This window comes from Phoenix dactylifera, chromosome 15 (assembly GCF_009389715.1).
Source record: "Phoenix dactylifera cultivar Barhee BC4 chromosome 15, palm_55x_up_171113_PBpolish2nd_filt_p, whole genome shotgun sequence".
NCBI lineage: Eukaryota > Viridiplantae > Streptophyta > Magnoliopsida > Arecales > Arecaceae > Phoenix > Phoenix dactylifera.
Window position 1 is genome coordinate 9,450,112 of NC_052406.1, and position 70,825 is coordinate 9,520,936.

The following is a 70,825-nucleotide window of genomic DNA, read 5'->3' on the forward strand; positions in this document are numbered from 1 at the left end:
CCCCCCTCATCCATTGCTATATCCCTCTTCAATTCTCGTCTGAAGCTAGCAGAGCTTTTAAAAGTATCCTTCCTTCGATATTTAGGTATCCGAGCATTTTTATCAAAAAATTTGCATCAGTTTTCCACTAGCTCGAAAACAAAATAATGCTAAGTTACATGCACATTGGATGCAAAAGACGGGCGATTAGATGTCCTGATCTGGCCTATATTTGAACCTGATCATCTATTTCAATCAGAGGATAACGAGCATCTTCTTCTTTTTCCATTCCGCAGAAAAATCAACTAAAGTGGCTTGTCACTTCGTGTAAATATCACATGCTTGGATAGTAGTGACCGGTCAATATCATCATAAGCCTTCGAAAAAAAGAAGACCAAAATAACAATTGCCAATGCATAAAAATTTCAGGAATTGTATAAAGATTCAGTCAATACCTTTTAGTAATTACCCACAGTAACAAACTACTAAAGAAGATTGAATCATTTACGCCCTGCTTCTCGTATATTGTAATTTGAACATATAACTGTGCTTGAGCTTAGTGTTCAGCATCATGGTCATCCACCAATTTCCATTTCTTTCCATTCAACACTTCTTCCATGCACTTCCACCCAACTGCATCCAGCAACCTTCTTCAAACCCCTCTCTGAAATGCTGCCGTGTAGCTTGGCTGCATCACTCCATTTATCAGACGATGCAGACATGTTAGCAGCAAGCACATAGTTTGCTCCAAGATCAGGCTCCTCTCTGAGCAAAAGCTTCATCAGTTGATACAGTTCACCATCAACAGCAGTAATTTTACCATTTTTCCTACAGGCTCCCAAGAAAGACCTTAGTATAACACTGTTTGGAGCAATAGGCATGTTTTTGATGAACTCAAAAGCAGTATCTACCAATCCTGCACGTCCGAACAAATCAACCATGCAGCCATAGTGCTCAATTGTTGGTTGGATATTGTAAACATCCACCATCTTGCTAAAATAGTGCCAACCTTCATCTACCATACCCAAGTGGCTGCAAGCACTTAAGATCATGGAGAATGAAGTGCTGTCTGGTTTCAGACCACTGGCTTCCATTTGAGAGAATAGAGTGATTGCTTCTTTCCTATGGCCATGAGCTGCAAATCCTGAAATCATGATTGTCCATGACTGCAGGTTCCTATCCTCCATGGATTCGAAAACTTGGAAAGCTTCCTCTATGTGCCCACACTTAGCATACATGTTGACAAGAGCAGTTCCTAAAGCAACGTCCAATTTGATCTCATTTGTTGTTATGTACGAATGTATGGAACGACCAATGCTCGGACTAGTTAGATGGCTGGAAGCAGTGACAGAGTTGGGTTTAACATTTGCCTGTCTCATTTGTTGAAACACCACTACAGAATCAAGAGGGCGATCACTATAAACACAGAAGAACCTCCATGAATTTAGAGTTTGATGCATATGCTTTCTGAAAATTAAATTATATGGAAGCAGAACAAAGACAAAGCTATAGAGGTCTAGAAGTATAGAGCACACAGCAGAGGACCATAACTTGCAATAAGGAATCTAAAATTGTAAATGGAAAATAAATGAGAACTAATAGTTTACTCAATGCATCTAATGGGCACATAAAGAACCAATAAATATGCATATGAAGGTCAAGCCCTTAGATAATAATGGTTTCGGTTGTTAAAAAATTTCATGCCGCACAATTGCAAAAAAGTGCCGACGTCTTGATCAAATGAACTGTGGTTAGTAAGAAAGATTGGTTGCGCTTTAGCTAAATTTCATTTACCGAATCAAGAAATTAGAGTTACCTTTAAGAGTTGAGCATGCATGAGGTGTTTTCAGACACATAGTGACGACACACACTTTACATAGGCATATCAAAAACTAAATAAAACCAGCTCGCTTAAGTAAGTTTCTAACGCACCCACCAAGAAACATATCCCTCGATCATGGAGCTCCACAGGACGACATCATCTCTCGCCTCCATATCATCAAACACCTTCCGGGCGCATCCAATCATCCGACAGCAAGCATACATATGCAAAAGGGTGTTCCCCACATACAAATCCGATAAGAAACCCGACTTCAAAGCCAACCCATGAACCATCCCACCTGCTCCCAGCAAGGATGGACGCCCGCAGGCCTTGAGAACGAAGGGATAGGTGAAGTTATCCGGTTCGAACCCGGCTTGCCGGAGGGCCGAGAAAAGATGGATGGCTTCAACGGGGGAACTGGAGTTGGCGTAAGCTCGGATGATGGAGTTCCAGGCGAAGACGGGAGGGGGGAAGGGGAGGTGGGAGAAGATAGAATGGGCGTGGTGGAGGGAGAGCGAACAGAGGGAGGAAATGAGTTGGGAGGCGAAGAAGGGGTGGTGGTCGAAAGCGGTTTTGAGGAGCAGAGAGTGGAGTTGATGGAGGTGACGGAGAGTGCTCGACCGTTGGAAGAGAGATCGAAGATGGCGGGAGTAAGATGGCGCGCGAACCATGGACCAAGTGAAGGAAAAGGAGAGAGAAGGTTTGACCTCAGAATGGAAAGCCCAAAAAGACTCGGAGAAGGCTGGAAATCAGGTAATAAAATCGTTATGGAGGATGCTTGTTCCGTGGATGGAAAGATTTCCAAGGCCGGAACCAAACAAGGTAATAAAATTGTTGGGGGGGTGTTTGTATGAGTTGGATCGCCGATCCAAATCCGTCCCGATTGAGTTTTCGACTCGTGTCACCGAGCTTACCCAAAAAAAACCAAAAAAGGCCACCTTTCCCTCGTGCTCATATAGTCCGTCGTCGTCGTTCCGAGAGCAAGAGAGAAGGAGAAGAAGAGAAGGAATTCCATGCATGGAGAGCTTGTTCTCAGATATGGATCCTGAGCCATGGATCCCTTCGGATCATGACATCGAGCAGTACGTCTCTCGTTACTGGGAAGAGCCGGTTGGTGCTCGACTGTGAGGACCCGTGCGGGCGTGTATTTAGTCCCACATCGGTTATTCGCTGGGTAGATCTTGGGTACTTATACAGGATCAAGGAACCCAAATAATACCTTCCGACTAGCCATTTTGGGTGAGATCCTGAGTTGTTACAAATGGTATCAGAGCGGACCCGGCCCATAACCTATGTGGACTAGGGGATACTGCAGCACGGATCTATTGGGGCTGACCATGGGCCAATCGTGGTGTTTGTGATTAGATTTGAATAGATATGAACCCTAAGAAGGTAAACATATATTAAGTGATATGTTTATATTCCTATTTGATAACTCAGTGTGGCTTTTGTTGATCATTAATTAGCTTGCATTTAGAACTAGTTCCTTAAGCATGTTATGCTTTACTTTTTCTAGTATAAAATATTATTAATATATTCATCTAATCATAAGGCCCCTAAGTCTACAATATCATAATAAAAAGGTAAGTATATCTTGCCAGCATATTAACATCTCGATACCTTATTTTTCTTTCTGGCTCGGTGCATTGATTGCATTCTCTACCAAGTAGGAAGCTAGCTAATAGGGACTCGGCACGACGCTCAAGGCAGAAAAAGCAAGATTTTATTGATGAGCTTCGGCTGAAGGTAAGGAGCTACAATATCGTTTTTTTTTTTGGGTAAACTCATTGATCTAAAGTTTTGAAAGCTCAGGTAACCAAAAATCTAAAGTTTATTTTTATTCGATAGAATGTTTGGCTATATTATTTTCTTATATTTGTTTGCCACGATAATTGATCTAGAAATTATTATTGCCTATCTAATACTTGTTACTAAATGTTTCTTATCAGAATAAAGAATTACGGCTTGAGCTTAGAAGGATGCAAATCAAGCACAAAAAACTAAAATCCAAGCACACAGAATTATCTCAAAAAGACGGCCAAGTTGTCGCGGAGAATCTGATGGTTAAAGCTCAGGCAACTAATGCGGTAAACTTTTACTTGTCAGTACAAATATTACTTACAATAGATTTGTTGAATTCATATATAGTGAGTTTATACACTTTTTGATTAATTTATGGATATCTAATTAATAACTTTATGGGCTTTATGAAAATTGTTGTTATGAATGAACGAAATTTTACCTTATAAAATAAAGACTCCCCATTCTAGGAGTCTTCATAATAATTAATTTGGTATTTTATTTTTATATTTATATATGTTAATGAACCATCATTTATAATTAAAATTTTATATGGATAGAAGATTAGCTTAACTCTGCAGATTAATCACATTATTTTGTAAATTTTCCAAATGCTCTACTCATAAAAGCAATTTCCGTTATTTGAAGCCTTAATTTAGTACATCAAGCATCAGGATATTTTGGATTGTTTTGAGATTTTTTCGAGAAGAATATGTTTTTGATACTTCTTACCTAAGACATAAATAATTTTAATGTGATTATTGTTCTTGCCTAAATTGCAGTTTCTTAACAAAAAATTAAAAACCTATCCATTTTCAGGGATTTACTTTGCAACCTTTTTCTACTAGTAGTTTTAATTCTATGTTTTTATATCATGTGTTATAAGAATTTTTATATGGATCAGTTTGGAAGAATATTATAAGTGATTTTAATCAAGAATTCTTGATGAATGAGGATCTAAACAGCTAATCCTAAATAGTTGATATAAAGCTATATAATGATATTTGTAGTTATGTCACACCTATCTCTCCATATGAAAACAGACTTGTTCAATTATTTAACCATTTTGAAATGCTCTTATAAGATGGGTTCACTTTTTGATGGGCCAGACGCCAAAGGAATTTTCCTGATTCTTTGGCTATTCATACTTATCTAATGAAGATTATGCATTGCAAGAGCGATCTTGGACTTCATGAAAAGTTGGAAAAAATGAATTGTTTGGTAATGCTTAGTAATTTTATTGATTTTGGTTAGCTTAATCTATGACTGACTGTCTTGTTCTTTTGCTCATTTATCTTTTAAGGTGGAGAGAAATAAAGATAAAAGACTGCATGGTCAATACTTCAATGCAAGAGCTGATTAACTCGGAGCAAATTCAAAAATCGGCATGTGGCAAGCCAAGCTGTGCGCAGTCTATGCCAAAAGATAGTCTTGATGGATTTGATTTTGGATTCAAAAACAAAAAAAAAGATTTTGGAACCTCATTTGATTGATAGAGATAAGCTAGTATAACGAAAGACTCTGTATACATGGTGCTTTTCAGTTCATCATATAAATAGTATTTTATCTTTAGGTCATTCCGATTCATGTTTGCTTCATGCCACTGTTTATGCAGGCTTGACATAATGCCAACACAATGGCTGCTGGTTCAGTATGCACCTATCTAAATACGCCAAAGCTTATATCATTGATGTGTTTCGAGCTAACTCGTATCTGCAAGATTCTTATCATTTAGCATATCCACAAAGGATGTGTTGCTTGGATTTGATCGAAGGAGTGAAATTTAACGGTAAGAACTGTCACTATATCACCAACTAGGATCCAATTTTTAAGAACGCCAGAAGGTTGATATGTACCTGATAGCTGATTGAATTTACATCCCTGAGAAATTAAAAATATCTGATGTTCCAGTGAACAACCAGAGATCTCTTCCGTCTATCATTTCGGTCCTTAAGATTGAATGGCTTTAATTGTCCAAATAAATATGTTGCTGTTTAGTGAAAGCAGCATGCATCAACGTTCATCTAAAATCCCAAACGAATGCTCGGTCTAGATCAACAAATTGCACCATTTGAGGGGCTCGATCTTATCTAGTTTTTTTATCATATGCCAAGCACGTGCTGATATATAAAATTTTCAGGAGGCTATACAACCCTCTTGAGAGTTCTGGTTCCAATATGCATAGTTTGGTGAAGGTAGAAAAGGACTGGTGGTGTCACTTCATAAGAAAAGTGGAAATTAGAATGATGGAATCATAAGAAGGCATAATAAGTATAGATCTGTTTAAAAACAAAGTTGAAATATTGAATCAGGTGAATCAGGGAAATTAGACTCCATCACCAAGCCAACAGGATTTAGCTCCACAGGAAGTTAACAGCATTTCTTGTTAGTGAAGGAAATTTATCTTATGAGCTATGAGAGCAAGATTTGGAAGAAAAAAGACGCTGGCAAAAAGAGCTAGATTTTACGGCTTAGGTCATGGTTGAAGAATACACTAAAAAAGGGCTTATGATAACACAAAAGGAATTAACTAGGTTACTTGCATATTCAATTATCTCAATTATATGTCATAACTTACTCCCCAACCAACCAAAAATAGGAAAGAAAAGAAAAGAAAAAAAGACATTGGTATGCCGATATTAACTTCAAACAGATACATGCGATTGGTCAAGGATAATTCTGAAACTACTGGACATTGAAGATTTTTTGCATCAATAATGGAAGTGGGATATAGAAATACAGCCACAGTCAATCAAAAGAAAAACAAAGAAAGCTTAACTGCAAACATTTTCAGAACAAACTGACAGATTAGTGAAAACAAAGAGAATAAATTTTCATGAGGCACAATATGGCTATTTGTCAATTTATAAAGTTCTCTCATATAAGATTCCTAGAGAAATCAAAAGCTATTACCAACACCTAAATATGGAGAGACCATGAATGAAGGATATCTTCAAGAGACAAACCAGAGCACGTATATGCCTTCAGAATTTCACAATTCAAGGAAGTAGCAAAAAAGAATATGCAGAACCCCTTAGAAGGCTGTAAACTAAGCACTTTGTCTGAAATCTAAACCTACATTACATGATCACGATAAGAGGGAACCTTACAAGAACATATCCTCTCATACAATATGAAAGCTAGTTCTCCATTTACAAACTTGCAGAGAATATGGGTTTATGATTGCAAAGAATGTCTAGAGCTAGATTATCAATCAAATATTTCATCAAATATGGAAAGCTTAAATATTTCATCAAATATGGAAATCTTACCTTGTTTTGAAAGAAAGCTATATCACTCGCATTTTTTTCTACAATCTGAAAACAATAAAACACAAATTGGAAGCATCAACAGATGAAAATATACTAAAATTTTTGAGAAAGATTATTTTTACCACATACAAGTGATAGCATTCACAACTGAAGCAGTAAAGCAGATGAACGCTCCACCAGCCCCCTTGCAGCCACTATATGGACTGCACTAGAAGAATGAAAATCTAGCACCATTTCTACCCGAAAACAAGCTGTACTCTTCAATCTCTGTCTCTTCATTTGAGCATGCATGAGCCTGAGCTGCAGGTAACTTAGAGATGAATCCTCCCGTAGTGTCTTCTTTCAAATAAAGTGGATCCAGATTGATCCCTGCAGCAACCCCATCCACTGGACCACCAAAGTGAAATAACGAGAAGGATGGACTGCCATTATGTGATTTAGCAGCATTTTCAACACTTCCATTTTGTCCCACTGATGGTGTTTTTGGAGGAACATGTCTACTTGGAAATGACCTTTCCTGAGGACAGTTACCTTCTATCAGCTCGGCAACAGCACTGACCTCTTGGAATCCACATGAACCAAGATTACTGCATTGCTCCTTTGAGCTTGCATTCTTGACTCCATTAGCAGTCTGGTAAAAGGAAAGTTGGTTTCCATCAAATGCAGGAGCTGATAAAGGTTGAAGGGTACTGTACCGCATACAGAAATTTGAGGATCGGTTTGCATGTAGGTTGTATCCTGGATGGCTATGGAGTAAGTATTGGTTGGGCTGGTAAAATGGCATCAATTCAGTGGCGCGAGTAGGTGACCAAGAAGCTGCACTATGATTATGATACCCCATGGTTGGACAAGGAAAGAATGGCACATGGATGCTTTGGTTATGCACCGATAAAATGTGCGGCTGAGAAGGAGCCATATCAAATCCAAACCGACCATTATCAGAACTGTGGACAGCTTTTCTTGAACTTTCCCTCCAAAAGTTTGGCAGCAGCCAGCTCTCTGCTGCAAACCCTGTAGTTGTCCTGGTGAAAGATTTGCATCCATTTGTCTGGTGATTGCTTTCTGCAGATTCATCCAGAAATTTGCGAAAATTATTTCCATCGCATATTGATATATCTCTGCCATCAGATTGTTGGCTAGCATCTTCTGAATCTGAAATTGATGATGACTCTGCATTTTGAGCGCTTGGGGAACTGGTGCTGCTGTCTCCCTCACTAAGACATGATGAGCATTTATCCGAACTAGATGAGTTTGTTACAAGATCGCAAGTATTATTCATTGGAAATGTAGACATGGGACATGAGCCAACTTCCTCCTTTGCACCATTCTTTGAGTAGCAATCTGACTTTGCTACTGGGACAAATCCATTCTGACTACCATTGTGGCCACTTAAAACAGATTTATCAGAGTTCTTCCCGCCATTCTCATGAAGTTGACAACTACTCAAAGATTCAGCTTTTCCTGAACTTGCAGAATGCTCAGAGAAGCAGAGATGTAGTGATTCAAGCACACTACATGGTTGCTGGCATCCATTCTCATCTTTATCAAATCTAGTTCCTTCAGATGGATCAACCTTAGAAGTGGTTCCCAAAGTAAAGTCAGGATCAGAACTGCTTCCAGAGCACTTTGTATGTGCATTCAGCGGTTCCCAAACTTGTTTTGTATTGAAAACATCCTTGCCATGTGTACCTCCAACAAGCTTTCCCTTTGAAATGACAACAGTATCTGGCACATGGCAACCCTGTCTGTATTTAACACTTTGATAGAACGGCCTAGACATATCAGGTGTGCCTTTTGTTTTATGTGCAATCTTGATCTCACTACCTGATCTGACTGTAAAAATTTGATTACCATCCTTTCCTTTGTAATCAGCCTGTTGGTTGCAGCTACAGAACTGGAAGTCAAATCCATCTCGCATTCTGCTGTTTGAACTGTGGAGTTTATCACGGCCTTTCAGATTGCAATTTCTAGCACTGCCCTTGACAACCCTTTCTTTTGATGGCCTGGGAAGCCCAATCATGTCCCTAGATAGAGACAATGTGCATCCATTTGAATCAGAATCATGTTGCTGAATATTGCTAATGCAAGATTGGTGCTTGTCATACCAACTAGAAGCCTGATCCAGAAGATAATCTTTTCTGAATCTCAATTTCCTCCTTGATGATTTGGACTGCTCAAGTACAAAAGAGCCATTTCCATCCCTAGCACCAAGCTCTCCATCAATATAACATCGATGCTGTAGACTATCACTCTTCAGGTTCTTTGTACTGATATTGCCGCTTGAGGTTTGTTCATCTGTAACATTAGGAGAAATAGGCATATCTCCTGGTTCACTAACTGAATTCCCAGAGTCGAAAGCGGTGGACTTATCATGTGTACTTGTGAGCAAATCATTCGAAGAGCATGGTGAATCCTCACTAAGTGATTTTGGCTCAATAAGTTTCTTTTCTCTTTCCCTTTCCTTTCCTTTTAGCCTCTCTTTCCTTCTAAGTTTTTTTTCCCTTTCTTTTGTCCTCCTCCTCTCCTTGCGCTCTTCTTCTTCATGTTTCTCATTTTCTTCCTCCTCTAGAAGCTTGGTCTGTAAGACAACCAGATGATGTCAAAGAAATTCAACAGAAATGCAATGAACTCGCTGCTTCATTGGAATTTCTCCCTTAGTATTTATAGTGAAAAAGTTAGCTTCAATCTTTTAACCAGATAAATAAGAAAACAAGAAATTACCTGCTTTTCTAATGTAATAATCTCTTTGCAAGCAACATGAAGACGCTCTTCCAGCAATTTGAGGGCAAGACAAACAAACATACTGTGTGCATTTTGTCTAGCTGTACCTTCTCGGAAAGCCTTTTCTACCTGGAAGAATCTTAAAATTAGTTTCAGGATATTGTAACATGCATGATATGAAACGAAAAATTATAAAGTTGAGATCATGTTTGCTCCTGTTTTACTTTGTCCTTTTATTATTTTCCGAATGTATAATTTATACTCCTAAGATTTATGTACATGTGGTAACAACAGCAAGAGCGAAGGCAGAATGCTGCTGCCTCAATCAGCCAACACAAATTTTCAAGGGGCTCATAAAGCTAAAGAGATATAACACATCAACCTTATAATCAACAAGATCAAATCTACAAATATAAATAATGGACAGTAACTGATCAGTGTGCAACTTACATCATGGCTATAGTCCTGATTCACATTATAAAAATAAGAAAGCATAAAAATCCGTATATTTAAGTCATTGCTCGATCCTTGCTCGCTCACCATTTTTTGCTATCCTACTGGTTCTCCTAAGTCAGAATACAATCTCATTGGATTTGGACATTAAGAGAATGGCCGGGAATAAATAATAGCTCCTTGCCTGCTTGAAGACTCCATGGTCACAACTTTTTGCACTTAAGTTTCCTATCTGATATTGAAGGAGAAAATGATTATGACGTCCCATAAAATTTAAGGTTAACTTACAAATGTTTTGGTTGTTAAACTCCTTGAAAAGTTCGTCTGTTGTATGATATGCAGTATATAAGGAATGAGTAAATTAGTAACTTCAATACCAGTATTATATCTCACATTTGATAATAGTGCAAGTCACAAGGATTCTGCTTAATCCTTAGCCCAAACAGATATTATTTTTGCCCCTTCACCACTATCATCAACTCCTTAATGCTTGTTTTAAAGTTTGTACAAATGCATGATGTATTTCTCCATTTTAATTGATGTATTATTCATTTTAAGTCTTCAACTTGACAGACAAAAAAATTACTGGCAGAGAAAGCCACCATCTTCCACAACAATCAAAAGAATAAAGGTCAGGCCAGGTTACCAAAAGAACTGCCATCAAAATTCAAGTTTACACTTTCAGACAAAAGGAAACCAACAAGGTTAAATGTGTTCGCTGCTTGTCCTAGATTGCATATAATTATTCCACTTAAGATTTGAGACAATGTTGTGAAGCTTTGCTCCCTGAAAGGATCAAAGTAGCCATGTTATATCATCTGTTATAGTTCCAGCTGGCTTTTTTACATGTCTCCTTATTCCTCTACTCCACATTCCTTGCACCATTTCCTTGATAAAACCTAGCTGAAGCCCTTAGAAATCTAAATCGGAATAAAGATGCCTAGAAAAGATCCGTTCAAACCTACCAATCGCAGGAAGTGAATAAATAATGCTTGCCACATCATAGTAAAATGGAAGGAGGTTAGCCAAATATAATTTCCATCATACATCAATGGTATTGTACAATGAAGGGATTTAAGCAGGGTGCATTATTGAGGTCATCACTATGGAAACACATCCATCAGCATATGTTGATTTAAGCATGATCCAAGTCTATCAACATAACATCGGATCCATTCATGCATAACATTAACCAATGAACCTCAATCCATACATGTAGGTTGGCAGTAAAAGTTAAGGGTATAATATGCCAAAGTTTTTGAAAACTTCGCAATCAGTTCAAAAGAGCCACATTTACATCAGAAAGTTATTCATCATGTATCTGATCACTGTGCAACTGCATGTAGGTCAGCACACTGACCTATTTACCATAAGGGTTAGGTAGCCAGTATTATCTAATCTAGACAACTATAACAGCGATGTCATGCATCCACAAGTCAAAATGTGTCTTATTTTCGGAAATTGTGTAGCTAGTTGTCAAGCCGATAACAGTATAAACTATAAAGTCTGTAAGATGATGCAGTGAATGCATAGAACATGCTATTGCTATAAAATAACAAAAATAATAATTACAAAGTAGAACAGGCATCTGTATATTCAAAATCTGGTTTAAAAGCAATTTATCGTTAATCTTAACAAAAAATAACCTACATAATCAGTTCTTTGTCATGATGTTCTGCTCTTGAAAAGTCTAAGCCCTCAACACAAGTCAAGGTCTGACACCTTTCTTTGGCCACACAACACCAAGAGATGTTGGAGGAACTTTTATAAATGTTTGGGCTAGAATATCAGGGATTGACAAAGTGGAGAACAGGAGTTGGGGAAGAAAAAGACATTTTATTGATTCTCCAATCAGCATATTCAAATCCATGACAAATTCTTGCTTTGCAGAGAACTCAATGCAGTAGACTGATGGGAGAGTCTAAATTAGATATTCAAGCTGTACCCTATTTTGCTTCATGAAGAGGCTAGAATATTTTAACAGAGTATTATTGTAACACTACTCATATAATTGTCCAACCGGCAATAGTTTGCTGTTCACAAAGTTTCTCCAACTTACACCACTGAGATGCCAGTACCAGTCCCAGTCCCAGTCCCAGATGAAAAAGGTGGCAGGATGATGTTAAGGTGACAGTCACAAAAAATATGTCAAACTATGAAATGGATCCAAATTCGATACACAGCGAACCCCTAAGAGATGGGATGAGAAGGTTGATGGCTATGACAATGAATAGTTTCTTCATTCAGGCATATCAAAAACAGCCTCATAACAATATTTTTGCCAGATTACATACAAAATACAAGGTTACTGTGATGGTAAAAGTAAAATTTTCTGAACCTGCAAAATATTTATAAGTGGGAGAATAATGTAACATGTAGAGAGAAGAACAAGCTGGTGTGCTCAAGATACCTGTTCTTTGAATATTACTGCTGCAGCATCTAGAAGGAATTCTCGTGCAAGCTCAGGACTCTTCGCATGCTTCTGCGGACGGATTTCATCATCATTAGGTTCATTTCCATCCTTGTCCATAGCATCATCATCCTGCTCTAGCAAATCAACAAAAGTTAGATTTGAAAAATTACACATTTTCACATAAAAGTCCACTGGTAATATTAATGAAAATTCTGCTATACTATAAGTAGCAGTCCTCATTTGCAAGTACCTCTTCTTCCTCAACTTCTTCAGCATGCTCAAAAAACCTTCTGATACTTTCCCCTTTAGTTATTGTTACAAATCCATCCCCTACTATTAGCCTGTGATGGATGCATGGTTGTCCCTTCAATGCATGTGCCTTTACACAGAGCTCAGTGCAACAGCCATCAACCTTCCAAGCCCTCAGTGTAATAAAGCATGCACTCAAACTACCAAGATCAAGTCCATTCACCTGCACCTTTTCATTAATCCCAACATCTTTGAAGTCTAAAATGTCTGATTTTCCTTCTCCTGTTCCAATTGCCCATTCAAAATGATGATATGTTCCAATCATGTCCACAAATGACTTGTGCCAATCAGCTTGGACAGTGTCCTCTGATACCTGAAAGTGATATAACAAGAAGTCCAGGTCATCTGGCGGCCCATCGAGGAAAAGTTTTTCTTTTTGCAATTCTCATCATGCTTCTGTAGAATAAATCATTTATCTCTTGAATAACTGCCGGTTAAATTGTTAAAGTTGATGGATAGGCCAGCAAAATTTAGGCATGCATCTTTGACAACACTGGCAAATGCAAACCTCATATTGGAAAGCTGTATCTGCAACACAAAACCAACTAGTACAGCGGGGTTCCCTTCGCATGCGCTTTAGTTCCTTCAACTCTTTGAATTCACGGATGACATTTCTTCGGCAATCTCTGCAAAACCTCTTGCTGTCAAACCTGTGAAAAGAAAATTGGACTCACAGAAATGTAACTCATTCTAACTATTATGTAAGTCATAAAAACTGAAACAATAGACCAACCATGCCAGCTAAGAGAATATTAACTGGCAGTAAGAGACTATGAACCATCTCAAGACTTAACATCTAGAACCGAATATCTTGATCCGAGCTTCATCATTGTTAGTTTTCAAAACATCCAATATAAATAATTTTTATCATGAAGACATCCAGAATGTGCATCTAATGTCAAAGAAATTGATCCTCCTATCTACATTAACAAGGGAATAAAACAAGTGATACCGAATTGTTCCTCCTATCTAGACTAACAAGGGAATATAACCAAGTGATACCCCATTGATTCTCATAGGTAGGTCAACTTATAAATCTGCCAGCATGGGTTGCAAGCCAAAAAGTTTCTGGTGTTCATCCTAAATTCAACAGTCCAACTTCTTCAGCAAACTCAATAGGATAAGTAAGATAGAGTAAAATAGTACGAATGAAAGATAATATGATAAGTTGGTCAAGAAGAAAATTAGACAGCAGCAACCAACTATAGCGAGTCTAATCTCTTGATCTTGGCAATACACTGATACTGAAATAAGATATAATTCCTGAAGAAGATTATAAAGTAATAAAGAACTTGGATTAGCACCAACGTGAGACAACTTGAAACTGATGCTTCATATACATCTTCTACTTTTGCATATCTTGTATTGTGGATTTCAATAATCCAAAGTTGTAAGGAATCAGGCTATACAAGCAGAAACTACATATTGCAGCTTCTCTTAGGAAGGAAGCCAAGAAGCTTGTTCTTTCACAACTTCAATTGACAAACTCAAGGAGACAATAAATTTTGAATTATGGATGAACAAACTACGGCCAGTTTCTTGCTATGTTCACTCTCGATTAGTCTTTAAGGAGAGGTTAGTAGACATCTTTGGATAAAAGAATATGGATGATGATGTAAGTTCATGAAGGAAACACAACTACCATCCGCATAGCTTAGAACATGTCAAAGTTTACCAGCTTTTCTTGACAAAGAAATACTCCAAATATAATAAAATGAGAACCATTTAGTGCACAATATAGTAATGCATGCTTCAACAAATTATTTGAACTTACGTTTCCAATCCTCTACATGGAAGATCTTAGAAGGGGGGAAAACCAATCTTAGAATTGATGTGAAATTTATGCAGTCAAGGAATGAGGGCAAAAAAATGTTGCATACAGATTCTAAAGGATAATGTTGATTTAGGAGATGTTAGGAATTTATAAACCCAACCAAACTCATAAGAGATCATATTGAATTAGGAGATTTGCTTGTGGCAGGTTCTACCAAATTAGGCACAAATCCACCATTGGCTTCAATCCAAGTTTTATTGTAGCTACACAGGACAGTGCTTGTTATACAGGAACCACAATGGTACCTTCAACCAATCACATTTCCAGTGACTTAAAACCATTGAGAAGTAGGAAATGGTATAGCTTATCTTATATTATTGCCGATGGAAGAAGATCTACCTATGGGTAGCTCATCTATTTTCTCTTTGTACTCAATTCAAACTTACACCTTTTGTATTTGCCTACTTCCAGATTTTGTTGTCATCTAAGGATTGGAAATAATTTGGTCTTTTAGTTACGACAACAGTTATTATCAGTGCTTGTATATGATCTGATGTAAGATCAACTGAAGTTCCACTAACTCTGATGATTAAAAAATTTTGGTTTTTTAAGCAAGTAATCATTTTTGTGATGTGAAAAAATTCACACTATCAATCGCATTATGTAGCTCTGTTCAGAAAATGACATTGACAGAGTTGAGAAAACTACGGTACTTGGAAAACAAAATGATGGAAAAAATGTTGAAAACAACAGCCAAGCTTTGAAGTTCCTAGTTATATGTATCAGCACAAACATAGCAAGTAGCAGCGATGGACTCAAAGGGACCACGGATCCAAACAATTTGATAGTAACAGGCATGAAGGCACCGCAGCTCCTCTCGTTCAGAATAAATCGTCTCAATATCATTGTCTTTGAATGTCAGAGGTTCAACAAGTAATAACCACATAAATTTGATTTGATGAGAGCAGTTTAGAAGGTAATCTCAAAGATGTTATAATTGTCTGGTCTGTACATCAACTATTTCAATTTGCTGCTGCCTTCGGTTGACTTGATTGTCAGTTCTAACAAGAAGGTTCTCTCAAAATGACAACAGTACTTTATTAGAATACATGCGCCTATATTCACTGTATCCATTTCTCATTGCTCTGCGAACCTCAGACAGCTCAAAAATTATTACTACGACAATGTGTCTGAGACAACAGTCCTGAGTTTGAAATTAATAAATTGTAAACATTTGCTATAAACATTCTTAATATAAAATTTGCTGTGACAATATTCCAAAGTGCCTGTATGCTTGCACCGTCAGTAGCCGCGCCAACCCCAAATTCATAGAATGCAGTCCTTTATGTTTGACATTCTACGATAAAGTTTGTGCAGCATAGAAGACCCACAGCCCATCTAGTATGACAAAGAGCACTGAGGATCAAGGATATCTAAGACTTATTGTTCAACTGGCATAGGCCCAATTTTTGACATGAACAAAGGGAATTATGTGACTGAATAGTTGATTTACTTCCAAACATTCAAAGATGTCAAGACAGAATATCTGATCTAAGTGTTCTAAGGAACAAGGACAACTAAGACTTATTGTTCAACAATTTACATTACGAAATGACATTAGACACAAGTTTTATGAAGGGATTTATGTGAGTGAATGGTTGATTTGCTTCCAGATATTCAAAGATGAGAAGATAGAATACATGATCTAAGTGAAGTTTGAGCTCCAAAATGCAAGTGCTTCACTGACTGTTGCAGATCACCTTAGAGAATTAACCAATTCAAACAATGTTGAGTACAAACCAGCTACCAGAATAGGGTTCTATAATGTGTTCGTAAAGTGAATAAATTTAGAATTTTTTTAAAGCTAGATAACTGATGACACATATGGGATTTCAACATAAAATGCATGCTTTTACATACCCGTTTGTAGTTATATGTATTCCTCCCTTCCCCGTAAGAAAGTTTAAGGTGAAGAGTTATCAGTTCAATCCTTACAGATGAAATTAATAAATATTCGATGAGAACAGTAAACCCCCTCAAGCCTTCATGGATTTGATGAACTTTTAAATTAACTCTCACACATCCTTAAATCAGCCAAAACTTTGCAAACATTGTCTAAACAGAGTAGCACTTCTAAAAAGGTTCAGTTCTGATTGTCATAAAAGAGTAGGTTATCTCTATTTTCTAGAGCATATTCTTAATAATTAGCCAGATTTTTATACTGAATGTGTGCTCAAAATATATCCTACCAATACCTTGACATTTAATTCCTCGCTGCCAATAGAAGATTTTCATGAGGTCCTTTTCCACTCTCAGTCCTCTGTAAATTATTTTATTGAATGGTTGAAATTTGTTAATTCTGCAGCAACCTGTTTTGAATAGTAAAAGTTATCTTTCCACCTCATACCATGTAGGCTTAAATAAACAGGAATGACAGGATACTGGTAATAACATCTACTATGATAAACTACGAAATTCTTCAACAGGAATTCCTTGTTTTCTCTTTCTTTTCAAGAAAGACTAAAGAGCCTCTGCCAATTCCTTAACTTGGACACAAAGGTTTCAAAAACAAAAGACAGTTTTGTGGAGTCCTGACTTCACTTCATAAAAGCCTCCTCTTACAAAGACAATTGCAAAAGCAGTGAGCATTTACCTTGAAGCTTGCGTAGACAACCTTGATAGATAGCTAAATGGAGTGCATCTAATGTTCCATTGCCTTCTCCAAAGTGTTACTAGCTCGGAGATAAGATGCATTCTTTCGAGGCCTTAAGTTTTGCTCTTTGGCATTCTCCTTATATTTCGAGCAACTAAGAATGGAACCTCCAGTTCTATATGGCATATTATTAGTAATAAATTTTTCTCACGACCAATTTTGAAGAAAATGCACGTTCTTTGGTAGGATGAGGAAACAGATTGTATCAACTCTCTTGAATGCCCTTTCATGGGTACAACAACGACGAACCAAGCCCCTTTTTCACATTTCTTGCAATGAATGAATAAAGAATTTTTGGCAACTAACTTATTCTTTCTGCTTATAACAGTAGGTTCACTGTCATTGAACACTTATCCTTTATGCACATAAAATTTCTTAAGGAATTAAATAACTTAATGCAAAGAATATAACACAAAATAAACTCACCTGAACGTAAGTCTATCCATGAAATCCTCCTCCTTCATCCTTAGAAGAGATGATCTAGTTTCGTCACCCAGCACAGACCAGAAATCCACTAGGGTATCACAAGAAAGTCTGGCAGTGTGCAAAGCACAGGTTTCACGAATTCCATGCCCTCTGCCATAGTTATCCATCCCATGACTAATCCATCCCCTGCCTCCCCCACCACATGCATTAGGGTAAAGCAGTTCACGTTCACGTTCCCTTGCTCGGGCACTGTCAAAAACCTACACAAACCAATATTGCCAACCCCAATGATCAGATAACTAGAACAGCCAGATTGTTATCGATTCCATAAGGTGGAGACTCTCTATCATTTAACTAACAATAGTCATGAAGCAGGATTTGGGAGCAGCTCCAGGACAAACCATAGGCTTCATGGGAAAAATTATATAATTTAGCAAAATGATATGAATCAAAAGGAAGGAATGCATGAAACAGAAGAACTAAGTAGGACATCAGAAATTGAGAAGGCTTAAGAAGTGCCAAAAGTAATATGAAAAGAATGGAATGCTGCAAGATCACCAATACAGCTTACAACATGAAATTAGAGAATAGAGGTACCTCATATGCTTAGGTGGAAAAAAAAACAAGAGTCAGGGTAGTGTGTTATCGCTTACATTCTGGAGAGTCTTCAGTGACCTTGCATTTATAAAGCAGTCAAGAAGTGTTAGTCTACCATCCTTGGTTGCTGCCAGGCCTCCCCAAGGATGCATAGACAGATCCTGCGCTTCATCTAATTTGCTATCATTCTGAGTCTTGGAGGTCCCTATTTTATTAGGAAGGTGCATACCCACACCTTCCTGCTGCAATGACTTCCCATACATGACAATCTGTGTGAACCCATCGTGTAGCAAACCATTGCACCTGGAACAATAAAGGTTCTTGCGAGCTTGCTCAAAGAGGGTGTGCTTATCTATCCTCAGGAGCTGCTGCCGAGCCTGACGGGGTAGCTCACTCCATAACTAATTCAAATGCATAAAAAACCCAATCAAGATTAGTTTTCTTCCTCATACCGCAATCCTTTAAACATAGAAAATCACAAATACAAATTAAATTTTTCAGTGAAGAACATGAACGAGAACAAATCTCTTAAATTACAGAATTCTCCATTGTTTCTTAAATAGGACATGAATTATGCCAAAACCCCATTCTTGAAGTAAGATTGGTACATTATCACGTTAAATTCTCAGGAAGCACATTTTTAAGTAACTGAAGATACTTTGAAAAAAACACAGCAGGATGATTCCATGAGTTTGGAATGGCTAAAAACAGGGAAAAAACTCAAAAAAGACAATTTAAAAGTAAAGTACAGGCTATCTCGGCATAAGTATTCACTTCAACAAGTGAAAAATGTGATTTGACCAAAATTCCATCCAAAGATGCTAAGATGCTCGAGCTGCTGACTAGAATCGTAACAATGAAAAAAACTAAAGAAACTACATGGGAACATTAGCTTGTCCTTTCCAAGATATTTCGGACCGTGTCAAAAATTAAAACAAGAAAATAGGATAAAACAAGGTAAACCTGTTTTAATATCTAAATGTACCATCAATCCAGCGGCAAATCCTATCAATACAAGAAAGGACCGCAACCTAGATCTACCAAATGAAGAACTCGAAAATCCAATCAAGACCGCTCATGAAACCGATCAAGATCCGATAAAAACCAAGAAAGACCCAGAAACCACGAAGAATCCAATCAAAAGATCGAACGAACAGTCGCTGATCGATCGAGGGCGACACCTTCTGGAGCTGATCGATGGTGATGTCGTCCCGGTGCTTGGACCAGATTCCGTTGGCGGACGTGGACCCGGCAGCGGCGTGCGGCGGCGGAGCATTGCCGAATTCTGTGTTCCTCTGCAACAGGCCTGGCATCTTCTCTTTCTACCCTCAGCAGCGGCTCGTCGATCCCTCCCTTCTCGAGCTGCTATCCATCCACTGCGGGGGAAGATCACCGACGTCCGGTGGCGGCGGCGATCGGAATCGCTATCGGCGGCCGCCGGGTTCGGATCGGAGGAGGGACGGGTACCGGATTGGAGTCGGCGGCGCGAGCGATCGGATTCGGGGGTGAACGGGGATTGGGGGGTTGGGGCCAGAGACGACGGGAGGAGGTGGACGAAGGAGGGTGGGGGGGTTTTGTTGGTGAGATTTTCTCTCTCGCGCGACTCTTCTATCGTACTAATATATGAAAGACCGCCACCGTGGCGGAGGGCGCTGGGTTAAAAAGCTACGGGGGTTATATTCAAGCGCTGCCATTCCTCTCTTCGCATGTACTTGAATGTAAATATTATTTCGACGAGGAGATCTTTATAAGTATGACTTATGAGCGAGACCCTTGTACCTTTTGTAGAAGGACTGATATGCCATTGTAATTTCACGAAGAGGTGTTCTTTTTTGCAAGGAAGTTCACACGCAGCATACCCCCGGTGAGAGAGAAAAACGAATTCAAGCGGGATAGTTTTGGGATTCGCAGCGAATCGACGCCGGTGGAGATGGCGGAGTATGGTTTATTCGGTGACCGCATCGAGGGCTCTATGAGAAGAGAGGTTTGTGCTAGCGTGCGCCGACGGTCAAGTGGACCCAGGAATACGCTTGATTCTACATGCTGGGATCGCCGAGGTCGGTGGGGGTGCACGTTAGTCACTGCTCGTGCCGTTGGGTTCTCGCATGAGAAAATGTCGGCTTACATGCGAGGGACCGCATCACGCAACGAGCGCCGGGCAGCGGTGACGTGACGTGTCAACCAGAGATGAAATCTTGTGCGCGGATATGTTTTCTAATGTTATGCGAGCTACTAGATCGACCGTTGATGATTCCACGTGAGATATCAACCAATGGCTGAGATGCGCTTAGAAAACAAATGGACGGATGATCTTGTCTATCTCATATTAATTTCTATGCAACTAGTGTGACACCGTATCTTCCCGGCAGTAACAGATTCTAGGAGCATGTACAAATGCAATGTCAAAAAGCATACCCACTTTTCACGACACCCGAGCTCACACCCACACACTAACGACGCGCGGGGACGATATGCGGCGGTTTGGAAGCGTGTGCGTCATTGGTATTTCTGGTGTTACATTTGGGGGAAAGTCAGTGGGGCCCACCATGGCGGCTCCACGACGGGGTACGTGTCCGAACAACGATGTCGGAAGAGAATGCCAAAGGCCAAAAGCTAATCCGCACCATCTCGCAAATGAGATATTTTCAGGCTTTGGATCATCTCAGCCGTCCAAACGATTGGAAATTCAGGTAAAAAAATCATAACCGTCCAACGGAGTAGGAAAAAAATCTTTTATTTGACAAAGAGACCCCTTTATGTCTACGTTCCTACGCATTCGTCTAGATGAAGCTTACAATCGAAAAAAAAAAAGGTTTGGTTAAAAATTTCCCAAAATTTCTTTTTTTTAACCCAAAACCCCTCGAATATTTACCCCAAACTCCCTCATTACAGCATCTGACGGTCTCGTCCGTATCTAAATTTGGCCATGTAGTAGGTTATTCGTTCAGGTGACGAATTAAACCCCTGGACTTTCTTTTCTTCTCCATGATTTCCCATCATCATGAATCAACAACTTGGACAACCTATCCGACTTTGAAGTATCTCGGGCAAGTCTGGGTTTGGATTTTAAGCTTGATGGACTAAGCCGGCCATAAAATATGAGCCCGCCTATTAAAATAGGATAAGCTCGGCTGCTCGGGTTTAGTTCAGCCCAACTTGAGTCCGCTTCAAAACAGCTTTGTCTAAGTCGAATCTTGTATAATATATAATGTATTCTTATGCTTTAATAATCCGGTTTTGGTGACTTGAAAAAAAAAAATATACTAATATTTTTTTCATGCACCGACACTCTTTATAAACACAAGTTCAATGAGCCTTATGAATCCATTTCAAATGTTTAATCTTTCTGAGTATTTTTTATATTTTTAAACTTAAAAAATTCTAGAAAGTCCAAAGTCCAGCTCGAAAGCCCGAAGCCGGAGTAAGGTCCTCTTTGGGGGAGCTGTTGACAGTAGAGCTGTTGGAAGTAGAGCTGTCTGAAGTAGAGCTGTTATAAAAAGCTGTTTGCTGTTTGGTAACTACATTCGTAAAGTGCTGTGGTACTTTGTTTTGTGTTTGGTAAACAAACTGAGTAAGTACTTTTATATGACAAAATTACCATAAAGGACATTGCATAGTATTATACAACAAAACATAATAAAACATAACATAAATTAATACATAAATATACGATATAGTATAATATTATTGTAATATAAAATAATATTATGTTAATATAGCATAATAGTAATATAATTATTAGAGTAAATTAATATTTGGTAATATACCATAATATTAAATTATTTAACATAACATATTAATGTATTATGATATAATATAATATATATTATATTTATAGTATAATACAATAATAAAAGTATAAAATATTATAATTATTAGTATAAATTAATTTCTCATAATATAACATAATATTAAATTATTTAAAATAACATATTAATGTATTATAATGTAATGTAATATAATACAATATTTATAGTATAATACAATAATAAAGGTATAAAATATTGTAATTATTATTATAAATTAATTTTTCATAATATAACATAATATTAAATTATTTAAAATAATATATTAATGTATTATAATGTAATGTAATATAATATAATATTTAAAGTATAATACAATAATAAAGGTATAAAATATTATAATTATTAGTATAAATTAATTTTTCATAATATAACATAATATTAAATTATTTAACATAACATATTAATGTATTATGATATAATATAATATGATATTATATTTATAGTATAATACAAAAATAAAGGTATAAAATATTATAATTATTAGTATAAATTAATTTTTCATAATATAACATAATATTAAATTATTTAACATAACATATTAATGTATTATGATATAATATAATATGATATTATATTTATAGTATAATACAAAAATAAAGGTATAAAATATTATAATTATTAGTATAAAATAATTTTCCATAATAATTTCTCATAATTTCTCATAAAATAATTTTCCGCGGTCTAGGGGCTCTTCTTCGTGGTCCACGCTCGAGGAGGACCTCAGCGTGGGCCGCGAGGTTGATAAAAAAAAAACAATAGATTAATTTTGGAAGGTATAGAAAAGGATTAAAATTTTTTTCTTCTAAAATGTGGTTCAAGAGATGCATACAAAAGTTGAAAAGAAAAATATCTTTTCTTACGGAAGGGAGTTTGACGGCTCGGGTTCTTGGCTCCAGCAGATTTTTAGGTTTATAAAGGGACAAATTATGTAATTATGTTATTTTAATATAGGCATTTTTGTCAAAAATACAGCTTTCCGAAAAAGCTGAAACAGCTTCCTCTCAAAAGCTCCAAATTGGAGCTTCTTCCCAAAAGCTGTTTTTAGCTTCCCGCAAAAGCTGAAACAGCTTTTTGAAAAATTTACCAAACACAGTTTTTCATTTAAAAGTACTTTTGGAGGGCCAAAAAGTGCTTTCTGGCCCTCCAAAAGCTCCCCCAAACAGGGCCTAAATAGTCAGCTCTGGCCAACTTGGGCATGACAAGTAGGCCCAAAAGCCAGGTCAAGCTAGGTTCGGGCTTCACTAATTCTAATTTTATCTTTGGTTGAGCACGGCCTGCCTGTTGAACAAGTCTAGTTAAAAGGTTTTGAGAATCTCAAAGTAGGCCCTAGTATTTTCCTACATTTCTTCTTGTGTCTATATTATGTTTTATATTTTAGTAGTATGTCATAAATTGTTAGCATATGATAATCTGTGATATGATACTGCTAACTATGTTGCGACCCAACATCAAATTATGGTAGAACTGATTCTTGGGTAACTAATGAAAATAGTTTAACCTTTTTTATTCATTTCAAAATTTTTATATATAAATATTCAAATTAGAGATATCATCTATAATTTTTAAATAATTCATAGCCACTCAAATAATAAATATTATCCTCAATAATATTAAAAAACTATTATACCATTCATGGTGATATATTTTGAAACTAAAAATTATGGTAGCTAATTTTCCATGATCATGGATAGCCAAATTTGATGCTTATCACATTTCATAGGTGATTATGCTTTGTAGACACATCCCTTTATATTTATATGATATGTCTGGTCCTGGTAATACATACTGCAACTAATTTGATGATCATGCTCACTCAATGGGAATAAATTTGAGCACATACTTTGCTATTCATGATTAGGCTAGCTTGGCTAATAAAGGCCCTTAATCATATTTTGTGTAGTATTGCTTTATAAATATTTTGTGAAGTAAAGTATTGCCATGTATTTTGCATATAACTAATTAACTAATTTGTGAGGTCTCGCACTGGCAATTTTTAGGGCCCTAGTGTACAAGAAAAATGGTATTGATGGCAAAAACTCAAGACTATTTTTAACTTGCCAAGGGGGATTCGCAGAACATACTCAGTATTTGGATGTATTGGAAAATCATCACATATCGTGAATTTAAACTAATTTTGACGTTGTAATGCAGGGTGTTTGGTTAAGCAATGGAATCTCAAAATGGTCCTAAAATTACGAAACTGAACATATATATGTTGAACATAATTTTTTAAATTCATATTTTCTCTTTTATCTTCAAATTTTTCCATTTTAAATCTCTCCCCCCTGACAACCGCACACTTTTCATGAAATCTTAATTTAAAATTCTAAAAAAATAACATTTATGAAAAATGATAACAGGGATTTTTTAAAGATTTACAGCCTTCATATATAACCCATCTCCTAGGCTAATTTGCACCCATGATTAAAGGAAGAGTGTGCACAAAGCAGCGAGCAGGGTTTTGCTTGGTAAGGTGCCTTGTGAGTGATTAATTAATGAATTCTTTCAGATGTTGACACAAGGTATGCACAATAGCTAGGAAATTTCAATTTAGATTGCTTATAGATATACCGAGGGACGTCGTTGAATAATTTTTTTTTTTATTGAGATGCATAAATATTTTCTCCTATGCGCAGGTTTTGCTCATGAGCAACTCGATGTCAGCAATAAAAATTTACTAATCCACTCCCTAAGTCCTCCCTTACTTTCTTTTTGGTATTGATATAGCTGTTTTTTCTATGCCCAGACTCTAGTACAAGCATACAACTATCAATAGAATAACAATACAGCAAGCAGCTCAAACCATGCCGAAATGGGAATGCATGTATGAGGTATACAAGTGATACAAAAGTATAGCTAGTTATAAATTCATGTTATTTTGCTTTTAGTCCACATTTCGAATGCAAGAATGCTAAAAAAAATCCACCCCCTATTTTCTATCAACATGTGGCATTTTTTTAATGATAAATTCTTCAATTTGTGTGTTTTCCTCTTCACCTTATCCATGATAACTATTGGTGCTTCACTTCATTTTTCAAGAAATTATTACATGCAATGTGTGCACGGCCATACTGATGCACGCCACTAATCACTGAGATATGCGAACGTGGATTCCATTTATCGCATGCTCATCTTAGTAATTAACTTACCGCAATACACCACAATGATTGGCGACATGCACTAGGCACTAGTATAGCCGTGCATGCAGTGCACATAATAATTTTCCTAAATTTTCAAAGTAGAATCTATTGTAAATCCACCGATTATGATTAGTGTTAGTGTGAGGATCCGTACAGACGTATGTTTAGTCCCACATCGGTTATTCATGGAAAAGATCTTGAACACTTATACAGAATTAAGGAGCTCAAATAATACTTTTTGGTTAGCTATTTTGGGTAGCTTCCTGGATTGTTACAAATGGTATCAGAACAAACTTGGCCTATAGCCTATGTGGATTACGGAACGCTACAACATAGATCAATGGAGGTTGACCACGGGTCTATCATGGTGCATGTGATTAAATTTGAATGAATTTAAATTCTTAGCTTGACAAGAAAAGGGCTTAAATGGGGAGAATATGTGAAGACTCGTGTGGGCGTGTGTTTAGTCCTATATGGGTTATTCACCGAGGAAATTTTAGGTACTCATCAAGACTAAGAAGTTGAAATAATACCTTCCGGCTAGCCTTTTTAAATGAGATCCTATATTGTTACAGTTAGACACAGTTACCATAAGATTATCCTAGCTTACTTTTTTAATCTAATTTGTCAGATTTGTAAATTTTCCTCGGGAAGCACATCATAGTAAAGCTTCCAGCCATCAATTAGGCATTATGCGAGGAACTGTGGATAGATTCAAAGCTTGATTTTCCATAGAAATTAGTCCCTGCGATTGCTTCGCGTTAGGCTTAATCTTTGTTAATGATTTAAATCAGCACCACTATTTATTGCATCAATACAATAACATCTCTCTTGAAATCTTGCCAGGTGAACTTTGTGCCGCTCCCCGTATGCTTGTTTAATCATCAGAGAAGGTCGGACACCAATAAATGGCGTTTAGTTGCCTACAATATTGCTCACCTATCCTTATTATTGTATCTTATGAGGTTTATTATGCTGGAGGATTGGATTTTTATGATCCTTTGACATTGCATGACTTCTAAGTACTGTCAATCATGACAAGAATCGAAAAATGAAACACATTAAGGAAAGCTTGATCTACCCAAAAAAAATCCATTGAAGAGGAAAACTTCCAATATTCATTCTTAAGATGAATGGGCTATGCTACCATCCGATGATCCGACCCTAAACATGGAAGATTATGATAAGTTGCTCGACACTAATTGGAATAGTTGCTTGTTTAATCTCTGAATCATTCTATAAGATTATGATGACACGCTCCCAAGCTAAACCATCAGGGAAAAGGACAATAGCGGTGTGCATCCATCGTGACACCATGATCACCTCAAATGGTTCACGAAAGAAATGTAAGTATAAGATAAATTTTGTTAAGCTTGCAAGCTCCAAGAACATATGCATACTTTGATCTTATAGCAGTCTCATGTGCATTCTTTTTAGTTGGAGTCATGAGCTCTTGGTAAAACTCTTTTTCTAATTGATGCTCTAGGTTGCTTTTGTCAACAATATTATAATTTTTATGCAATACTTTGTCAGGAAGCAGAGGAAATTAACTTGGAATCTATGGAGAACATGAGCTCTTGAATCCAAAACTTATATCCACCAAAATTCATCTGAGAAATCTTTGGTGACCCAAAAGAATTTCTGATGGCCTATCAAAGCATTCTAACCTCTCTCATGGCTCCTCCTCGCCAACAAAACCACTGCACTGGTGAATGTGTCCTTTAACCTGGCAATCAAGACACTAAAACATGGAGTGTTTCTTGGAAGGTCTGCAAGTCAAGCTGGCCAATCATGACTTTGTCCACCACCTGCTCTCTAAACGATTGACTATAACTAGCGTTCCATATGATAAAAGTCAATCTACTTTGGGTAGGTTTACTAATCCCACCTTATAGAAATTTGAAGAAAAGATTGGGATGCGTTTCTGCATGAGGCTTCTCCTGTTGTGAAAGTATAGCCAAAGTAATGTCATCTCGCTTTCACATTTTCAGGATTATCTGTTGTTGGTTTTACCAAAAATTATTGGATAAAACTCACAAGTGAAGGATACATATGGATGTAAATCTAACACTACACTTTGGTGGGAATTTAATTCTAAAAGCAAAATTACATCAAAATTTTGCAAATATGAGGAATACATGAAAGTTGGGAGCTTAGATAGCCCCTCTTTCCACCCACAGTAGAGATGTTTTTATTAGACATGGAATAGTCCACTTGCCCTTGTGCCATGCACCAGACCAACTTTAACACTAGTTAGAAGGTTGATAGAAAGGCAGCACCAGCCACAAACTCATGGAGTTCAAACCTTTCTCTTGAAGTCTTTTCAAAAATAAATTATATATTAAATTACCATATTTAATACAAAAAGTATACGAGAGAAATATTAACACTAGTTAGAAGGTTGATAGAAAGGCAGCACCAGCCACAAACTCATGGAGTTCTAACCTTTCTCTTGAGGCTTGTTCAAAAATAAATTATATATTAAATTACCATATTTAATACAAAAAGTATACGAGAGAAATATTAAAATAAATAATGGATTTTATATTTATTTTTCTGAAAAATAAGATAAAATAAATACCATTATTTCCGACAAAAGTATCCTCAGCTAATCTGAAAATATTATTACTTGATGGCGGGCCTTCACGTATAATACATTAATATTATATTAATTATATAAATATTATATTATTTTATTATAACTATATTAAAATATTGATTAAGAATATTTATATATGATATATTTATTAATAATTATTAATTATTAATAAATAAATAATGAATATTTATTAATCATCAAGATATGTGATATAGAATTTATCAAAATCCCAACCAAATGAACCTTTAGTGTTTTTACCCGCGTCAACATTCACACAGTTTCCCAAAAAAAGGGGTAAAAATGCTCCCTTCCCTCCACCTGAGTTTTAGCGGCCGAGGATTGCACGTGCGAACCCACACGAGCTTTGTATTCACGTGTTGGCCTCCCATTCCACAAGGGCCCACTCTGAGAAATTATAAGCATTTTTTTATTTTATTTTTTTAGAATTAAATTTCTTTTATATTTCACATTGATTCCACGCTTTTCTCCTTGGTATCATATCGAGGGTTTAATATCTGCCATCTTTCCCCCTTTCTCTTCCAGCGGCTTCGCGGAAAAAATATATCCCAAATCCTCCCCCTTTCGTCGGCGATCGATCGCCCAAGAAGAAGGCGGCGACTCGGAGCCGATTCGATCGATTCTTCTGTACTTCAGGTTGTTCTCTTCTTGATTATTTTTCTTCTGATTCTTGTGAAAAACATGAAGATTGAGGGTTTTTTGGCCCGATTTGGAGCTGATTTTGGGGGTTTTATAGGGTTGGGAGACTGGAATGGCGGAGAATTTGGGACGAGATTGAGGAGATAATGGTCGGAATCCGAGGGGGGCGTCGCGATTGCATGGGAGAAGAATGCCAGAACTGCGTAGCGGGACGCGTCGAGGAGGTCGTGCTCCGCCGGCGGCGGTAGATATCCCGGCGAGGAAGCTAAGGGTGCGGGCGGCGAAGAAGCCGGGGCCGGCCGGGGCGGGAGCGGCTGGGATCGGGCAGCGGGTGAGGACCCGGGCGGAGGCGCGGCGACCGGCCGCAAAGTCGCGGCCAAGGGCGAGGTTGGCGAAGGGGAGGTTGGTTCTGGTGAACGAGGAGGACGGGAAGGGGGAAGAAGAGGAGAGAGTGTCGGAACAGTCGAAGGAGGTGGTGGTTGTTGAAGAGGAGGAGATAAGAGGAGGAGGCCGAGGGAAGCGAGGAGAGGAAGGGGTAAAGGAGGAGGAGGTCGGGGGGAAGAAGGATATGATGGGGGACGATAGCGGTGGGTTGAGTGCCAATCGGGTTGCAGCGCAGGAAGAGGAAGGGAGCACCGCACCTTTCCCGGAAAGGGTATATGCCTCCTTTTTTTCTCCTTTTTATTTCTCTCTTTTAAAAACCAAAAAATTCTGCTTGTTAAAAGTCATTATTGTTCGTGATGTTTTAGTTCTTGTGATAGAATTCATAGGGTCTGTTTCTAAACTTCTGAAATCTTAGTCTGAATTCTCACCGTAGATGCTAGAATATGTAAGGAATCTGCTTCAAGCCTATTACTTTGGTTGCACAGTTTTCACTAGTTGATACAAGTTTGAATATTACTTTATTCGTTGTCCCCCTCCCTTCCTCCCTCCCTCTCTCTCTATGTAAATTCGAAGAGTGATATGAACTCGTTTCCCCTCTGTGTCAGATGCACAAGTTCTAGGTTTCTATCTTCTTCTTCTTCTTCTTCTTCTTCAATCCTAATATCCCATGTTTTCTTTTACTGTTGGTCATGGGCTTTTTTCGTAAAAAAACTTAAATAGATAATTGGATGTACCCTGTTAGACATAAGCATAAACACAATCATAAATAATCTGCATCTTGTTGACGTAGGATTGCCTATATCGACCATAGATTGCTTTGGAATCCATCGAAAGCCATTGCAGATGACGAGTTCTATCTGTTCCCTGCACACCTTGGGCATCTTAAGCCAACTCTAGCATGTGTTCATGTTGTATAATTTAACAATTAAACTTCATCAATCCTCTGGAGGTACCAATTCTAACCATCCTCGACCTACATGTAGCTAATGATAGACCTTGTTTTTTGTACATTAACCCTAATTGCTGACGTTCATGAGCCCCTGCGGCTTCTTCAAATTTAAGCTAGGTAAGCATGCTCTAGATCAACTTATTGTAATCTTGTTGTTGTTAGAATCATCATATAGTTCTTGCATGTTTCAAATCATGCTCTTGTAATTATTGTAGTATAAATAATTGTGCTTCTGATATGAGATTTGTGGTTATAATTTTTTTTGAGCCTTATTGTTGGGTTTTGGGTCTGTGCGGTTTTTCTTTCTCCTTGTCACTGTCTTTGGATGCTTTCCTGTTGATTTATTGCTTTGTGATTTTACTTTCTTTACTTCTTGCACGCATACACACACTACCCACCCAACCCAACCCAACCCCTGCCCTCCCCCCTAAAAATGAAAGGAAACTAATTGGTCATGCCGTCATGGTTTAACCAAGTGCTATCTGTATGTGAGAGTAACGGTTAATCTTTAATCAATCTGTTTTTCAGGTCCAGGTAGGAGGGTCGCCTGTTTATAAGATTGAGAGGAGGTTGGGCAAAGGTGGGTTTGGTCAGGTTTTTGTCGGTCGCCGTGTTTCTGGAGGCAGTGAACGCGCAACGGGTGCTGGTGCATTAGAGGTACTTGTTAAGATTTATTTCCTTATTTGTTTATTTATTTTCTGCAGGGTGGATGGTTGGCTTTAGATTTAAAGAATTATGTAAAGTCCTGTTTTTAATAGTGCCTTCTTGCTAAGAGGTTTGCTTCTCGCTGTTAATTATATCAACAGGTGGCTATAAAATTTGAGCATAGGAGCAGCAAAGGCTGTAACTATGGTCCTCCATATGAATGGCAAGTTTACAGGTTTGTCTGTGTTCCTTGCAGAAGTCTTCCTATGATCATTTTTTATCCAATGATAGCACTGAATTGCTTTTGTTTACCTTTGGATAGTGCTCTTGGGGGCAGCCATGGAGTACCTAGGGTGCATTATAAAGGGCGACAGGGAGACTATTATGTGATGGTATTATTTTCTATAGTTGTTCTTGCATGTTTTTTGGGCTGCTTTGCATCATCAGATAGTTGGTGATATATATTTCTTTCCTGTTTCCCTTCACATCAATTATTTTACAAGTAACGCCTGTAAAAGCTTATCTACTTTCATTTTGCTTTTTCACTTACAGGTTATGGATATGCTGGGTCCTAGTTTATGGGATGCATGGAATTCATCTGGCCAAGCGTGAGTATCTTGCTGGCATGCTTGTTATTTTACTTGAATGAAAACATTACAAGCGTGCTGTGGTTTGATGTCCATATTCATCCAATCTTTGAAAAGAATTTTCTATACGGTTTTTAAATCATTAAAAAGGTGAATTCTTTTTTATTTTTTTAAGGTGAAGATATTTTGTAATTTCAAATTTCTATTTTCCTTAGCTTTATGGTATTCTTCTTTAGTCCAGTCAATTATTTGTTACTTTGTTGATTCGTTATTTATTTGGGGCAAAGTATGCTTGAGTTTGAATCTGTCTGTGTGCAAATATTCCATCAGCTAAGGATTTGGAAAGTACGATCAAATTAATAGTGTATTTATTAGTCAGAAATGTTTGAATGAAGTCTCATCAAAATAACAAAGAGAGAAGTTTTTTACGGGCCATGCAGGTTACCCAGTCCACTCAAGCTCAAAAGCCTTTTGGGTGGGCTTGTCCAAGGTATTGGGCCTGACGGGCTGGATCAGGCCTAGAAAATAAGCCCGTTTAATTAACAGGTTGGGCTTAGGCTTGGGGATTAAAGCCCGGTCTGCCCCTTTATTATTATTATTTTTGTGTTGTTTGTTTATGCTTAATGTGTTTGTAGACATATTGTCAATTGTTGTTGATACGTGAAATTAATTGGATAATAGATATGCTGTAGGTTGTTGGCAATATTAAAGGGTGTTGACCTTTGGGTAGCCTAGCCTAGCTCATGAACAGGTCTATTCATGGACCACTGCCGATAACAGTTCCAAGTCATATTCTTGGGAAGTAATGCCCAGGTTAGGCTCTGTCTTGAGCATTATGTGAGCTAAAACAGTTCAGCAAAGACTTCTAATTTCGAAGACAGTTGAAAATTCAAGGTTTTATTCGAGGAGGTGGAAGGTGGTTGGTTTTCTGAGGTTCTTGTAGTGAATTTGTAATTTGTAAAGAATTTTGAGGTTAAATTAAATGAGGAGCTGCCTACACTACTTAGATATGTGAGGAAGCTGATATATGATGTCTGTCGGAGCTTATCATAGGTTTCTTGAAACTTTGGGGCTGTATTTTATTTTTCTTCTCTGAATCTTCACATCCCCTGTTTGGATTTTAGTAGCAAAGCAGCAGTGACCTGTGTAAGGGTTAGAAAATGGGAGGACATCATCATTATGTCGCATAGCATTTATTTTTTGCATTTCCTGTGGTTCTTTTGTCTTCACTAGGAGTTTGGCCTCTTCTTTTGTTTATTTAAAAAAAACGTCTTGATTTAAAAGTATTTATATATAGAGGATACATGATGGTGAACCAATACAATATGACATGGATTTTTTTAGTGTCTTGTTAAGATATATTGTTGCTTCATCTATTTTGTCATGTATATTATTGAAGATATCTTGTTGACTGTGATCATTTTTGCAATGCTCGTAGACTGGGGATGCACTTGACCACCATATTTGTTATTTCTATTGAAAGTAGTTTGAAACTTGTGTGTTTTTGTGTAGTCGCTAGGAGATGCATGTTAGTGCAGTCGTTTCAGATCAGGCTATCGTGGATCTCCCCCTCTATTGGTCCGTTGAATTACAAAACGTAATTGATGGTGATTCATGTCCATTGTTGCTTATATATGTGGACTGTACTCCAATTCCATTATTTTGCAGCCTCATGACCTTTTGCATAAACTCAAAAATTCTACTGCTTGTTGTGATATAAGAGGGATCCTTAGTTCGTTCTTTTGGGTGTTATGCATCAAATTGGAAGGAATCTCCTACTAAATTTAGCAGCATCTTTGTTGCAGACTTGACACACTCTAAACTTCAAAATACGGTGCATGTTAATCTATGTTTATTTTTTGTATACCTATTTTCCATTCTATGCTTCCACAGTGCTGACTTCTATCAACCCTGCACTTTCAGTTACATTGTTATTATCTTTGGTTCAGTGCATGGACTGAATTTCTTTGCTACTGTTTGAATCAAATAAATTTACTTCTATAACAACTACTAAAAAATGGCACATGGTCAACTATTACTTTAGCTTGTTTCTTTCCTTCCCTCTCTATTTATGCATGCATGCCTGATCTGTGTTAGCAAGTGTGAACTTATGTTCACAAAAACATACATGTTTAGTTGGTTAACAAACAATCTTTATTTAATAGGTTGGTTCTTGGTTTAGGGTAAATAGATGGGTACCAAAGCCATAACTTTTGTTAAGGACCTAGCGGTTTATCCTCTTTGTGTCTTATGCATTTGTCTGTAATGTTTCAGGATGTCATCTGAAATGGTAGCTTGCATTGCTGTCGAGTCCGTATCAATTCTTGAGAAGATGCATTCAAAAGGGTAAGTTTCCACTTATGTGGACATAGCTATATTGAGAAGATCACATCTTTCCTTGACTGAGCAATATGTAGATGGTTTATTGACAACTATTTGATAGATGTTTGCCTTTAAATATTCAGTCCTGTTCTAATAAATTTTAAGCTATACCTTTTGTTAGATATGTCCATGGAGATGTAAAGCCTGAGAATTTTTTATTTGGTCGGCCGTCAACACCCCAAGAGAAGAAGTTATATCTTGTTGACCTGGGATTAGGTGAGAAGAGTTTCGCTTAACAGATGGTGATCTTTTGTTTTGTGGCATATCAGTGCCTTTTATTCTGCCAACGATGCTTTCTTCCTATATTTGTTTTTTCATTCTGGGAGCTTGACTCCTTAGATGAGTAACCTTGACCAACATTTTCTTAATTCCTTTTTCTCTTATCCATGTTTTCTTTCTGTAACTGATTTTACATGAATCACTTTGTAGCAACGAGATGGAAAGATACTGCCAGCGGACAGCATGTTGAGTATGATCAGCGACCAGATGTGTTCAGGTGTTCTATTTCTTTCTTATGTGCTAGTGTTCAATGAGAAATAATCCACCCCTATTGGATTAATTATAATTTGAAGTTTAATTGCTCAAAGTCTCAAACTAAGCTTTAATTCCCATAGAGGAACTGTTCGATATGCGAGCGCGCATGCACACTTGGGACGAACTGCAAGCAGGAGGGACGATTTGGAGTCTCTTGCATACACTCTCATTTTTCTTCACCGAAGCAGGTTACCATGGCAGGGATTCCAGGTAACTTAATGCTATGTTATGGAGTATTTGTTATTGCATTCTCCAGAGTAACCTGTTTATTTCTTTGAATTCATTCTGTGTTGCATTTAATTATCACAGGGCGATAACAAGTCATTTTTAGTTTGCAAGAAAAAGATGGCAACATCTCCTGAGATGCTTTGTTGCTTCTGTCCACCACCTTTTAAGCAGTTTCTTGAGATTGTAGTCAACATGAAGTTTGATGAGGAGCCAAACTACTCTAAATTAATTTCACTGTTTGATGGGTTAATTGGACCAAATCCAGCAACTAGGCCCATCAATACAGATGGTGCTCAGAAGGTGATAGATGGGCCTGCATGATTCTATTTTGATTTTCTTTTGAATATTGAAGATGCAATGCCCTATGGTTTCTGACATAATTCATCTTGCGTTAAGATTATCTGTCAGGTTGGCCAGAAACGGGGCAGGATGACTATTGATGAGGAAGATGAAGGTCATTTAAAGAAGAAGATCCGTTTAGGAGTTCCTGCCACCCAGTGGATTTCAGTATATAATGCCAGGCTTCCTATGAAACAAAGGTATATGGCTTTTGCTTTTCAACTTAGTTTGTTGTTGATTTGAGACCTTAGAAATTCGTCATTGTATCTTGAACTGTTTCAACTATGACTATATTAACTTTATACAAGTATGTAGAGCATATAGATTGTTTTATAATTTTTTTTGTTTGAAATATTTTCCTATTTTGACTCTTGTGGGCTGGTATGGACCATGTGATTCAATAATATGCACTGATGTATATTTGAAATGGCTAGCTAATCATTAAGGGATTGTTTGCCCGCAAAAGATTGTTTGCCGTTATGTAAAATACAACTGGTGATAATTTCTTAGTTTAACAGTTTATTGGTTGCATGCTGGATCGCAATTTTTGATTAAGTTTGTGATTTTATGTCCCCATCCTAACCTACCAAATTAAACTAAACTCAAGGATTTTTCACCAAAATATTAAAATGAAACTGCAAAATGTTGGAATGTGTTTGCTGCTCTCTTTCCATAAAAAAATTACTTGTTGCAGCCAGGGAGAAAGGAAAATCTTTTGTTGGGAAAGCTGATTAAAGATTATTGGATGCAAAGTTAGAGAATATACACCCACCCCTGTAGGAAAATAAAAGAGGAGATGGAATTTGGAAAGGATACTGGCTTTTATGGAACTGATATGAATTAGGATTTGGAATAATGTCTGATTTTTTGGTATCAAGTTCAGATTTGTATAAGTTATCTTGTCTGAATTTAAAGTCTAGCTTTTTATATAAAAGAGACATAAGAAAGGAATTAAGGAAAAGTTGAAAATGTGAGGCTAACAGGAGTTAGTCTACCATACTCATAACTAACAAGTGCCAAAGAACAAAGTATTTTAAGGTTGGTTGGAAATGTGAGGATTACAAGAGCTAGTCTACCATAATCATATCCCAAGTCTACTGTATCAATACGTATCGGCATTGGACCGATACATACTGGTACCAGACTGATACGCCACTTACATTTCTCCCATTTGCAATGCTCATTTGACCATTTCATTTATTGTCCTTATAGGACTTCAATATAACTGGAAAAGAAACTTCAGGTTTTTATTCAGTTTTCCATAATTTTCACAGAAGACCGCTTCCCAACCTTAGTTCTCCAAAACTTATGCAAAAGAATGATTACAAACTGCTATCCAGTGAGTATCCATTAAAGTGATAAAAAGGAAAGAAAAAAGTGAGTCCTTTGTAAATATGGCTATTTGCAACAAACAATCTGGAACATTCAGCTCACAGTAAACTAAAATTGATATTTCACTCGGTTGATATTGGAGCTAAACTAAAATATGGCTACTTGTAAGTTGATATTGGTTTCGACTCACAATATTGATTTCATCTCGCACTAAACTAAATTGCACCTCAAGCTGACTTCACCACTTTAATTAGGTACCATTATAATGTGGCTGATGCACGGGTGGCACAACATGTGGAGAGAGGAAATGAAGATGGCCTGCTTATAAGCTGTGTTGCATCATGCTCCAATCTGTGGGCACTCATTATGGATGCAGGAACTGGTTTCACATCCCAGGTTTATGAATTGTCACCTCTCTTCCTTCACAAGGTATGAGTTCAGATTATTGAATTTAGCTTTTTAGTAACCTTCTAGTTTCCACTGCCATTATTCGTATGGATCGTCTGCTGCAGGATTGGATTATGGAACAGTGGGAAAAAAACTACTTTATCAGTTCTATAGCTGGTGCTAACAATGGAAGTTCTCTCGTAGTGATGTCTAAAGGTTAGTATCTCTTGTTTGGCATTTTTGATTCATTGACATTCCTGCTGACATGACTGAACATTGATTAGTGTAAACATTGTTGACAACAATTTATCTTATGTAGAAAGCAATGCGTGGCGTCAATTTTTACTAATGATTGCAAACAAATTTGAATCAACTGTTATAGTGCAGTTCATTTGCAACTCTTTGTGAATGTGGTCAATATTATATGTTTTACTTAGATTTACATTTTTAAAATGGTCTGCAAAGTGTAGTAGATAGGTCTGTAACTTTAAGTACCACCCAACTCTAGGAAATTTTTACCCCTGTGACTATTTTTAGACTCAATATATAACATTTTAAAATTAAGGATGTAATAATTGATTTGAATATTAAAGTATCGAAATGCAGCCTGATTCATTGCATCCCTATCATTTTGAGACAATTTAAAACATCCAAATACAGCCGAAAAATTTTCATTCCTGTAGGCCAAGTTTACCAAAAATGTGAAATCATGGGTTGGTGCCTTTTATCCATATAATTTTGGATAACAACAATGCTGGAGATATCTACATTAGAACAGTTCTGACTTTGATCTGCTGGTAATGGTTACTATTGTGCCTTGTGGGTTGACTTTTTTTTTTGGGATATTAGCATATCAAATTCATTGGCTGCTTCCTGGTCTAATTTATAGCATTCATGATCGCAATTGACACTAGTTTAGTACGTTCTATAACCAAAATTATCCCAAACAAGTGAGGTTGTATTCTTTCATGATCTGGAATTTGCCTCGGTGGTCATATTCCTCTACCTAGCAATCAGAGATTCAGGGTCTGAGCCTTGTGTGTTAAATGTCCCCGAGTATTGGAACCTATGTGAACATAATGAGGGTGGATCTCTCTCTCTCTGAAAAAAGGGCTATGTTCTTTTGTATTGTTTCCGTCTTGCAGTCCATCTGACTTTCTTATGTATCAGTTGGAAATATTGAATCGCCCCCACCCCTTTCAATTTACACCTGATTTCTAATTGAATCTGCAATCAAACTCTTTCAGGCACTCCATATACGCAGCAGTCTTACAAAGTTAGTGAATCTTTTCCCTTCAAATGGATAAACAAGAAGTGGAAAGAAGGATTTCATGTCACATCAATGGCAACTTCTGGAAGCCGATGGGGTGTCGTCATGTCCCGCAATGCTGGCTTTAGTGATCAGGTATGGGGGCATTACTTCTTTTACACCTAAAATTACCTAAAAGAGTAGCTGCCTGTGGTGAATAAGAATCTCCTTGTCTTAATCGTTGGCCTAAAACCATAAAGATTACATTCAACTTTTACCACATCCTTGTTAGCATAAAATTGGTGTCCCAGTGCACAAGGCTTTCGAGTGCACAAGGCTTTCGCCCCTACGGGGTTTGAGAGGGTCGGATGTATGCAGCCATACCTCTGAATGTGAGATTTTCGTGTTTCGGACTTGCGACATCTAGGTCATGGTGGAGCACTCTTATTGTTGTGCCAAGGCCTGCTCTCTACCATCCATTTTAGCTTATGCTTTAGAAAACTTTGTAGAAGAAATTTACTGATTGTTCTATTGTAAAAAAGGGATCAACAATTTGCAGGAATAATCTGCTTTACACTCGGACCATTATTGGTCTGCCTCGTAATCTGCTTTACACTCGGACCATTATTGGTCTGCCTTTACGAGGACTGCTTAAATCTGCTGCAAGAACTGTTGTCGTGATGGCAGGGCAGAATGATACAGTACAGTCCAAAACAAAAACGAGATATAACCGCCGCCCGCACCCCCCCCCCCCCCCCAAAAAAAAAAAAAAAAACCGAAAGAAAGAAAGAAAGAAAAACTGCTGGAGTTTATTTTGACAAAATCTCCATGTTTTATAAAGATAAACAAAAAGGCTGTTGTTTCTTTCATAATTATCCTTTGATATAAGATATTTCAACACCTTTGTCCAATTCTAGATATTTCTTCCTTTCTGACCAAATGAAAAACAAACTAATGTTTTTGCTGCTGCCCTTACCATGCCCATTACGTCATTGGATTTTTGAGCTGCAGTTTAGATAAGGTGGTCCTTCATAGTCACTCTAGCATATGACGCAACAGAAAATCCTTCATGCTTCTTTATGCTTCTTTTTTTTCTCCAGGTTGTTGAATTAGATTTTCTCTATCCAAGTGAGGGAATCCATAGGCGTTGGGATAATGGGTATCGCATAACCTCAGTGGCTGCCACTTGGGATCAGGCTGCCCTTATTCTAAGTGTGCCCAAGCGCAAGCCTGGGGATGAGACTCAGGAGACTCTTCGAACCTCGGCGTTCCCAAGTGCTCATGTCAAGGTAGAGTATCACCTCATCATTTTAACAGGAGTAAATTTGCAATATTCCAAGAAGTAGATGGATGTTATGGAAGTTCAATCTCAATTAATATGAAGAAAAATGGTAGGTTTTTTTTTTAAAACTTATTTATAGTAACTGCAGAACGGGGCAATCATTCATTAGATGGTTACCGGCTGCTCTTATGCAATTAAATGGCTGTAATTTGTAACAAGAAAAGGCTGTAACTATAACACCTAATTTTAATTATTATTTTTTAAATATGGATGAAATCATAAAAACGTTGACTGCTTTACATATACATGTTCTGATTTTCTTTCGTTATTTTTTTTTATTTTTTTTTGTGTATATGCAGGATAAATGGGCCAAGAATCTCTATCTTGCTGCTGTATGCTATGGACGCACTGTATCATGATATTTATGCCAACCAACATTGCATATCTTGAGAGCAGTATTTTCCTGCTTGAGTTAAATTTAGCATTGCAAATGGATGGATAACTGCTCCAAAGGCGATGGTAGGCAGTTTTATTTTCTTTTGTTGTCTTTGTTCGATTGTAAATTTTTCAGTCGGTGCAATTAGCTGCGAAGGACTGAGATTCCATTGGATGATGTATATTTATATATACCTTGAGAGGACCTAACTGCAGAGGCCCCATGCATGTAATGAACAAACTTTGCACGGAAATGCCAAACAGGTAAAGCGGCATGCATCTGTGGTTAGAAAACTCTAGTTTTAAGAGGCTCGGGGTGATCGAACATATTAACCATGGCAATCTTAGTTCAGGATGTACATCATCGCTCATGGTTATCATGTTTAGGACATAATTTTCTGGTTATGGGCTTGAAGAACCCTGCTTTCGTGTTGCATGCTGTCTGAGAGAGCTGTAATAGCTTCGAAGAAATATCTGTGCCCTTGTGTTTATTTAGCTTAAAGGGATTTCAGTGGTCTCACTTTACGGATATGACTGGTTAGATCATTCAAACAATTTGATGATGGTGTTGAAACCGTGTTTGCGACTGTTTGTGTAATCAAAGAGGAAATGCTGAACTGATTGAAGGCTAAGAGATACAATGAACAAAAGATGTGATTCCACTGGACGGTTGTGTTCCCGAAGGTAGACTTTTCTGGACCGTTGGGTGGCATGGTCGGTTATTCCTTTGTTGCACTAAAACACCGTGACCCACTTGAAAAGAATCCTGCTGGTTCATGTTGTCACATCAATCAAAATCCTTGTCCCAGCCCCCTCGTCATGCATTCCTATATACGTAGATCCAGTGATTTGCTAAAGTTGACGTTGAGGACCGAGCAACTACGGTATGCTTTTATTTCCCGTTAAAAAGAACACACTTCGTTGTGCATGTAAAGATACTTTGCTTGCCAACTTAATAAAAAGAGGGATTAAATTAACCTCTGACCCTTTACATAGTGGAGCAATTTATTCCCGATTAAATGAAAGAATAACTTAATTTATACAAAATTTATATTTGCAGTAACTAGGCTAACATTTTAAAATTTGGTGAAGTAGAATGAAGGTTGTAAAGGATCTTTTATTTTACTTAACTCGTTCTTAGCCTGCAACCAAGTGCAAGAATCATCTAGAGAGAATAAAGAGGAATATATTATATCTTCTGTTCCTTTGCTGTATAAAAGAAATTTAGAAAGGAGGCGGCAGAAAGGTAATAAAATGCATTTGTTTGTTTTGTTTTCAGATTATGTTGATGACCTACTAATGTTGGTGACAAAAATTATGGCCGTGGAGGTAGCATTCGATGCACTATTAGAGGCTTTGGTAAAATTCAGTAAAATTTTGAACTGACAAATGTTAATTAAATGAGCATGCTATTCTCTCTACTACACCATCCATTCCATCATATAAATCCCTATCATGATCCCGAATTGGTGCAATACACGAAAGGAGGTGTTCATCATCCAAATCTTCAAGACATTACAGGGTGGCGGGTCAATCATTCGGAAAATAATGATAAATGAGGAGGTAGAGGAGTGGCCAGATGATTTTTTTTCCTAATTGTTGTATAACTTTAAGTGAAACTAATCACAATTTCTTTTTGCTTTTCTTGAGAAACCTATCTTTATTTAGATGCTTCCAGAGTTCAGGCAGTTCCGGGGGCTGACCTAAACCCAACTCATTGGTCAGTTGGACCGCCTTGGGTGGATTCAAATGGAAAACCGGACCCGTCGTCAAAACCCCGGCCTGACCCAAGTCGCTAACCGCAACCACGCAGCGGCGTTTGGCGGAGTCAGCCGGAGGTTTCCGCCCGCTGGACATGGAGGAGCGCAAGACGGCAGAGCTCGCAGGCCCGCTGGAGCTCTTCCCTCCCGTCGACTTCTGCTGCGTTTATGGCTCCGCTCTCCTTCCCAATAATAACGACAAGGTATCCTCCTCTTCTTCCCTTCTCCTCGTCCCAAAAGGACTCCTCTTTTATTGTCTTCTCAATTGTGTCCTTGTTCCTTCTTTCCAGACTTCCATGGTGGATTACATCTTGGGCGTAGCAGATCCCATCCAATGGCACTCGGAAGTGGGTTTTTTTATTTTGATTCGAAAGATTGGATCTTTTTGTCTTCGTTTATCTAAGAAAGTGGATATTTTTGTTGGTTTTGAGCAAAACCCAGAATTTGGAAAGGAACAGACATCACTACTCGAAGTGGATGGTGCGGCTTGGCCCGAGAGCGGTATGCTTCTTCCGGGATGCTCCGGTTTCTGATTTTGGGCATCTGAGTGTTTGAATTTTAGGTGATTTTAGTATGTTGAATTTTTGGTTGTTTTTGGTTCAGATTATTCGGGTTGCAGATGGGATAGGTGCGGGAGTTCACTTCAATCCCTTTGTGGAGTGGAGATACAAGGTTTCTCTTGTGCCCAATTTAACCTCTCTCTCTCTCTCTCTCTGTTTTCTGCCCTCTAGTGATGTCTTTAATTATTATGGATTTGTTGAAATAATATATCCAGTAGGCCTGAATTTGGATTCTTAACAGAAAATAAAGTATGGAGTGGTGCAAATGCACAACTTGGCTATGGATGTACTGACTTGGGATAGGTTCTACTTGAGCGGCCGTTTGCAGAAACCTGTATGTTGTTGCTTGAGGTGTGCTGGATTTATTTATTTATTTATTTTGTTGATTGCTTATCATAACATTCTAGACCATCATATTGCAGAAATTTCTTCTTTATATATGAACTTAGTATATTTTATCCAAATATAATTTCAGCGATCTAATCATAGCACTTTGCTACTTTCTGTATCTTTGTAGTCTGTTGGAATTTAATTCAGCTTTATTCTGTTGATGGCTGAATTTATTAGATCACTCTATGTGTGCCAGTTATTTAACTTAATCTGCTCGAGTATCATCTCTGTCTATCTTCTTCAGGATCTTTTTGAGATGCCTGATTCTCGCTATCTGAATCTAACAAGTTTTTATTGCCTCTACAGGTTCATGTTCTTATTGATAACTGGGATGTACAAAAGGTCAACTTGATTAATCTGAAGATGGCAATTTCTGCTTCACTGCTCCTTTTGCCACCTGAATTTACTGAGGTTTGGCTTGAAGTTTCATTCCCCAAAGTGTGTAGCATTTTCTCTATTTTAGGTGTTTTTTATCAGCAAAAATAACTAGTTAGATTTTGTATCAAAAGTTTCTGTATGATGCAGGAAGATCTATATGCTAAAATTTGTAGTCTCTCATACATGGGTGATATGCGGATGCTGTTTGCAGAGGACAAGAATAAGGTCAGTATAATGGAGCTTACCTAGTTATTCTGAATTGAAATGAAATAGACTTTTAAATTCCAGTAGGAAAAAAAACTGAGGAAATCTAAAATATAGAATAATTTTGACTGCACCCTAGCTCTCTGTAAAATCAACAATTTGAGGTACTTTATTACCTTTTTTTCTAGCTTTAATAAATCCAACCATTTATTATCTGATTTTATATCTGATTTATTGTACTTATGCTTATGATTGGACCCTCTGCGCTGGATGACAAAATCAACATATTATATCCTTGTGTATACCTGAAAAAAACCTGAGGCCTTGTTTGGATGCCAGATCATGGCATCTGGGTGATTCCTTCTGCATAGTTCGAAATTGCACAGTAATTAGGATACAGGGAACAGATGCGGGAGCCAAGGGTACCAGCGAGACTTGCAATCTTAAAGGGTACCAGCGAGACTTGCAATCTTGACATTTCTGGGAATCTCAAGTCCTTCTATCATGGTGTTTCTAGTAATTGCGGCTGTCAATGTTTCTGCCCGATCAATCAAAATTTACCATCCTTCCACATCAAATTTTATTTTCTTTCTATCCATATAGTAGTCATCATGTGGATGTGATCCTCAGGTGTCCAAACAGGCCCTGAGCTATCTTTGTGTCTGCAGTTATCTCCATTTCACCAAAAACACTAGTTAGGAATGGCAAATTAAATGCAACTTGTTGTTGGGCAAGTTAGTTTGGTATGTATTGATCTTATATGTTTGATCTGCAGGTCAAAAAGATTGTTGAGGGAAGTTTTAATTTATTCCAATCAATGTATAAGCCCCTGATACAAGAGCATGTGTCTGATGGGTTGCTGAGCACTTCACCTCATGGCAAACAGGCAGCATTTAAACAGGTTTCTTTAGTTCTCAATATATTTTAGCTCTGCAATGCTTGTTTACAATCTGTTGTCTTTCTATGTTTCTGCAAGCTCAGCTCCTAACTCTGATCCCCCCCCAAAAGTAAGTTGGCTCAAATGAGTCACAGTGGTTACCATCAGAAGTTCCAAACTTGTAACCCCAAAAAAAACATCCAGTCGTATAGGAGTTTGTATCATACAAGCTAATAGAACCTAACCAACATTATCTAGTCGTGCACCTTGAATATAGAATTTATTACCCTAAGAAGGAATCATGGGACAGCTTTCTTGGATACTCAGTCAAATGCGAAGTTTTGCTGCAATGCATTGTGGAGTTTAAATGCCTAGATTCTGGGGTCTTTGCTGTGGTAATAGTTAGTTTGATTAAAATTTGTATCTGGCAGTCCTCCAGCTATGTCTGGCTGTATCTCTAGTGGCTTTTGACATGGGGTGAAGTCTGCTAGGATTAGCTTAAAAATCATATCAAGTCTCCTGTTGGGAGGAAAGCCTCACATTCCTGCCTTGCCCTCTTGTTATGGTAGTATTATGAGTTTCTGGAAAAACCACAACTTATCTGACTTTGAGGAACAAAGTAATATACTAAGCAGCGGAAGAAAAGAAAGCAAACCAATAATTGAGTCTAATTTCTACATCCTTTACTTATGTTGATTTCTTATATACTAAACCATTATATTTTGGTAGGACTTTGGTTTATCAGCAACAAACTCTCTGTTCTCTTCGCTTCCATGGATAGTCCAGATTCGAATTAGTGGAAAGCATGAAAGTGAATCAGGTAATTAGTTCTGAGTGCCAGTGATTTCTTATCATTATGTAGTTAGGAGTATAATTAATGACAAATATTGGTTTTGTAGGCATAATGACACCCCAGATTGCTGTTTCTTCAAGAGAAGTGGCTGCTAAGTGTGTCAGGAAAGCTTTGAGAAGTTTAGTTATGGTTTCAAGTGCCAGGCAAGCAGTGTCTGGTGTACTTGCTGCTGGTGGGGTAAATGCTGCTCGATATCTTGGAAAAAAGATATCCAAGGCATGGAAATCTAGAACATGCTGACCGAAGTCCCTTTATTTACAAAGAGTGTTTTGATAATTTTAGCGGTCATCAAATATTGGATGAAGTTAAAAGGTTAATGTAGTGGGAACAAATACATTATCAAACATGTGCACAATGAATTTTGATTTACATATTGTATATTGGATGGAAAAATCAGCGATTTTGCAATAAAGGATTCCATGGATTCAGAAAAGGTATAGGATGTTGTCTCACAATCACATAAGAAGGTAATATCAAAATCAAGTAGTCTGGTGGTTTGAGATGAAAAAGGGAGAGCAGGGTGGTCAATCTTCCAGTTGCTGTGCATGGGGCATATTTCAAGCCTGCTTGATGATCAAATACATAAATGGTTGGAGTGTACATCGGGGTGCTGTTTATGATTCTGTTGAATTCATCTGTATATTTAAGAGAATGGGAGGGAGATCCACCCGCATATAACTACTGAAGTCCAAATTCTTGGAGATGCATCATCCGATGACGCAAAGGGATGCGTCCATTGGAGGAAGCCCTGATACATCCCTAGACTCATTTCTGTCGGCATAACAAAAATGTTCTCAGTTCACAGAACAAGTTTTGGAATGGTTGGAATTTATTTATGCACTCTGAAATTTTTAAGTGGTTGTGAGGATGCTTTTACTTTTCACCAATTGCACATTGATACTTCAGTATTGGTTACCGCACTTCACATCTGACATGTTGGCTACCCCCCCTCTATAAGTCATATTAGATTTTGAAACATGATCGCATTTTGATGCGTAAAATTGCTATCTAGTTAAACTTTTTCTTCTTTTTCTGAGAAATGTCTCTAGCAAAAAGGTTACAAAGAGATTCTAGTAATATAATAAGATTATTTGCGAATCGACCATTCAAATTCAATCCATGAATCGGGCAAATTACTCGCTCATAGAAAAAAAAAATAAAGAATTTTGCTGATAGGACAATCAGAATCATGAATCAAATAGAATTAGAACGAATCACAAAAGATAATAAAAAAATAGTTCTAACTTGTGATGATAAAAAATCGAATCCGTTTTTCTTAGTGGAGTCGCCAAGCTGTAAAAGCATAGCAAGCTCGTTAGGGACCCTAAAATAGAAATGGAGTCGCCACCTAAAAAAAACAGAAAATAATAAAAAAATTATATAATTACAATGGCCATCTTTCTTCAAGTGAGAGAGAAGATCGAGAAACCATCGCCCGAAGGTGCTTTCAAGGGGAGGGTTGATTGCATTCGTGATGCCATCTTTCACTGCCCTCATGGTACTGTTTGGGGGCGAGATTAACCTTTTTGACCTACCTGACAAATTCCAATTCACAATTTGGCCTTCGATTTACCTAGTAAAGCCTGATTTTCCTCCAAATTAACCAACTTGAAAGCCCTGAATGGACAGTAGAACCAGTGATTCAGAGAAAGCTAAACAAAGGATACAAAATTAGCTTCTCAAGCAGAGAAAGTGGATTCCATACTTTTCCAAGCTTTATAGCTTCTCCGAAGAAGCACCAAGGGTTTCATCCAACATCCTTTGCTCTCACTAGCAGTTAATTATCGCGTCTCCTTCTACTATTATTGTTATCTACATTGTAATTTGATATGTCTTTGATTGCTTAAAATCCATATTTCATTTCAAGATACCACTGGGATGAACTATCCACCCGTTCCTGCTTCATTATCGAATTTTTTTGGCAGATACTTGTATGTTTCATGTTATTCTGAACTAGAATTTATTCCAACCAAATGGGTGACTATAAACGGACATCGTAATTCTCATCAATTAATAGCTCCTTGCAAATTTCGAACTTCAAACCATACGGCCTGCAAAAATTTTTTTTAATGCTCCAAAGTTCGTTTTCTCTGCCATCCAATTTCGATAAACTTTTGAGTTAACAGGCTTTATGGAATCTATTTAATTGACTTCGAGATGATAACAAAGTAGAGTACTAAATACTGGATGATGAAAGCTTGGGTGTTTTTGTCTCATCAGGAATGCCCTCTAGGTAATTTTCTTTTATCAAATACTTCCACATTCTGAAAGGCTAGGAAGAAATCAAACCAACTAGTTTGCATAGCTACAGGGTTGTTTTCCACATGATTAGTTTCTCATATACCTCATAAGTCAAGGGGCATGGAAAATAATGATTTGCCAAATAATTCTCACAACATGGTTAAGCATAAGAATCTCATGTATTTTCATATTTTTGTTGTCCATTATTAAAGAGTGTCAGTCACAAAATCGAAGGACGAGTTCATGAAGCATAGAACAATGGGCTAGTAATATAATGGAGCTATCAACTAGTTTTGCTGGTATGGCTACATTCATAAGGACTTATAATTCTCACAACATGGTTAGGGATAAGAATCTCATACATTTTCATATTCTTGTTGTCCATTATTAAAGAGTGTCAGTTACAAAATCGAAAGACGAGTTCATGAAGCATAGAGCTATGGACCAATAATATATTGGAGTTATTAACTAGTTTTGCTGGTATGGCTACATTCCTAAAGGCTTGTTAGTGTTGGGATTTAAATTTTTCACCGCATTATATACAATTGACAGAGAATTGCAGGTTCAATTATGTGGTCATATGATGTAGCATTTTAACATATGCTATAGCGATTATCTTATGGAAATGAACATTCACACACATATTTGTCATGAGTTGAGTGAGAGAATTCTAGGCTGACATATATGAACTGATGTCGGGAAACATGTTACCGACATTTGTTCCTAATTAAATGATGATTGCTAACATATGATTGCGGGACAACCGAACCAATTTTGCCGGATTTAAGTAGATTTCGATGCCGATTCCATTCCTCGATCGCAACCCCACGAAGAGGGAAGAGAATAGCGGGGAAGAGGACCCGGGAGACCAAGAGATCCCATGGCGACGGCCCTCTCCTCGTTCCGCTACGGCGACAGCCTCGTGGTGGTGGGGATCTCCGTATGCACCGCCTTCCTCTGCGAGGGCATCTCCTGGCTCCTCATCTACCGCACCTCCACCTACAAATCCCTCCGCTCCTCCATCGACAAGGCCTCCAAGAAGCTCGAATCCATGAAATCCACCTCCTCCTCCTCCGCCGCCGCGACCTCCGGCGCCGCTGCCGGGGCCCCCGCTGCCTCCTCCAAGAAGCCCTCCTCCCGGGCCAAGAAGATGGACCGGGTCGAGACCAGCCTCAAGGAGTCCACCCGCGACCTCTCCCTCTCCAAGTTCAAATCCGGTGCCGTCGTCGCCGGTGTCCTCTTCGTCGTGTTCGGTCTCCTCAACTCTCTGTTCGAGGGCCGGGCCGTGGCGAAGCTCCCCTTCTCGCCGATCCCTTTGGTGCTGAAGATGAGCCACCGAGGGCTTCCGGGAACCGATCCCACTGATTGTTCCATGGTCTTTCTTTACTTCCTTTGCTCCATTAGCATCCGGACTAATCTCCAGAAGTTCTTGGGGTTCTCGCCCCCGAGAGGGGCCGCCGGGGCCGGGCTCTTCCCCATGCCTGACCCCAAGATCAGTTGATCATAGGAATATGATGATTTCGATTCAAGGTCAGCAACCAACCCTGTTGTCAAAATTAGGGTTCTCTATTAATAGAAAAAAGGGTGCTTTCTTGCTTGCTTATTTAACTTTCTGGTGATTAGGTTTTTCTTCAGGGGAAATTATATTATATATTTTGATTGTTTTGATGGAGTTATTTTATGGAACCGTTGTTCATTATATTAATTTTCACTTTTGAGGAAGCTGATGTACTTATTCATTGCTTGCTTGAATCCATGGACAACAAATCATTCCGTTGGCCAATCTAATCCAAGTAAAATGTCAACCCTTGATGTGGATTTTACAGTTCTTTTGGGGGAGAGATTCATATTTGTTTACCTTTTCATCTTGAGGGATTCTGTTGTGCAAGAATGATATTATAGGATTGCTTGCATCGATCTTGGACTCTGAAGAACTCAAACTTGGGTCGCTCATCGGCAGTTGTTTGTGGGCGGGCTTGGACTTGGTAGCATTGTTTGTTGTTTGTGGTTGGGCTTGGACTTGGTAGCATTGCTAGTTGTTTGTGGGTGAGCTTGTAGCATCGGTCGTCTTCTGTTCTAGTTGTTTGTGGATTTTTCTTTCACCAACAACAGTACTATAAGTCGATTGGCTTATCACTGACAGGAGAATGTAGAAAGTGTCATGAGGATGATTTTTCATGTAACATGATGAGACTTAGGATGATAATTGATGAGAAGACATCCAAAGATTTGACTTGTGAGTGATTTTTGGTCAAGAAACTTTGGATGTCTAGAAAACTTGGTAATTATGAAGCTTTTGGTTGCACATAATGAGCACATTATTCATTTAGTCACTTGATCTGAATAAATGACACAGGATGTGACACTTCAGAAATCAGAAAGCATTACATGCGTTAGCTAGTACTTGGGAAGGGAATGTGCGTAGGCATGATGAGAGGAACTATTCTTCCACATAGGTAGGATGAGAGCAACAGTGTTGGGATTGTAATGGGCAGTAAAGCATCTGCTTGTAGCTTGACTATCTCCGTGCAAACAGATGATCTTAACTTTAATAAGTGTCATAAGTATCCATTGCACTACGTTTGTGTTAGAATTTTGAGGTTTGGCTAATCCTGCCTATTTAGGATGGTAGACAACCTTTTCGCTGCCCTTTGTGTTCAAGATTGTTGTTAAACTGCCAAATAATCGATGAAGTAAGATCAGAAACATTGATGACACCAAATATATTAGATTATGATTTGTAATTTCTAAAATTATTCAAGAGTGTAAGGATGAGCTATGCACCTTTATGCGAGCATTGGGTCAGATTTGTAGCCAAATCTAGTGGCAAGGCTTATACATTAGTCAAAAAGAAGTGAGCAAATGTAAATTTTGGTTGGATAGCATTTCATTTCTCGGGCACGTGATTTCTTAGAAAGAAATTTCAATAGACCCAAAGAAAATAGAAGCAACGGTGAACTAGCCTCGTCCTACGAATGTGATTGAAATCAGAAGCTTCTTGGATTTGGCTGGGTACTATAGGAGGTTTGTGGAAGAATTTTCTCGGATAGTTGCTCCTTTGACGTGTTTAACCAAGAAACGAGCAAAGTTTGAATGGAATGAGGATTGTGAACAAAGCTTCTAGGAGTTCCAACAAAGATTGGTATTTGCACCAATTCTCACTTTACCATCTAGTCCTGGGGGTTTTACCATTTATAGTGATGCATCCAAGAAAGGATTGGGTTGTGTACTAATCCAAAATGATAAAGTTATAGCCTGTGCCTCTAGACAGTTGAAGTTCTATGAGCAGAACTATCCAGTACATGATTTAGAGCTGGCAGCGGTAGTCTTTATTTTAAAAATTTGGGGATACTACCTATATGGAGAGCCATGTGAAATTTTCATTGACCATAAAAGCTTAAAGTGCCTATTTACTCAAAAGAAGCTAAACATGAGGTAGAGAAGATGGCTTGAACTGCTGAAATATTATAAACTAACCATTAAATACTATTTTGGAAAAGGTAATGTGGTGGTTGATGCTCTCAGTAGGAAGTCAACAACAAGCACAACAACTTTGCTTACTACCCAATATCAAATTTTAAAGAATCTTGATAAGATGCAGATTGAGGTGACTACAAAACGTGCTAAGAGTATGTTGGCGAGTTTAAGAGTGCAATCAACCTTGATAGAGAGTAAAGACTGCCCAACAAAACGATGTCCGTTTGTGTCAACTCAAGAAAGATGTAAAAAAGGGGCTGCGACCCGAATTCAAAATTCACTAGGATGGTAATTTACGATTTGGGATCAGATTTTGTGTACCACGAGATCCTGTCATGAAGAAAAAAATTATGGAAAAAGCTCACCGATCTCGTTTCTCTATTTATCTTGGTAGCACAAAGATGTATAGAGATTTAAGGGAGCACTTTTGGTGGAATAGCATGAAAAGAGAAATAGCCAGTTTTGTAGCCCAGTGCTTAGTATGTCAACAGGTAAAAGCCGAACAGCAAAGACCTGCCGGGTTGTTGGAGCCATTAGAGTGGCGCAGCAGAAGCGTGGTGGGCCTATAACCCATAGGTCCCAGGATCGAAACTTGACTATGATACCATAAAATGTCCCGCCCCAAATTCGGGACATAACACGACCATGTTATCGAGGGGTACAATCCACGATAACACGAAGCCAACATTATATTTGGCCTTCAAATCCATCTCAAAGAAAATATAATAAATAAAAGTTTAATTTTATTATCCATTAAATGCAACCAATACTGGTTCAAAGCGTCTAAATCCAAACATAAATATCAAATCCATAATCCTCAATATTCAGAGAATTATTAACTACAAATTCATAGTCAACTTACTATACTAAAATTTTTCTATATAATCGCCAAGCTTGCTAGTGAGAACTCCAAGCCCGAACCATCCTTTATTTCTATCGACCCAATCTGTCTGGAGAGAAAAAAATAAAAATAGAGATATATGAGCGACACAACTTAGTAAATAAATTTTACTTTATCCTGCCGGATCAAGTATAAGTTTTTTCATGTCAATGCTTCATTTAAAAAAAATAACAGATATTTCAAAATAAGCATTTCGTAGTATAGTATATCAAGTCATAAAGCAAATCATGCATGAACAAATCATCCATCTTTCATAAACATAGTTCCATTTATATTGCAAATAAATTCGTAAATCATTCTTCACGTCATTTATTTCTATCATGGATCAAAATATTGCTCACAGATATTCATGCCATGGTCACTATAATCCGTGACAGGGCCATCTTCGTAATCGATAAGATATCATAGTTCGTATTCATGACCAACTTTAACTCATTGGCAGAGGGTCGTCTTCGTTGGATGCTAGCTTCAGGATGTTGCTTGGCCTTCATTTCTAAGGGCGGTCATAGCAATCTGAGAATCTTTAGAAAATTTATATCTTTTTTTTAAAACATACACATAAATAGATGAAAAACACTCAATAGCATGATCAGATTTATATTTCATAACAAAGCTATTTTTATCAAAACATTCATAAAACTATTTTCATAATAAAGCATGATTTTCATAACACATATGCTGATTCATAATTTTAAGAAAAGTATGATATTTTCAAAAAAAAATTATGCACGGAAAATATGATCATTTGAAAAATAATGAGGACTATAAGATCTACTTATCTCTTTTGTCTTAAATTGTTAGACTTCGCTAGGCGACTCTGTTAGACCTATTTGAAATATTAACAGCAAAATTAATTTTTAATTAATAACTTTAAATAAATAATTCAAGAAGAGATATGGACAGATCGATCAGATATCTCTTTTAACGAATGGACAGATATGGACAGATCGCTCTTACGCTCGATCAAGTCTTCTTGAATTATTTATTTAAAGTTATTAATTAAAAATTAATTTCGTTGTTAATATTTCAAATAGGTCTAGCAGAGTTACCTAGCAAAGTCTGACAGTCTAAGTCAAAAGAGGAAAGTAGATCTTACACTCATTATTTTTCAAATGATCATGTTTTCCATGCATAAATTTTTTTTGAAAATATCATGCTTTTCTTAAAATTATGGATCAGCATATGTGTTATGAAAATCATGCTTTATTATAAAAAATAGTTTAATGAATATTTTGATGAAAATAGCTTGGTTATGAAATATGAATCTGATCATGTCACTTAGTATTTTTCATCTATTTATGTATATATTTTAAGAAAAATATAAGTTTTTTAAAGGCTCTCAGATTGCTATGACCGCACCTAGAAGTGAGGGCCAATCGACATCCTGGAGCCAGTATCAAACGAAAACGGCCTTCTGTCAATGAGTTAAAGTTGGTAACGAATATGAACTATGATATCTTGTCAACGAAGATGGCCCTATCATGGGTTATAGTGACCATGATATGAATATTTATGAGCAATATTTTGATCCATGATAGGATTAAATGACATGAAGAATGATTTACGAATTTATTTGCAATATAAATAGAACTATGTTTATAAAAGATGGATGATTTGTTCATGCAGGATTTGCTTTATGACTTGATATACTGTACTATGAAATGCTTATTTTGGAATATATGTTATGTTTTTTTGAATGATGCATTGACATAAAAAAACATATGCTTGATCCGGTAAGGTAAAGTAATATTTACTTACTGAGTTGTATCGCTCATATATCTCTATTTTTATTTTTCTCTCTCCAGATGAATAGGGTCGATAGGAACGAAGGATGGTTCAGGTTTGGAGTTCGCGCTAGCAAGCTTGACGATTATGTAGAAGAATTTTAGTATTTTAAGTTGATTTGAATTTGTAGTTAATGATTCTTTGAATATTGAGGATTATGAGTTTGATATTTATGTTTGGATTTAGACGCTCTGAACCAGTATTGGTTGCATTTGATAGATAATGAAATTGGACTTTTATTTATTATATTTTTTTTTGAGATGGATTTGAAGGCTAAATGTAATGTTGGCTTCGTGTTATTGTGGATTATACTCCTCGGTAGCATAGTTGTATTATGTCCCGGATTTGGGGCGTGATATTTTAGAACTTGCCCTTATAGTTGTATAGCATTTAATATTGATTGAAAAATGTAATGATTTATGTGCTTTGTCATTAGTCTGATGATGAATATATTCTTGGTCTTGCATTGGATTGTTTTGTTACAATTATCATTTTTTCTTATAAAACGCACCAACATGGTTGCCAACTCACCCAATGTAACACAAAATATATATATAAAAAAAATCAAATGCCCACTTAGATTGAGAGGATATGTACTCATATTTACCTATGTGTATACATATTCAGAGATATTTGTGTGTGCAAAAAGAGGCCTGCCCTCTTTGTAGTGGGTTATGTTACTAGTTGAAAAAAAAGTGAGAGGACTATATATATTCTTGTCGTAATACTCTATGGATCATCCAGATTTAAATCTAGTAGTCGAAAAGGTGAGAGGACTATGTATATTCTCCTCTCAAGGGGAGGAAAGCAAACTAATTGAGTTTTATTTTGTGCCAAAACATCTGGTGTGGGCATTCAAGTTGATGATCCAAAATTTCCATCTACTTCTACATACCCTTAAGTACATGTGAACCAAATTTCAAGTGGTTTGAAACTTTGAATTGTTCACAACCATAAGCCCGAAAAATCTTTTTAATTTTTCTGTCAATGAATAACCATTAATTAAGAAATTATTCATGCATAGGTAAGTCTGCAAGTATTTAAATTTTGTGTTCATGTGTGTTTATCGAGATAGACTACTTTTGCATCTTGAATTAAGTATCCGCAGAGTTGATCATTATCTACACATAAAATATTTATAACCAACATTCTATATTTAAAGGTCTTTTACCTAAGCATCAAGTGGACAAAAATAGACAGTTTTAATTTGATTCGTGGAAACACTCAAACCAATTGACTTGTAGTTTATACATGCTTTAAAGGGTACTAACATGGATCCCAAAATTTATATGTATTATCATCTATTTTAACGTGACAACACTATTAGTGTTGTTCATTATATTTTTTGGTATTTTAGATGTTTTTAAGTTATGATCAAGTTTATGGATCCTCATCTTAAAACATGCATCTTGATTTTCTACCAATAGGTTTAGAGCCTGAATACCATCAGAAGGAGCGCACTCTCTCTCTATATGCACACGCACAAACATCTGTCTTGGGAGGTCATGTTCAGCAGTGGTCATACAACCATTATACAGAGCTTGAATCTTTGATTGTGTTGTTAGTTGGCATTTCTTTATTAGTCCGGGAGGAGTTGGTGGATTTCCTTTCAAGTTGCTTAAGGTTGGGGGCATTGCGTTTATGCATCAAAAGCATGGGAACATTAGAAGAATAGACTTATGGATCTGATAACAACTATAGAGTTCACTCATCATGAAGAGATAAAGAACAGTGTAACCTTCCCATTGATTCTGTGAACTTATTCAATATATTAGTAACATAACTGCAACCTTGGCAATTAGTTTCTGTAAGATAATATTGAATATGGGATAACAATTCCACTGGATTTTATTAAGGTTATTTTTATGCTTTCCTGTGGGTGTAATACTTAAGGGCTAAGAGGCAAATTACATGGTCAGTACAGTCAATGTAAAGCAAGCTGTTGAGTTGGTGAGGTGCAATTTTCTTTTATGATGTACATTGCTATATCTGACTAGTAAGGCATTGCAACAAGGCAGGCAAAACAATTTAATTTTAGTTGCTTTGCAGATGTAAGACAAATGAAAGCTAACTATTTGGTATTTTTGGCATTTTAATCTGCCTTTTTTTGGCTTCTTAATGTGCACACATATAATGAATAAATTGAGCAAAGAGCAACATAGAAAGTCATTGATAATTGTTTTGCTTAGAAGGTTTAGAACTTGAAACACAACTGAAAGCAATTACTCAAGTCTTTAATTAGTTTTTTACTAGTTTCTTTTTGTTCACTGTAATCTGGGTTATTAGAAGCACCTGAGGTTCGCTCAAGGCAATCAGTTGACTCTGATGCTCTATTAATCCTTTATCTGCTTCTTTGCATGTGCCGATTACTTTTTCCCTGCTTCAAAAAGAACCTTGGATGTCACGAAAGATGTTTCTTAAGGCTGATACGAGAAGCATGCCAAAATATTTTATCATATTATATTCTTGACATGAACTAGGTTGGGAATTTTACTTTTCAGTACAATTGCCATTTTCTGGGACATTGTGACCCTCTTCAATTTGCAGCTAAATCGAAGCGATTCTTATTGTCATACTCGACCAGTATGCTTCACACTTTAGCTGGCAGTTCAAGACCTGTAATGGATCCAATCTGGGTTGTTAGATCCAAAAATCTCATTGGAGGACTCAGTGTTTAAGTAATCATTGAATATTATTTCTTTATTGTAGTAGTAAAGAATTTTGTTTAAGTATGGTATGGATTTAAGGACAAAATGCACCTTTGCTAGCTACATGCATCTATTCATAATTCAATATGCATTGAGGCTACTCATCACATGTATCAGCCTAGGAACTCCGGGGGTCTGAAGCATTCTTCTATGAACTCATTTTGCTTATTCTCCTTTTCTCTCAGCATATCATTCTAGTCATCGTAATTTTATTTGTTTGAACCTTGCTCATTTGTTAATAATCAGATTAAAAGTTAAGTTTTGAATTCTGCATGCTTCTACACATGGTTTCATATGTTTTATTGTTCATTATGGTTAGGATGCTAGAGAGTCTTTGACACATGAATTGTGAAGGATTCATAAGCTGAAAAAAAAGAGTCAGAGTGAGACTTGATGATCATGTTATATGCTGATACCGTACTATTGGTTGCTACTCCCTCTCCATCAGTGCCACTTCTAGCTTTGCATGTTTCTCCATTGCCATTTTTTCCTTCTCTACATCTTTTTGTCAAGCCCTAACTCTATGGATCTTGGTAAACACAATCACCAAACAAACAACTTTTCAAGTGATGTGCTTTATCGCTACCATGATTTTTATTTGGCTGTTTGTTTCGATATGCATGTTTTCATTTTTGTATTCATGCAATTTCTACCCAAAAAGTCCACGAGTCCCTATGATATAGGAGACAAATTCCCCCCCTATGCACAACCAGAGCAATGCCAACCACTGCAACCCTAATAAGTTTAACATGTTATGGAAGATTTTCTTGCAAATGGACACCGAAAGCTATGCATGAAGATCATTAAATTTTATCAAGTGCCTCATTTTTGGTTTAGGGGTTTTGTGATGAATTTGGTATTATTTTTCGAACTTTGTATGCCGTGAATATAGAGAGAGTGTGCTGCAATGAGAATTATATCAGTGAAGTTTCAAATCTTTCTAACGGACAAAGAAAGAAGTTTCATGAGATGGTAGAGAGGTTTAGGAAGCAAACTATGTGATAGTAAAAAGGAATTCTCTACGTCCTTAACGTTGTAATTAATCAAGACCATGAATGCTTTTATCAAGATTGTCAGCAAAAGTTTAATGCATTCTAGTTCTCTCTCTTTTTTCTGGTTTCAATATTTTTCCACCCACTGCTAAAAAGGATATCATTCATTTGATTTGTCATGGAAACAAGAACGGGCACCATGACTAATATTAATGATCAGGCATCAAGGATGTTTCATGATGGAGCTAATAGTTTATGGTTTGATAAATTATTAAAACATCAAAGATAAGTTTGAAGGTTTTCTTATGTATACATGATCGTGTATAATTTTTGAGACCAAGGATGTAAAGGAACATAATGGTTCCCACGCTCTTAGGGCCCCATAGAATGATTCAATATGACTGCCAGCAGACAATGTTATTAGAAGTATCATTGAGAGTGAATATGTTTTATTTGTGGTGACTTGCAGCATTTTGACTTCTCCTCAACAGATTTTGCATGTCGAGTTTTTTTTAGTACCTTATCAGTATTTATTTATTTCCTTCTAATTTCTTTCCATAGTACTTTTTGGGCTCGGGCTCAGGTTGAGTTAATGCTGATCTCTGCTTTGCTTTTGTGCAGTGTATCAACTGATCCACAAGAGGGCATCTTGCCGAGGTAGCAGAGTGGATCTTTTAGTGAGAAGCAGGCAAGCTCAACAAAGATAGAATTTTAGAAGTTGGGAGGACAAAGTATATCAGTTTCTTTATTTGTGCAAGCATGGATTTGGTTGGTAACTTCATTGTACTTCCAATGATAATACACCTTATTATGTAATTTCTGACTGAAATTCATGTATTGGCTAATGAGAAATCTGTGACAGACCCACCTCTAGAATCACGGCCCAAAAATTAGTGAGGTATCAAAATTCTCTAATCATATCTTGGTTCTTGTTTTGATGTGGAAATCTTAAGGCATGTATTCAAGTACAAGAGTACCAGCTTAATCTGTTATTGAACATGAGCAAGGAAATGAAAAATTCTTGCAAGGGGGATAAATTGCCAGTGATCAGACAGATCGAGATTGGAAAGTTGGTCTTCCAGTCCATATTCAGAAGCGGTGAAATTGACAGTCGATTCTTATTATCCCTATTCCTTAATGGAATTTAAACATAGTTCATGGTTTATTTGTTGGCAAACAGGTTCTGCATAGCATATACGATTACAATCTGTAGTTTTAAAATCTTGTACCCCATTTTATGAGTTGTAGCTACATGGGGTACAAGATTGTAATTGCCCGGGTTTTCGAGTAGTTTTTTCTTGCCAAATTGCCCGAGTTTTGTAAGGACATATTCGAAGAAATTCTGACCCATTTCAGTAATTCCCTGGGTACTCCTTGTTGCATGACCTGGAATATAATTTGCTGGTCCTCATTGCTGGTTATACTTTAAAGTCCATAAACTTTCACCTCAATTGGATCATGCTTTACAAATAAAATTAAAGACCACACCAACATTTTAGTCATTTATTTTTTATAATAGACGAGTGAATAGGGATTAGAGGGCGATGGTTGTGCAAGATGGCTATTCTAGCTGTCCATTTCTCTCTATATAGATATAGAACATCCGACTGCGTTTGCTCTGGATTTCAATTATGCTCGTTAAGCTGTTTGTTCAATTTACAATTGGATATGAATGCACATACGTGGTTTTGACTTCACCCATATTTGGATAGATCAGGTATGAAGATTTGGATATTTGTATATACATAAATGTGCATATAAATCGTTTTCTATGATGCCCAAGTTGTGTTATGGACATTCTAAATTTTAACAAAAATAAATGGATGTATGTCTTCCTGTTGGATCAACAGAGCCCTTAACCTATTCGTGTGGAACTCTCTTTTGTTGGCAGATCATATAGTGGGTCCCCTCTCTCTTCTGCTGGCTTTATGCTCAAAATTGCTGTGATGCTGCTGTGCTGGACGTGCACGCTATATGTAGTAGAAAATTTGATGCATTATTTTTTTATAGATGTCTAAAGAACACTCTTAGGAAATGAGGATGGTCAGTTTTACAAAAAGACGTGTCTGGTTCGATGGTTCCACCTTTTTTTTTTTTTTTTTTTTTTTTAGTGTTTCACTATATCCAGGTGCGAGTATGTCACGAGGAATCAAAATACAAAACATAGACTAGTCCCCGCGGAATGGAATCAAAGATGGTGTGAGTACGCCACCTTTGCTTGTGAGTGGTTGGACGAGGTGGCATGCACCATTTTTGCCCACCAGGTCAGGCGGTTTACAGTGGGGTGATGGATTCAAGGGAGACTTGGCTTAGGAGAATTCCAACAACCCAAAGGCAACAAGAGCGACTGTTAGGAAAAAACAGTCTTATTAGATAATGTGGTCGGCCAGAATCACAGCACAAACAACTAAGAGCCATGGAATTCATATTCCGAAGACATTGCTTCTCATCATAAAACAAACATAGTTAGTCACCATCAGTGGCTTTTTTGGCAGTTGAATGCTTGTTAGTTGTTGCAACTTACAAGAGGTGATCACATCTAATTATATACATCATGCATGCCACAGTTTCTGCACCTTATGTGGGCTCCATACGTCAAGCGAGATGGTGTAAATCTAGGGTTCCTGAATCGACCGTTGGAAATTTTGGTTGAAAACAAAATGGCTGGGCGACGTGGGACGTGCATGCACGTCCGACTGCATGCCTCCATGTTGAGGTGGCGGTCGGTTAGCGGTTGGGCGTTGTCGCTTCGAATCTAAAAGCCCGGTTTCCCCGCGAAACGCGTCGGCCTCTCTTTCCTAACGCCCCACCTCTCTCTAACCAATTCCTCCTCCTCCTCCCCCTTCTCCTTCGCCAACTCTCCTCCCGTCTGAACTTCTTTTCTCTCCTTTTCTTTCTTTTATATTTATTCCCTCACTGTCTAGGCGGGGTGGAGGTCTTAGGATATTAGATTTTTATTTTTATTTTTCTGATTCCTCTTCGAATTTTGGTTTGACAATTTTGTGTTAGAGAACTGATTCAATATCGAATCTTTTCTGCTGATTGATTCTAAGTGAGTATCGCACTCCCTTTCTCTATAGGCTGATGATTTTTAGAAGATTTTTGTTACGTTTCGTGATTCTCTATGATTCAAATCTTAGAGAACTTTTTCCTTTCTTGGTTTAACATTTGTGTTACTAAATGATGATTGATTATCTTGACGAGTGGGTGCCTTTTACATTGAACCAATTAGCAATAGGATGGAAACTTTTGTGTGCCTTCACCCTTTTATTTTGCATGCTTTGTGGACGTGTATTGCATTGGAAATTATTGAGTTAGTTTGTTTGGAGATAGGATGCATATGACACTGATCGATTGTGCATCGTTGTTATGCTTGCAGGACTGATTCTTTTTTTATTAGGAGGCGAATTGGTGTTTTTAAGTTGATGTGGTGAACAGTTCTGTATATAATTTGTGAAGGTGTTTATTGTACCAACTTCCTTGAACATGCTATGCTGTGGAGGTGCCGATGAAGATACTTATGGTCCACTAGTCAACACACTGCGCGCCCTAACCATAATGTTCCAGGTAAAATCTTTTGTCCTGATTTTAAGTAGGTCACCTGAAGCCATGCTCATAGTTTACTGATTCTTGGGGTAGACTGTTTAGAACCACATCATATGTTTGTCATAATTGAAATATCCAATCATGCTTGTTCTTCTTTATAAGGAGTTCCCCACAAAGGTTGATAAATTTTGTGTGGCTCTAAATTAATTTATCGTTTTCTTAAAATCTTGAAAAAATCACTTATCTGTCATTTCCTGCTTTCTTCGAAAACACGGTGGGGGCTATGAACACTTGGTGGATGTGATAATGATAATTTATAAAAGGCTCTTGTTGGAGGAAAAACCCCAAGTCATACCGCCACGGAGGCGCTCGGCCAAAAAGCGCCGACCGGAAAGGCGCTCGGCCGAAGAGTGCCGACCAAAGAACACCAACCAGAGGGGTGCTCGGCTAGAGAGCGCCGATCTGAAAAGATGCTCGGCCCAAGAGTGCCGACCGGAGCGCCAAGAGGCGCTCGGATCAACCAACGACCAAGTAGGGATGCTCGGCTAGAAAGAGCCGACCAGAGGACGCCGACCAGAAAAGCGCTCGATTAGAAGGCGCTGACCAGAGAGGAAAGCGCGCGGAATAAAGGCGCTCGGCTAGAAAGAGCCGACCAAAGGGCGCCGACCAGGAGCATTAGAAGCAACCCCGCCACAGGGCGCCCCATTGGGCGACCAGCTCGGCTCGGCACCCCTGCCGAGCCGATTGCCTTGACCAGATGTTCAACTCCTACTTAACCCCCTGAGGGACTTGACAACTCCATTACAACCTGCCGCTATCTCCAAGCCGTCAAGGCATAAGATCTCCGCAGGTATTTGGCACGACCTGCCATTAATGCATGAGACCTCCTCAAGTCTCCGATGCGCTCAGTCATTTAATGAACACGGCTCAAGACGATCTCCGGATCACTGAACCATCAAAGCGTATGGCTCTCCCTGACCGCCGGTTCATTCGGTAATAAATGCGCTTACCATCCATGGACCCCGGGCCTACCACGGCCGGCGGTTCAACCACTCCAACAGGTCCGATCGACCGTGACAACTCCCTGGTTCCGGTCTGAGTCGGCCTTATTTTTCACTATGCCATTAATGGGCCAAATCATGCCCAATTATTACAAAAGAGGACAAACTCCCTGTCACCTCCCGGGCAACATAAAATTCCTCTATAAAAGGGAGCCTGGGAGGAAAGAGAGGGAGGAGGGACTGAAACACAACAGCACAGACGATTAAGCACCAATATCCTCTTATTCTTCTTCACCCTCTGGCTTGCTCTCTCCACATATTTGCCCCCTCTGACTTAAGCATCGGAGGGCCGGCGCCGGGGAGCCCGGCCACCGGCTTCTTTTTTGCAGGACGGGACAGGACAGGACGCACTCTCCTCTCCGCTCTCTCACACATCCCAGGAGGGCACAGGATGACGCTGCCGGCCGGCGCACCGCCGTCCGCCCTCCCCGCGGCGGAGCTCCTCCTTCCCCAGCTTCGCGGCGGCCCCCGGGTCCAATTTCCAGCAACAGTTGGCGCTAGAGGAAGGGCCCGAGTTCGCTGCCATGAAGCTAAGAAGCAAAGGGGCTTCCAATGCCTCTCGACGTCCTCCACCCAGTCCTGAGCATTCCGTCCGGAACTCACCACCTCCGGCCGAGTCAACTCCTCAAGTTCGGCCGGAGCAGTTTGATGCCCTGGTGCAACAAGTGCAAGCCTTGGCTACCGCTGTCCAAAGCTTGCAACCCAGGGGCATCCCAACGGCACCGCCTCCTCCGGCTCCAGCTCAACCGGAGCCTCCTACAAGCGGACTTCCCCTTCGAGGTCAGGACTCCCAAGTCCAGACCTCCCTCTGGAGAGAGCACCTAGCCAGAGGCTACGGAGGCTGGCCGCAGCCTTCAGAAGCTGAGTCGGTTCCAGGGCAACCTGCGCTCGAACGAACCGCTGCAGCAATCCTCCAGAATAATGAACTCGACAAGAAGGTCGAGAAGTTGGAGCGCCAAATCCAGGCACTCCACGGGAGAAAATCAGGACGTGATAACGACTTCGAGTTCACTACGAAGTCACCCTTCTCCCCGGAGATCGAAGATGAACCGGTCCCACTACGGTTCAAGATGCCCCAGGTGGAGCCCTACAACGGCAAGGCTGATCCCCTTGACCACCTGGAGAATTACCGGGTCTTAATGGCCCTACAAGGAGCCTCGGAGGCCATGATGTGCAAAGCTTTTCCGGCGACACTCCGAGGGCCAGCCCGGCTTTGGTTCACCGGGCTGAAGCCGAGTACTGTCTCTTCCTTTGAGCAGCTCGGCAGACAATTTGTTGGCAACTTTGCCGCCAGCCAGCCCCAGCGGCGGACATCCGACTCCCTCCTTGATATCAAACAAAAGGAGGGAGAATCCTTCAAGGAGTACTTGGACCGGTTCACCGCCGCAACATGGGAGGTCCGGGAGCTTGACCAGTCAATCGCCATGTCGGCGTTGAAGACTGGAGCCCGGTCCTACAGATTCCTCTTCTCGATCGAGAAGAATTTCTCCACGGACCTCACCGAAATGTTCGCTCGGGCGCGGAAGTATGCCAAGGCAGAAGAAGCCGTGGCGGTTAGGCGGGGCGGGACCGAGCAGAACCCCAAGAAGAGACGTCGCGAGGAGCGCGGCCAGCCCAGAAGCCCGTCTCCGCGACGAGCTAAGAATCCGCCCCGCCCAAAGAGTCCACCCCGGTTGAGAGGACCGCCACAGCAGAGGTCACCACTCCGCCCGAGGTTCCCACTGCAGGCCCGTGCACCCGAAGGGAGGTATGAAAAGTATACTCCCCTCAATGCTCCTCGGGCTGAAATCCTCATGGAGCTTGAGAGTCGGGATTGCATCCAGCTCCCACCTCCGAAGCCAGACACCAGAATCCGGCGTGATCTTCGGAAGTATTGCCGTTTCCACCGGGATCACGGCCATGATACCGAGGATTGTTATCAGCTCCGAAATGAAATCGAAGCACTCATCCGCCGAGGAGTGCTCGATCGGTTTGTGCAAGGCCGGCGTGAAGGGAAGAAGCCAGCCGAAGGAGCAGCACAGCCTGAAGGTTCAAATGCCAACAGGCCCATCGCCGGCGTCATCAACACTATCCGAGGCGGGACCTCGGCTGGAGAAGCCTCAGGGGAAGAAGCCTCCTCGAAGCACCCACGCACCTCTGAAGCCATCTCCTTCTCAGATGATGATCTAGAGAGAGTCGAAACTCCCCATGATGATGCCGTGGTCATCTCCATGATCATAAATAAATTTGATGTAAAACGCATCCTGGTTGATAATGGAAGCTCGGCGAATGTTTTGTATTTTGGTGCTTATTGCAAAATGGGGATGACAAAAGAACAGCTACGGAGGATGAATGCTCCGCTAGTTGGATTCACTGGGGATTCAGTCCCAGTAGAGGGCGAGATCGACCTTCTGGTCACAGCCGGGCTCGCCCCTCGTGAGAGTACCGTGGGTATGAGCTTCCTTGTAATACGCCTGCCCTCGGTTTACAACGCCATCCTCGGAAGGCCAGGACTCAACGCCCTCCGAGCAGTGGTCTCAACTCACCACCTGCTGATGCGATTCCCTACCAGCCAGGGAGTCGGTGAAGTTCGAGGGGACCAAATGGTGGCAAGACGATGCTACCTAGCGACCCACGAAGCAAGACAACCAGCCGAGGTGCCTGCCCCAACGACTGACCAGCCCTCAACTGAAGTTATGGAGGCACGGGTCAACCCCCAGAAAGAGCGGGTAGAGCCTGGTGAGTTGTTAATTCAAGTTTCCTTACGAGAGAACTTTCTCGAGCTAACCGTGCAGGTCGGCTCTGGCCTTGGCGAACACGAGAGGAGTCGCCTCGTTAACTTCCTACGGGACAATATGGATGTCTTCGCATGGTCGCCTGCAGACATGCCAGTGATAGATCCGGAGGTCATGGTCCACCGGCTTCAGGTGAAGCCGACCTGCAAGCCCGTGCGACAAAAGAAGCGAGGCGCCGCCCCTGAACGACAACGAGCAGCAGCCGAGGAGGTCGGCAAGCTCCTTGAAGCCGGCTTCATCCGGGAGATATCCTACCCGGAATGGCTCGCTAATGTGGTCCTCGTCAAGAAAGCCAGCGGGAAGTGGCGTATGTGCGTGGACTACACCGACCTGAATAAAGCCTGCCCGAAGGACAGCTTTCCACTTCCCAGCATCGACCAGCTCGTGGACTCCACCTCGGGTCACGAGCTGCTGGCATTCATGGACGTCTTTTCCGGATACAACCAGATCCGCATGGCGCCAGAAGATGAGGAAAAGACAGCCTTCATCACCGTCGGGGGAACCTACTGCTACAAAGTGATGCCATTCGGCTTGAAAAACGCCGGGGCAACTTATCAAAGGCTGGTCAGCCGGATCTTCAAAGACCAAATAGGCCGAAACATGGAGGTCTACGTGGATGACATGCTGGTGAAAAGCAAGGTGGCGCAAGACCACATAGCCGACCTCAATAAAGCATTCTCCACACTCCGAAAGTACCAGATGAAGCTCAACCCAGCCAAATGTGCATTCGGGGTCACCTCCGGCAAATTCCTCGACTTCATCATTACACAACGAGGAATTGAGGCCAATCCAGAGAAGATCCGAGCCCTCCAAGAGATGACGCCTCCCAGGACGGTCAAAGAGGTACAGCGGCTCACGGGCCGAGTGGCAGCCCTCGGGAGATTCATCTCCCGCTCGGCCGAGCGCTGCCTTCCATTCTTTGCAGCCCTCAAGAAGCCGAAGAACTTTTTGTGGTCGGACGAGTGCCAGCAATCTTTTGAAGAGCTCAAGCACCTACTGGCTTCCCCTCCCCTGCTCATGAAGCCTCAACAGGGTGAGCTCCTCTACTTGTATCTGGCTGTCTCCCCTGTAGCAGTAAGCTCGGTCCTGGTCCGAGAGCAGGGCGAACTCCAGAAGCCAGTATATTATACCAGTCGGGTCTTAAGGGACGCCGAGACCCGATACTCCAAGCTTGAGAAGACCGCCTATGCTTTGGTCATCTCGGCTCGGAGGCTCCAACCCTACTTCCAAGCTCATACAGTGGCTGTGCTGACTGACCAGCCGGTCAAGCAGATCCTGCAGAGATCAGATCGTGCGGATCGGATCACTAAATGGGCCATTGAGCTCGGAGAATTCGACATCGAGTACCGGCCCAGACCGGCGATCAAAGCACAAGCACTCGCAGACTTTATAGTCGAGTGCACCATACCGGATGAGGTCGAGCCTGAACCTGAGCCACCGGTGGAGCAGACCCCGAGTTTGACATGGACTTTGCATGTCGATGGCTCTTCAAACTCGGGGGGTAGCGGAGCGGGACTTATCCTCACCAGCCCGGAGGGGGTGGTTGCCGAGCAAGCCTTGCGCCTCGAATTTCCTGCTTCAAATAACATGGCGGAGTATGAGGCACTTGTCGCCGGGCTTAAGCTAGCCAAAGAGCTAGGAGTGAAGGACTTGAAGGCCTTCAGTGATTCTCAGCTCGTCGTCAACCAAATTGTGGGCGGCTTCGAAGCCAGAGACTCGACCATGCAGAAGTATCTTCAGAAGGTACGGGATCTCGTCTCGACCTTGGAATCCTTTCATATTCAACATGTTGCCAGGTCGGAGAACCTAAGGGCCGACCAGCTATCAAAGCTGGCGTCCTCTCGCATGAGCGAGCTTCCCAAAGAGGCAGTACTGAAATATCTCCAAAAGCCCAGCACAGACGAGCCCGAGCAGACCCTCTGCACTGAGTTCGAGCCAAGCTGGATGGATGAGCTCACCAGCTACCTGCAAGACGAAGTCCTCCCCACCGATGAACGAGAGGCTCGCCGAATCAAGCGCTCCGCCACCCGATACATACTATATGAGGGAAGGCTCTATCGGAGATCTTTCACGTCTCCCCTCCTCAGATGCCTCCGCCCAACGGAGGCTGATTACGCCATGCGCGAAGTCCATGAAGGGATTTGTGGAAACCATCTGGGAGGGCGAGCATTGGCCCACAAAATTCTACGCCAAGGATACTATTGGCCGACACTCCAGAAGGATGCTATGGGCTTCGTCCAAAGATGTGACCGGTGCCAAAGGAATGCCAATGTTCAGCGCCGGCCCTCGGCTCCTTTGACTTCTATGAGCTCCCCTTGGCCTTTTGCCTAGTGGGGAATTGACATCCTCGGGCCATTTCCACTGGCCACTGGGCAAAGAAAGTTCTTGGTCGTCTCCATCGACTATTTCACAAAGTGGGTGGAAGCTGAGCCCCTCGCCCGGATCACCGAGCAGAAGATGCGGGATTTCGTCTGGAAGTCCATTATCTGCAGATTCGGGCTTCCCCGCATCCTTATCTCTGACAACGGTCGCCAGTTCGACAACATTCACTTCAGAGAGTTCTGCTCCGAGCTTGGCATTGACCATCGCTTCACCTCGGTCGCGCACCCTCAGACGAACGGAGAAACCGAGGTAACTAACCGTACTATTTTGCAGGGTCTCAAAGCCAGGCTCGACAAATCCAAAGGACAATGGGTCGAAGACCTATACAATGTCCTGTGGGCTTACCGGACCACGTTCCGCGTCCCCACCGGCGAGACTCCCTTCAACCTGACATACGGGACGGAGGCTGTCATCCCGCTGGAGATTGGGATTCCTTCTCCAAGAGTCAAGCATCACGACGCCAACTCCAACTCTTTGCAGCTCAGAAGCAACCTTGACCTAGTCGAGGAAACAAGGGAGGCCGTCCGAGTTCGTATGGCGAGGTACCAGCAAAAGACAGCTCAGTACTACAACGCCAGGGTCAAAGTCAAATCTTTCAGACCAGGGGACCTTGTCCTCAGAAGAGCTGAGGCCTCCCGACCAACTGAGCGAGGGAAGCTGGCCCCAAACTGGGAAGGACCATACCGAGTCACGCGCGTCCGCCGACCCGGAACTTACAAATTGGAGTCTCTAGATGGGACTCCCATTCCGCGGAGTTGGAGCTCTGAAAATCTCCGCGTGTACCACCAGTAGAGCCCTAAGGGGTTCCCCATTATTCAACCATTGAATTTCATTCTATGAATTTCATTTTACAATAAACTGATGGTTTGCGTGCTTATTCCGAGCTCACCAATTCTCCTGATTATCTCATGCCATCAGGTTTATTCTTCTTCCCTGACCACGGTTGGGATGCCCCGAGACGTCGGGATGCCCCGGCTATAGGGATGGCTCGAGACGTCGAGATACGGTCTTAAGTGACTGACGAGCTCGGCTCGTCCTCCATCGACTTCCACCGACGAGCTCGGCTCGTGCTCCATCGGCCAACGAGCTCGGCTCGTTCTCCTACCCCGACCTAGGCCGGGATGCCTCGAGACGTCGAGATGCCCCGATTCTTCGGGATGCCCCGATACGTTGGGATGCGGTCTTCACTGACCAAGACGAGCTCGGCTCGTTCTCCACCAGCAACGAGCTCGGCTCGTTCTCCTACCCTGACCACGGTCAGGATGCCCCGCTACAACGAGATGCCCCGATTCGTCGGGATGGCCCGAGACGTCGGGGTGCGGTCTTAAGTGACCGGACGAGCTCGGCTCGTGCTCCATCGACTAGAGTAGCGGTCCTCTCTGACCGGACGAGCTCGGCTCGTGCTCCATCGACTATTGAGTAGTGGTCCTCTCTGACCGGACGAGCTCGGCTCGTGCTCCATCGACTAGAGTAGCGGTCCTCTCTGACCGGACGAGCTCGGCTCGTGCTCCATCGACTATTGAGTAGTGGTCCTCTCTGACCGGACGAGCTCGGCTCGTGCTCCATCGACTATTGAGTAGCGGTCCTCTCTGACCGGACGAGCTCGGCTCGTGCTCCATCGACTAGAGTAGCGGTCCTCTCTGACCGGACGAGCTCGGCTCGTGCTCCATCGACTATTGAGTAGCGGTCCTCTCTGACCGGACGAGCTCGGCTCGTGCTCCATCGACTATTAGAGTAGCGGTCCTCTCTGACCGGACGAGCTCGGCTCGTGCTCCATCGACTATTGAGTAGCGGTCCTCTCTGACCGGACGAGCTCGTCTCGCGCTCCTACCCCGACCTCGGCCGGGATGCCTCGAGACGTCGAGATGCCCCGGTTTATCGGGATGCCCCGATGCGTTGGGATGCAGTCTTCATTGACCAAGACGAGCTCGGCTCGCTGTCCGCCGGCTTCAGCCGACGAGCTCGGCTCGTTCTCTATCGCCGGATTTCTCTGCCGACATCCCCAAAGAACGGAGTCCGAGCAGAGAAGCGTCTCCAGTCGCCTCGGCGCAAGGACGCACACGGTACAAGATACCCATTTAATTAATGCTTCCACATTAATGTCTCTATATTGTTTATTCTATTCTTGGATTTCTCTGCCGACGTCCCCAAAGAATGGAGTCCGAGCAGAGAAGCGTCTCCAGTCGCCTAGGCGCAAGGACGCACACGGTACAAGGTACCCATTTAATTAATGCTTCCACATTAATGTCTCTATATTGTCTATTTTATTCTTGGATTTCTCTGCCGACGTCCCCAAAGAATGGAGTCCGAGCAGAGAAGCGTCTCCAGTCGCCTCGGCGCAAGGACGCACACGGTACAAGGTACCCATTTAATTAATGCTTCCACATTAATGTCTCTATATTGTCTATTCTATTCTTGGATTTCTCTGCCGACGTCCCCAAAGAATGGAGTCCGAGCAGAGAAGCGTCTCCAGTCGCTTCGGCGCAAGGACGCACACGATACAAGGTACCCATTTAATTAATGCTTCCACATTAATGTCTCTATATTGTCTATTCTATTCTTGGATTTCTCTGCCGACGTCCCCAAAGAATGGAGTCCGAGCAGAGAAGCGTCTCCAGTCGCCTCGGCGCAAGGACGCACACGGTACAAGGTACCCATTTAATGTTTTTACGTTATCTATTCTGCTTTTGGATTTCTCTCTGCCGACGTCCTCAAAGAACGGACACCGAGCAGAGGAGCATTTTCAATCGCCTCGGCGTGAAACACTCACGATACCAACAAACTTGGTATAAACAGTGTTGAATCCCCGTCACGAGCTGACGAGCATTCGACCCATTCGCTGGAAAAGAATCCGACCCGCCCCGGCAATGTGGGGCTCGGACCCAAAGTTTACTAACTTTGCTAAAAAGTTGTCCCAGTGACTGCTTTAGGGCTTGGTCGAAATCTGGGTTAGGCTCGGAAAGACTCTTCGAGCCCAAATCCCTTAAGCACAAGCGTTGCTATACCACTGGTCGAAGGGCCGAGCAATGGAGCTCGGCTAGCCAAACCTAAAACCAAATCCTGTGGCGGGTAAAGCTGAGGCCCTAGGGCCCATGTCCTCGGAACCTAAAATGGATCCGAGCAGAGAAACTTGGACTACAACAGACGAGTTTCCAAAAAAGTATATTCATTTCAAAAAGCCCGTAGGCTGAGTACAAAAATTCGGGTTCGGCCCTTACAAGTATAGGGGACCATCCCGACTTTACAAAAATGACAAAATTACACTCTAAGGCTCGAGCTCGACCACTTCGGCTTCGGCAGTGCCGGGGGCGGCGGGCTCAACAGCCGGGACCTCCTCGGCCTCGACAGCGATAGGAATAGCCTCGGAGGCGACCTCGGCAACTTCGGGGACGGCTCCGGCCGCCTCGGCCAGACCTCCCTGGTCGGCCCCCGGAGTTTCTGCCTCCGCCTCCGCCTCCGGCCTTTCGACTCCTGCTCCCGATCGGAGCAGGTTTACATCAAAATCCGGGAGGAGCCGCCGCAGCTGGTTGCGGAAGTCCCGGAAGCCCTGGATTAGCCCATTCACGCCCTCCTCTGCTAAGAGGTCGCGGAACTCCTCCGACTCGCGAAAGAGCGCCACCGCGCTCGGGGCTTGCTCCCGAGCCTCATGATAGGTGGCCTTCCGCTCGAGGTCCCTTAGCTCCCGCTCGAGCTCTAAGTGGCGAACGCGGGCATTCCCCACCTCCTGCTCACGGGAGGCCAGCGCTTCCTCGGCTTTGGCCAACCGAGCCTCTGCGGCGCGCAGCTCGGACCTCGCCAGTGCATGCGCGCCCTTCTCCTCATCGAGCTCTGCGGTAAGAGCTCGAACCCCCTCCTCGGATGCTCCAACTTTTTCCTGGAGCACCTGACGTTCGGCCTCGGCGGCTTGGTACTTCGCCTCGGCGGCTAGGTACCTCGCCTGGGCCTCGTCATAACCGCGCTGGCACCTCCGGGTTTTCTCCCGGTATTCTTGGACTAGGTGCATCAGCATCTCCGTCTCGTGTAAATGCTGTAAAAGAGACGAAAAGAAAAACATAAGGCGCCACTAGTAGAAAACCTATACAGATTACACAGGTGGAAAATTTTACTTACCCGGACGACGTTACAGCGGGTCATGTCCATGAAAGCATTGTAGCTCATGGACTGCATCGCGGCCCGGTCGGCTGGGAGCAGCGCGACCCGGAATATCTCATGCGCTACTCGAGGATTTTCGAGGGCTGAATCACCCTCGAATACCGACCAGGTGAGTGCGAGGGGCACCCGTTCTTCCAAGCCCAATGGGCCCGGAAGGCCAGCATCGGCTGGCCTAGGCGGAGCCGACCCCAAGGCTCCCTGATTGATCCCCAGCTCGGAGCTAGGGGGTTGGGGTCGAACGAGCGGCTGATTTGACCGCCGCACAACTATAGCGGGGCGTGCAAGCACGGGACCCGCGGAACTCCTCCCCTGGTCGGCAACTGAAGCGTCCTGCCGACCAGGAATCTGCGCTAAAGGCGCTGGGCATGGGGGCGCCACCGAGGCTTCTCTGGAGCCCGAGCCCCCGGAATCCGCGCCCTCTCTCCGACCAGCTTCGGGGCGCACGGGCTAAGAAGGGCCCGCCTCGGAGTGAGCGGGGCGAGAAGGACCCGCCTCGGCCACCGCTGCCGCCGGGGGCGCTGGGGTCGCCGAGACCTTCTGTTTCTTCCTCGGCTCGGTGGGCTCGCC

At 40.3% G+C, this 70,825-nt stretch overlaps 5 protein-coding genes across 15 annotated transcripts; 3 read left to right on the forward strand and 2 right to left on the reverse strand.

The window, feature by feature from the left end:
- Window positions 1-379: 379 nt before the first annotated feature.
- LOC103705791 (pentatricopeptide repeat-containing protein At5g66520-like) lies at window positions 380-2,961 on the reverse strand. The gene is made up of 2 exons (XM_039134365.1): window positions 1,916-2,961; window positions 380-1,372 (listed from the first exon to the last, which is right to left on the reverse strand). Exons 1-2 carry the CDS (start codon window positions 1,923-1,925, stop codon window positions 555-557), a joined length of 828 nt encoding a protein of 275 aa, XP_038990293.1. The 5' UTR covers window positions 1,926-2,961; the 3' UTR covers window positions 380-554.
- LOC103705790 (hornerin-like) lies at window positions 380-19,871 on the reverse strand. Of its 7 annotated transcripts, XR_003385413.2 has the most exons (10): window positions 19,461-19,870; window positions 18,336-18,680; window positions 17,683-17,942; window positions 13,278-13,419; window positions 12,711-13,082; window positions 12,458-12,589; window positions 9,595-9,723; window positions 7,003-9,451; window positions 6,874-6,918; window positions 380-1,395 (listed from the first exon to the last, which is right to left on the reverse strand). XR_003385413.2 is itself a non-coding variant. In XM_039134362.1 (8 exons), exons 1-8 carry the CDS (start codon window positions 19,590-19,592, stop codon window positions 7,082-7,084), a joined length of 3,858 nt encoding a protein of 1,285 aa, XP_038990290.1. In that variant the 5' UTR covers window positions 19,593-19,871; the 3' UTR covers window positions 6,823-7,081. The 7 variants fall into 7 exon arrangements, 4 of the variants coding, with proteins under 4 accessions (XP_038990290.1, XP_008787867.2, XP_038990291.1 ...); XR_003385411.2 differs by having other exon boundaries at window positions 393-1,395; window positions 6,874-9,451; XR_005515197.1 differs by lacking the exon at window positions 380-1,395 and having other exon boundaries at window positions 6,805-6,918.
- Window positions 19,872-28,314: 8,443 nt separating this feature from the next.
- On the forward strand, window positions 28,315-39,622 carry LOC103705792 (casein kinase 1-like protein HD16). The gene is made up of 17 exons (XM_008789648.4): window positions 28,315-28,481; window positions 28,582-29,139; window positions 30,346-30,474; window positions 30,624-30,697; window positions 30,785-30,854; window positions 31,015-31,070; window positions 33,324-33,395; window positions 33,553-33,647; window positions 33,861-33,927; window positions 34,046-34,175; window positions 34,275-34,493; window positions 34,590-34,732; window positions 36,119-36,293; window positions 36,377-36,467; window positions 37,499-37,656; window positions 38,601-38,789; window positions 39,142-39,622. The coding sequence occupies exons 2-17, from the start codon at window positions 28,675-28,677 to the stop codon at window positions 39,199-39,201; spliced, it is 2,193 nt and encodes a 730-aa protein (XP_008787870.1). The 5' UTR covers window positions 28,315-28,481; window positions 28,582-28,674; the 3' UTR covers window positions 39,202-39,622.
- Window positions 39,623-40,931: 1,309 nt separating this feature from the next.
- Window positions 40,932-44,670, forward strand: LOC103705793 (phosphatidate cytidylyltransferase, mitochondrial). Of its 2 annotated transcripts, none has more exons than XM_008789649.4 (10): window positions 40,932-41,180; window positions 41,268-41,324; window positions 41,419-41,478; window positions 41,581-41,649; window positions 41,779-41,871; window positions 42,234-42,365; window positions 42,453-42,530; window positions 43,285-43,410; window positions 44,116-44,206; window positions 44,286-44,670. In XM_008789649.4, the coding sequence occupies exons 1-10, from the start codon at window positions 41,073-41,075 to the stop codon at window positions 44,477-44,479; spliced, it is 1,008 nt and encodes a 335-aa protein (XP_008787871.1). In that variant the 5' UTR covers window positions 40,932-41,072; the 3' UTR covers window positions 44,480-44,670. The 2 variants fall into 2 exon arrangements, with proteins under 2 accessions (XP_008787871.1, XP_008787872.1); XM_008789650.4 differs by having other exon boundaries at window positions 40,936-41,180; window positions 42,234-42,338.
- A 2,604-nt stretch (window positions 44,671-47,274) lies between these two features.
- On the forward strand, window positions 47,275-57,261 carry LOC103705794 (calcium load-activated calcium channel). Of its 4 annotated transcripts, none has more exons than XM_017842432.3 (2): window positions 47,275-48,010; window positions 55,191-55,384. In XM_017842432.3, exon 1 carries the CDS (start codon window positions 47,361-47,363, stop codon window positions 47,979-47,981), a length of 621 nt encoding a protein of 206 aa, XP_017697921.2. In that variant the 5' UTR covers window positions 47,275-47,360; the 3' UTR covers window positions 47,982-48,010; window positions 55,191-55,384. The 4 variants fall into 4 exon arrangements, with proteins under 4 accessions (XP_017697921.2, XP_038990294.1, XP_017697920.2 ...); XM_039134366.1 differs by lacking the exon at window positions 55,191-55,384 and adding an exon at window positions 56,965-57,261 and having other exon boundaries at window positions 47,276-48,010; XM_017842431.3 differs by lacking the exon at window positions 55,191-55,384 and adding an exon at window positions 54,071-54,738 and having other exon boundaries at window positions 47,276-48,010.
- Window positions 57,262-70,825: the final 13,564 nt, after the last annotated feature.

Bases quoted from the DNA above. Each gene is read 5' to 3' on its own strand.
- LOC103705792 (XM_008789648.4), top strand. From the start codon at position 28,675: ATGCCAGAACTGCGTAGCGGGACGCGTCGAGGAGGTCGTGCTCCGCCG. The intron at 34,733-36,118 runs GTATATGGCTTT...CACTTTAATTAG, and splicing joins AGGCTTCCTATGAAACAAAG to GTACCATTATAATGTGGCTG. The intron at 36,468-37,498 runs GTTAGTATCTCT...AAACTCTTTCAG, and splicing joins TCTCGTAGTGATGTCTAAAG to GCACTCCATATACGCAGCAG.
- LOC103705793 (XM_008789649.4), top strand. From the start codon at position 41,073: ATGGAGGAGCGCAAGACGGCAGAGCTCGCAGGCCCGCTGGAGCTCTTC. The intron at 41,650-41,778 runs GTTTCTCTTGTG...GATTCTTAACAG, and splicing joins TTGTGGAGTGGAGATACAAG to AAAATAAAGTATGGAGTGGT. The intron at 41,872-42,233 runs GTATGTTGTTGC...TTGCCTCTACAG, and splicing joins GCGGCCGTTTGCAGAAACCT to GTTCATGTTCTTATTGATAA.
- LOC103705790 (XM_008789645.4), bottom strand. From the start codon at position 19,592: ATGCCAGGCCTGTTGCAGAGGAACACAGAATTCGGCAATGCTCCGCCG. The intron at 17,943-18,335 runs GTAAGCGATAAC...TGGTTTGTGTAG, and splicing joins CACTGAAGACTCTCCAGAAT to GTTTTTGACAGTGCCCGAGC. The intron at 9,724-12,457 runs GTATCTTGAGCA...AGATTCTTCCAG, and splicing joins CAGTAATATTCAAAGAACAG to GTAGAAAAGGCTTTCCGAGA.
- LOC103705794 (XM_017842432.3), top strand. From the start codon at position 47,361: ATGGCGACGGCCCTCTCCTCGTTCCGCTACGGCGACAGCCTCGTGGTG.